This window comes from Arachis hypogaea, chromosome 8 (genome assembly GCF_003086295.3).
Source record: "Arachis hypogaea cultivar Tifrunner chromosome 8, arahy.Tifrunner.gnm2.J5K5, whole genome shotgun sequence".
Taxonomy (NCBI): Eukaryota; Viridiplantae; Streptophyta; class Magnoliopsida; order Fabales; family Fabaceae; genus Arachis; species Arachis hypogaea.
The window spans coordinates 31400943-31471744 of record NC_092043.1 but is presented as its reverse complement, the minus strand read 5'-3'; the positions used below and the strand labels follow the sequence as shown (position 1 = coordinate 31471744).

Sequence of the window (70802 nt, the reverse complement as noted above, 5' to 3'; positions counted from 1 at the left end):
TCAAGAATTTGTTTTCGTTTTCATATTAAGGATTTGGGTAAATCAGAAAAATAACTCTTATTCTATTTGAGTTCTTGTGAACCTTGAAAAAGTAATTTACTTGAACAACAGTTTGAAAATAATTTCTCATAAATCACTAATTTACTTAAAAACCGATCATGGAGAAGAACCCTGTCTCCATAAAGACGTCATAGCCGCACTGATTCTCAGATGACGAAGTTCATGGCCAACCGACTTCATTAGACCTCCATCGACGACAAAGAGACACCTCGATTCGCTAGGTACCTTTCGCCATTCTCCCCCAAATTGGAACGGGTTGTTAAGAAACCTAGTTTGATGTATCGGAGTCTCTTTTTAGCTCCACTATAATTTTCTATGGAGGGCTCATGCCCAAAATCCTCTCCAATTTTATGCATTATTTATTTTAACTTTAAAATTTAACTGCTTTTTTTTTGTACAAACATGTTACTTTTAATATTCATATATTTTTTATTTTGGATTTCAGTCTAATATCTAAAACTTAAAAAAAATCTAAAATTTATAAAAAAACTTACTTGACCTAATTAACAAGTTAGCTTTTTTAATTCAGACCATTCAAATAAAATATAATAAATGAAGAATTTAAATTTAATGAATTAATAAGGTGTACAGTACTTCATACTTAACAAAAAACGTTTAAGGATGAGCCATTTTTCAGACCTAAAAATAAATAATAAATAAATAATTCATTTTGGAAAGTTGTGGTCCAATTGTTTGAATGAGTTCATGGCTTCAATTTAAGTCTTTGCTCTGTTTAAATTTTCTCAGAGCTTTTTCCACTTATCACGGTCTTCAAATCCATAGTACATACCACGGCATTGCCTATGCACATTGCATACATGGAACCATCATACCCACCAATGCCACACCCTAACAATGTTTAACATCATTTTGACCTTGATTATTACATAGCAAACTTAGGTCGAAATTCTGGCATCCTATGTTTTTCAAAAAGAGAGTGGAATTTGAATTCCAATGCCATTTTGGTTGATTCTTTGCTATTTGCAAAGTAGCTTTCCTTCCTTTTTTTTTCTTTTTTTTTTTTGGGTCAACATTCAACAAGTTTTGTTACACGGTTTCATAAATTTTCCAATCGATAGTGATTACCCAAGAAATGGATTAGTATAAAAGAGGGATATTGCTGTCTTGCTGAGCTGCTTTAATTTGGACCATTCAGTCAACACCAACAACAATATCTGTGATATGATAACAAACAGAAATATTTTTAAAATAAAAATAAAAATAAATTTAAGAATATGGTACACTTGTCATGTAAAATACTCAAATTTCTAACCAACAGACCAGCTCTAATAGTTTAATTAGCCATCAGTTTAATATGAGTTAATATTCTTGGGATTGTGTGACAGTTTTGTAGAACAAGACAAGAAACTTACTCATCTTAGGTTCACAAAGGGATAAAGTTCAAGAATTGAAGACAAAGGATAAAGACAAGTATATGTGTGTGTTGTATGGATGTCATCATAAATCTTTGTAGAGATATATGCAACCATAAAAGTCTACAAAATCAAAATGTATCTGGTATGTTCCTTCCAAGCATCTGGACCCCATTCTAAGATACAGCCAAGGCTTCAGTTCAATCTTCACTTGAACTATATTTGCAGTTCCAGGATTCTAGTATGCACAAAGTCAAAGAGAAAACATGGGCAAGATAATGACAACATCAATGCAAGGAACAATGGCACCCAAGTCAAAAACATATCCACCTACACCAAATGAAGGGTAAAAAATAATAACTTCAATCATTCCATAGTCAAACTTCTTCAAAGTTATATCCAAAACTGAAGGAACAACCAAAGAGAAACAAGCAGCCTTACTAGAAATGGAATATAGCATATGGCAGCAACTGAACTACAGCTTCATCTTCATCCGGCTATCAGTATTTGATATTCACCTTAATCTAGCTTATAGGTAATCCTTTCCATGGCGCCAACAACTAAGGTTCCAAAACCGTTATTAACTATCTAAGAAAAATAGAAAACCACACTTTAAAAACTGACTCTAAAAGGAGAAGAGGTAAAGAATTACTCTTCTTATATACAACATCAAACATCTCATACTACGTGATGTGAGACTTTGGACACCCCATAACAACTCACTACAGGAATATATGCGTACCTCAGCCTGAGGTCATAGCACAATGTCAAATAACATGTCATTTGATTAAATATAAGAATTTTACGTCAAAACAACACCAATTGGCTCTCTCCCTTTCCTTTCCCCATTCATGATGATGAAGCTCTAGCAGCAGCTTAATAACCAAAATGCACATTCATGAAATGTGCCTAGTCTACACATACTATAGAAAAAATTTTCAGTTTAAGAGGCATTTTGAAATGAAATGGACAAGCAGCATGTCAATGTTAGCTCTTATCAAGTGAAAAAGCTGTTGACAGCATTCTATGATTTTGTTTTTCCTAAGATATTCTTAGTTTACAAATTTATATTCCACACTGATTTCCTCCATGGCAATGTGTACTAGCATAATATCATAATATAAAATGCCTGAATGCCATTTCCCCTTAATTAGACGAACCAATTGAAGATATCATAATATAAAATTTCTCCCATATTTGCCAACTGGTTGAATAGTTCATATATACACAACACTAACCCTTGATTATTTAAAATCCGTAAATCAAGTTATGGAACTTGGAATGAACAGCAAAATTATCAGCAGTCAATCAAGGGATATCATAACTAAATTACTATATGAAGCAAATATCGAACAAGTTCCTAAAGATTATAATAGTAGATCCTGACAGAATGAAATACCTCTAGAGTTTCAATTTTTTAGAACTTGCTTAATAGTTTATTTTTTTAACTTGTAAGTCTATTACAAATTCTTTTTAACAACTTGCCTATTTTATTTTTCTCGTTTTTTGAAATGAAAACAAAGCACTCTAAATGTAACTTGAGTAGATGGACTTTAGAAGCTAAAGTTTGATTAGTTATTGAGAGCATTAGAAATTCCAGCTGGCAAAGTTAGTTAGAAAACAGTTAGGCTGTTTAAGTTAGTTGATGCATGTTGTATATAAGCAGCACGTGAAAGTTGGTGTAAGATTGATTGAGAATTAAGCAATCTATCTTCCAATGCTAAACTCATCTGATCTTCTCTCTCTGTACTCATCTCTACAATCTACATTCTCAGCTTCATCGTAGATCCACCATTCTCAACTTCGTTTTCTTCTCCCTAACTTGCTTCCCCCTCACACAACAGACACTCATGATAGCTTGATCTTCTCTAACCATGTAGTTTTCACCAAAACTCACCCTTTTGTTTTTTGTAAGAACTAAGAAGTTAGATATCCTCTGGTTCCGTAACAATTATTAGGCCATATCTTATTTTAATAATTATTTGGAATCATTTTTAATTGTACATTAACAAAGACAAGTGAAATTGTTTTTGCATTGACTTGATAATTCATAGTACCGCCACTTGAAGCTTATGTGATGGATAGTCAAACAGTTCTAAGTGGAGAGAAAATAATAAATTTGTAATTCAATCTCTCCTTATTGTACATTTATTCAACTGAGCTGACACGGAACAAGTCAAAGCGTGTGACCAGCCACGCACACCCATTGACCCACAAACATAGTGTTACAGTTGATGTTGGGATTGAGTTGAAGGAAATCAGCTGTGCTCATTTCAAATCTTGAAGCGATGGTGTCGCACGTCTCCCCTATTTCCACTCCATGAAAGCTGCTGCACACAGGAGCTGCAACTGCTAAGATTTTTACCGTGTATATTAAAATTAATAATCACCAGTATAAAATATATAATGAAATACAAAGATATATTAAAAATAGATTAAACGATATATGTATTTATATACAAATATATTAATAACTAATTTTAGTAGTCGATTTTGATATAGTATTTTTGTATTTTTATATATGTGTAGCCTAAATTACTTGATTTTATATTTAGACCAGTTTGATTGAGTTTTTTTTTTGAAATTTGAGTTTTTTTAAAGATATTTTATTAAAAAAATAAAAAAAAATTATATTTAAATATCTCATAAAATTTTTTTTTATTAATTATATTTGATACAATAATATAAAAATATTTTTATTTATTTATTATGTAAAAATATTTTTTTAAATAAAATAATTTTATATTATTGTCTCATTATCATTACTGATCTTATTTTATCTCTTAAACTTAATTTATTTACAATGTTTAGGATTCTATTAAGAATTTAATTTTGATACATAATTATTCAATTATATTTATTTATTTGATGACTATTTTCACATCATCAGTATAAAAGATAATTATTGTTACTCATATAATATTAAATATTTAAATTGAAGTATAAAATTATTTTAGTACATTAAAATGAAATTTTTATAATAAAAAAAGAATTAATTGCACTTGTTTATAGGTAAAATCTATATTTATCTATATTTAACAAACTGCAATTAACACTTAAATTTATTGTTTTGTCATTGTCAATCCGCAACAACTGACAAAAAGTCAGAGATTATTACCAGTGGGTGCTGCTCGACTTTCAGCAGTGAAAACTGTAACGACAAGAAGTGAGAAAATCAGAGCAATGCTGATGTTTGTAGATTTAGCCATTCTTCTTCTCTTCAATTATTATATATTCCTTAATTATTTTGAGTTGTGGTTTTAGACGGTGTATGAGTCTCACAATATATATAGGAGAAGTAGAGAAAGATGGAACAATGATTACCAGTTTTTAGGTATATGTATGTTTGGATTTTATTCTAAAAGCCGGCTTCGGTCGATGATCTTCTTAATCTTCGAGGAAGCATATATTTAGGACATTGGTCATCTTCTTAACCTTCTTAGTGCATTATTGCATACAAGGTCTTTATTATATTGCTGGCCGATCGATATATACCAAAGATTATTTTATCTTATTCAACCATATTCCGTATATACTATAAATTAACTATTAAATTAGTTATTTATATAAATAAATATATTAAATATAAGATACATATTAAAAATAACAGAAGTTCATCTATAACAAAAAGTTTAAGTAATATATATATATATATATATATATATATATATATATATATATATATATATATATATATATATATATATATATATATATATATATGTCAGACTCTTAGAAGCAATATATCTTCTGTTCTATTGCCAGTTATCAATGATCACTAAACCTGAACTTCACTCCTTGCAACGAAGAAAACCAAAACATAGTTAAAATGATAAATATTCTAGATATATATCAACTGAAATTAATTTGTAGTAACAAGGTCGGATTATTTTTAAATATAAGATAATAAACACTATTAAAAAAATATTATTCTATGAAACTCCAATATTAAATTAAAATGGCCTCTAATAAATTAAAAGAATTATTAAGCTTCTACCAAAAGAAAGATGATAAAATATATATCATCTATTTATATCGAGTTAATAGTCAAATTGGTCCCCGAAAGATTGTACGATCATCATTTTTTGTCCTCAAAAATTTTTTTTAATCAAATTAGTTTTCGAAAGATTTGACATCAATCACGTTTGTCTTTCCGTTTATGGGCTCACAGGCTCACAGATTCTTTTAACGATAATACACGTGAACCGTTAAGTGACACTTAAGTAAGTCCAAAACAATGCTGTATTGCAAGAATCCCTATTACTGAAGTAACTCTCCCATTCTCCTTTTCCCTTTCACTTTCACTTACACTTTTCTCCTTTTCACCCAAAATCAACGAAGAATCACCAAAACAAAGTGAGAAGAAGAAGCTGCTCTAATCAGCCGTGAAAGCAATAATCAACGACGCTGTTTGCATTGCGATCGCTCCTCCTCATCGCGATCTGAAGGCCACCAGTCTTCTGTGGTGGTAGGCACCATCTCCGGTGAAAGGTAAGTTCTCTTGCGTGGTGAGTTCCTTCTCTATTTTTTCTTTTTTTTTTTTTATGAATGTGTGGTATTATATTCGTTGATTTTGAATGTTGGTTGATTTCAGGTTAGGGTTTTTGTGCCGGGAGTAATTGCTGTTAGAATTTTGCAATGGTTCAGATGTTTTGTATGTTGAAAAAATCTGAATGCTCTGTTTTGATATGGCTATATGCAATGTGTGTGGATAGATGAAAATTTTTGTTTTGTTTAGTTCATGTAAAAGGCAGGATTTGGTGAAATGGTGTTCATTTTAGATTAAAGTAGTGATTGGAATTTTGTTGCTGAAACATAAATAAATTGTACAAAAAAATAATAAAAAACAGAGTGCACTCTCATGATTTACTGTTGTTATTTTTAATTTGTAGATGAAAAATCATCCAATGACATTTGTTTTCCATCATGGTGAAAAGTTTAAAAATGACAAAAGTGGATCAAAAATTTGGATTAGGCATTTTTGAAAAATTTACATGGACAGATTTTGACTGTATGTGGGCAGGATGTTAATAATCACGTTTACGTGATTGCTTATGCAATTGTGAAAATTGAGAACAAAGGCAATTGGAGTTGGTTCTTGGAACTTCTCCACAATGACCTCGGTGACACACAACATGACTAGGCATTTATCTCAGACATGCAAAAGATGAGGACCATTTTGATTTTCGAAAAGATTTTTAAAGACTTTTTTGACTTAATGAATAACATTTTAAGGACTAATTTGATTTAATGATGATCATTTGAGGACTATTTTAACTCATTATCTTTTCGAGCTTTGATGTTTATACGATGGCTAATTCCAGCTGTGAAAGAAATCATGCCAAATGTTCACCATAGATTCTGCATTTGACATTTGTAGAGGAATTTTTTGAAGCAATGGAAAAACATGGAATTGAAGGATATGGTGTGAAAATGTGCTAGATCAAGAACCGTGTCAAAATTTGAAAGAAACATGAACAAAATAAAAAAGATTATTGAGCCTGCTTGGGAATACCTTGATAAATGACCAAAAGAAGCATGGACAAAGGCACACTTCAGAGAAGAGCCAAAGATGGACACAATATGCAACAACGTATGTGAGTCATTCAACGCGAAGATAAAGAATGACAGATCAAAGCCCATCTTAACACTGGCTGAAGAGGTTAGGAGGATCATCATAAAGAGCATGATTGAGAACAGGCGAAAGTTATTGCACTATCAGGAAATTCTTACTCCAGTTCAACAAAGCTAATTATAGGCAATGACAAAACTGTCAAGGAATTGGTTTCCTCAATGGTCAGGTGATGAGAAGGAGGAGTTGTATGAAGTGCAAGGCAGGCCAACGAATATGGTAGTAAATTTAGGAAGTCATACCTGTAATTGTAGATTCTGGCAGCTGACAGATATAAAGAATGTTGGTATAACTTGTGAGTTTAGGTTGTTATATTATGTTGTTAAACTTGTGAGTTAATCTTGTTATATTATATTATCGTGAATCTGTGCATAATTTAATGTTGTTATATTATATTGTTGATGCACTCTGTCCCGTCGGGATTAGAAGTCTGTGATTTGTCTTAGGTCTTATTTCATTTAAAGATCAATTTATTATTGAATGCAATATTATATGGTACTGGATTTTAACATTGAACTCTTGAGTCTCTTTATAGTATATGTTCGTTGAATTCATTGTTATATTTTAACTAGTTATATATTTTTGTAGAATGATATATTTTTGTTCTACGGAATAGTTAACTAGTTCATAGATTTCATTTTGATACCATTTGAATGATGAATGGCTCATTGTGTATTTTGGTTTCAATTAGTTTGATTAAGACTTTTACTATGTTGACTAGATAAAAATTTAAGATCCTAAAATATTATGAATGAAATATGTAGTACTGTTTATTTAGTGAATTCTTTTAAACATATAAAGATTATGAATGAATTAGGAATGAAATTATGTTGTTAATCTTGTTTTTTTATTGTTTGTAAATTATGTTTCTTTAGTGAATTCTTTTAAATATATAAATTTGTGCTGAAATAATATTTTTATTTTGTTGTGTTTTTGTCCTATTATGTAAAGGTATGCCTTATATGCATGTCATCGCTGCAATTCAAGACAAGAATGATAAGAGGCCTGAGGAGTATTGACATGAGTAGTTAACGATGAAGGCCTATAGAAGAACATATTGCTTCAATGTGAATCCAATAAAAGGGCAAAGATCTATGAAAAAAAACAGGGTCGCCAACACCGGTTCCATCTCCAGTTAAGATCAAGTCGGGTAGGCCCACAATGAACAGGAGAAAGGACAAAGATGAACAACCTGTTGACTCAAAGACACAGATGAAAAAAAAGTATAATTCAATATGGTGCTTGTATTGTGATGAAGTTGGGCACAACAGAAGAACGTGCAAAATGAAGAAATAAGAGGAAGCTGCTGAACAAACAAGGCTTATGCAACTTCAACTTGCAGTAGTTGCTGCCTCTGCTGATGCTAATGCTTAACATGCACCCAATGAAACTCCGATTGATCCTGTTGCTCAAATTCCTACCAATCCACCAGCAACAACTTCAAATGCACCAACTGAAATGATCTTTGACCAATCAGAAGGGATTCCAGTTACACAAAAATCCCAGCCAAATATAATACTTTATTTATAATTCATCTATATTATAAATTATAATGTTCCATAATGTGAATGTGATTAGTGAATTGACTTTATTCTTCATGACGATAAAATGCAGGACAAAGTAACATCAAAACTTCCAAAGCTTCATGTTAAAAAAGGAAAAGCAACAACCCCAGCCTTACCACAACCGGCTGCAGCTGCAACAATTTCAGTTTCAGCTAAAATAATTAAGGGCATCAGTTCTGCTACTACGAAGAAACTTGCTAGCTTAATGACTTTTGTGCTAACTCCCGGATTCAAACACTCGAGGAAGAAAGACAAAGATGATTGAGTTGTGTTGTGTATTAAGGGCTGAATTATATATTTTGTAAAGGGTTAAGGATTAAAATCTTTATGTATTATAGACATATTGAAGTATTTTGTACAACCTTGTTCATATTTTGGTATAGTCCAAAATTAAGTAACTTATGCTTGATATTATGAAGACTTGATTAATAGGTTTGGTATTATTGTGAAGACTATGTTAGCATGCTTATATAGACATGCAAATGCTTTGATTTTAATACATATGATTAGACTTAATTTATCTTATGAGTGATTAAGTATTTATTTTTATTTACTTAGTTTTTAGAATTGTATAAAAATTTATTAAGCTAATGTCAAAATATGCAGGTTGCATGATTGTTAATGGATATTCAAAAATGTTCAACCTCATTTATTATATTTTACTAATACTTTTAATAAGATCTAATAAAATAACATCACCAATACTTTTACAAATTTTTTATTTTTTTACTGATTTGACACAAAGTGCTTCAACCACTAACATAAGTATTATTACTAGGACAAACATAAAAATAAGCAACTTCTTAACTACTCTGACTTCAGCTTCCAAACTACCCATTTTCCAACCTAGTTTCATATTCCAATCTTCATAATCACTTTCAACTTCAAACTCCACTTCTGTCCCACCATTTGCAACTTCAAAAACTTCATATTCACTATCATATCTACCCAACTAAAGTAGTTACATTGACTGCCTTTCTACACATGTCAAGTGAAAAAATTGAATCTCACATTGATAGTGAAAGGAGGGTTCAAGAAACTATGATTCATATCAATTTAAACTCACCTGATATCTTGGACAAACGTAAAACAACCTTTCTAGATTTTTTGGTGTCCAGATTTCTTGATCACAGTTTTCAGTCTACAAAAATAGGTTCTATCCATGTTCATCCTCCATTTTTGCATGGAAGGGTTAGAGCCGAAACTACCCAACGATCGCGATGATAACCCACCACTTCGTCTTCCACCAACGCTCCGCATCCTGGTTTCTAAACCTAGGAGATGTCTTTGCACCATTGCAACACCACTCCTAAGATGGATTAATGTTTCCGTTCAATTTGGGGATTAGGGTTTATAAAATGGAGATAGGGACTAACTATTTTAACATAATAAGGTGAACATATCTTGTCAGCTTCTAACTGGACACACAACTGTTAACACACTTATCACTTAGCGGTCCACGTGTACTGTCATTAACGAAATTTGTGAGCCTATAAACGAAAAGACAAACGTAATTAATGTCAAATCTTTCGAGGATTAATTTAATTAAAAAAAATTTCGAAGACAAAAATGACGATTGTGCAATCTTTCAAAGACCAATTTGACTATTAACCTTATTTATATCATATAAAAGTTGATACAAATTCATCATAAAATAAATTTATAATATATATATATATATATTAATTTTTATAATGATGTCATGTCAGCAATTTTATGTAGATAACAATTTTACAGTGTAAAAAAATAATTAATTTCTACATAAAATTGATATAAAATTTTAATTATACTAATCAATTATATTTAATATATATTATTACTCAATTAATTATAAAATGTAATAGTTATATACAATTAACATCTATATAAAAATTATAATAATAATAATAATAATAATTTTTTAGTTCTAAATACTAAATGTATATATTATTTAGTCTATTTAAATATGTTAAATAATACTCTTACTACTATATTCTATCGTATATATTCTCTGAAATGAATTGTCTAAAATATTTTCAATCACATTCAAAATTTTAGCATAACAATATCTATTTATTATGTAAATTTTTAATATATCATGCATAATTAATAAAATTAATTTATAATTTGATGTTATATTTTTTGTATTTTTATTTTTAATTATTCTTTTATTTTTTAATTAACAACTAAAGAAAAACTTAAAATTAAGCTATGAAATACTATCTTTTAAAATATGTCAGTAAACAAATAAATAATTTAATTTATAAATAATATAACACTTTTAAATTTATATCATATAATACAATTAATTCAGCTTGGCGCGATGCACTGGTGTTAACATAGTAAATAAACTAAATATAGTAGTGCAGATCTAACAAAACAAACTAGGCAACCAATGTAAGTACCACGAGGAATCCAACCATGATTCCATGAATATCCATCCAATTAATCAAGCACCCGTCAATTATAATTTATAAGCAAGATATTTTCATCCCATATCTTTTGAACCGCCATTACTATATTATTGAAAAGAGAAATATTAAAGGGTCATTAAAATAATTCCTACTTGAATGATTAATCTTGAAAGAGTAGTCGAATCTCGCAGAACTGTGGTCCCATTTGAGACAATTTGAGTCAAACACAAACACTTCCTCTAACAATTATCAAATATTGAAAAAGTATACAACCAACTAATAATCAGCTAAAAATGGAACAATATAATTAATTATAATTAATTTTATTAATTTATAATTTAATTTATTTTTTAAATTATTATTGACCACGTTCAAAACATGAAGAAAGATACGTAGTGATAGGAGAGAATCACAGAACAGATACTTTGATCATTCATTAATTAGTTCCATATAATTAATAGGGATGGCAACGGGTCCCCATGGGGGCGGGGACATGCCCCCCGCCCCCCGCCCCCGCCTCCATTATTCGTCCCCGTCCCCGCCCCATCCCCGTGACGGGTAACGGGGGCCCCATATCCGCCGGGGACCCGGGTCTCCGCGGATATCCGCGGATTTTTATAAAAAAATAATAAAAATTGAAAAAAATTAGAAAAAAATTTAAAAAATAGTGTATTGTATATAATTTAGTATTTTACTTACATCAATATCTACTTCAATATTATGAATTACATGTATAGCACTCAAATGCTTAACCAAAAATTCAAAATCAGTAAAATAATAAAAATTTTAGAATAATTATAACAAATGTTTATCCAAATCACAGTAATTATAATAGAAAAAGCAAAGATAATGAAAATGATAACAAATGCTTAATTATAATCATATAAATTATATTTAACTTAATTCAATAATTATAACAAATGCTTAACAAAATCATAGTACACACAAATGGGGTATTCTAGTCTTTTTACATAAACGGAGTTTAAACGGGTCTCCACGGGGCGGGGACCTCTATCCCCGCCCCCGCCCCGTTTAATATACGGGGCCCCGTCCCCCGTCCCCGCGGGTACAAAATCGTCCCCATATCCGCCCCGTGACGGGTAAATCCCCGCGGATATCCGCCCCGCTGGGGATTTTTGCCATCCCTAATAATTAATTATGTTTTATTAATGCGTAATACATGAAATATAGAAATTATATCAAATACCATCCAATTTACAAAAAAAAGAAACATCTGTGTGCCTGATTCTTGGCTTATATAGAATTGGTTCCCTAACATTGTTGCCAAATATTATATGATTTTTTTTAAAAAAAACATGCATGTTCTAAAATGTTGCCAAATATGTACTTCTTTTAGTTAAAGACACTGTCATATAGAAAGTAACAATACGGTGCCGTAAATTGATGAATCAAGAATGAATCTGCATGTGACTGGAAAGAAGGAATTCATAATAATAAAAATAGACAAGCCATCTTTTGTCTTTGTCCCACACCACTGGACTCACCGCACGTACTTTTCTACCTTTAATATAATACATATAGATCCACATATGATTAACAATTCCATGTATCATGTATGATGTATGTATGCTTGATTATTACCTTGGAATGTGGAAATTAAACACCCTTATCACTTAGCTTGGACTTAGTCTATGTGACCCTGACATCATTTGTAGATTTTTTCGCCTACAGTTTCAGGAAATTCAAACCACACGTACTCATGATAGCAATATAAAAAAACAAAATTGATATTTACCCTTTTTTTCGTATACACTTTTAATACTAAAAAAACTGTAGAAGAGACTAAGAGAGATGTGGTGATGCATATAAAACTCTTCTATTACCTAATAAGTAAGTAACTGTGTTTGAGCAATAATAATGGCGAGTCCTCTTCCTCTGTACGAGAAAATATATGTAAAGCGCAGATTTCAGAGAGTGATGGACACTTTGATGTTACTTCTCCTCCTCTTGCTCCTCACCTACCGTTTCTTCTCTTTACGTGACAGCTTCACCGTGCCATGGTTCCTTGCTTTCTTGTGCGAGTCTTGGTTCACTTTCACTTGGATTGTGATCCTCAACTGCAAATGGAGCCCGGCATATACCATTACCCACCTTCACCGTTTCCTTCAACACTATCAGCAGTATGCTTCCAATTTCATCATTATGCAGCTCACATGATTATTATGTATGAGCTGAGTTTAATTTGTTGTGGTTTCAGGCAAGATGAGCTTCCAGCAGTGGACTTGTTTGTGGCAACTGCAGATCCAGTTCTTGAGCCACCAATCATCACAGCTAACACTGTTCTATCACTATTGGCGCTTGATTACCCTTCCAACAAGCTAGCTTGCTATGTTTCCGATGATGGTTGCTCCCCTCTTACCTTCTATGCCCTTGTTGAGGCCTCAAAATTTGCAAAGCTTTGGATACCCTTTTGCAAAAAGTACAATCTCCAACTTAGAGCACCCTTCAGGTTCTTCTCTACTAGTGATTCCAACCTTATTAGTACTGAACAAGACTCACTTGAGTTCAAACAAGAACGCTCAAAAATGCAGGTATACTAATACTACAATACAATACTATTAGATAAGAACATGTATATAGTGAATAAAAAAATGATTTGTCTCTGTGTGTATTTTAATAATTTGCAGGATATGTATGACAATCTTAGCCGAAAAATTGAAGATGTGACCGCAAAGGCAATTCCATTCCCACTTGATGGAGAATATGCTTCTTTCTTGAACACTGACCGAAGAAATCATCCAAGCATAGTTAAGGTATATATATAAACATGCTATATTATTAGTTAATCTATTTATCTACTATCTAATTATAGTTCGCGTATGTATATAAATTATTCATGTGCCTCTTTCTATTAACTTAAATTTTTCAAAAAAATAATTTTATATATAATACAAGAGTCTATCTTATTAGTTAATTTATTATCTAACGATGTAATATATATATAGTTTCGTGATATAATATGATATCTGAACCTATTCGATACAATGTTGTTGGTTCCCGCATTAATCAAATAAAACGAACAAAAAAAAAGACTAAATAAAAAAATTTAAAAGAGACTCTTATATGTAAGAGAGCATATCAGATATAAACGGAAATGGATCTTCTCCAATTTTTTGAACATTTGACAAAATACAGTGTGATCTATCATCTTTGATTCTATAAGTAGGACTAAAAATAAATAAGAGAGAGTGATGAATAGTTAAATTAGACACTGCACATCATCCAATTTTTTTCCACCGGAGATGATCTACTCCCGATATAAACATTTATATTACCAACTTTTGGAAAAAATAACCTTAGCATCTTGTTACAATGATTCTTTTTTCTAATATGTACAATTATTGACAGGTTATATTGGAGAACGAGGAAGGAGTTCGTGAAAGGTTGCCTCACTTAATCTATGTGTCTAGAGAGAAAAGGCCACAACATCCACACGAATACAAAGCAGGAGCTATGAACGTGTTGGTGAGTTTAATTTATTCCCACATTGTTACTATTAATTCCCTGAATCACTGGAATAGTATTAATTTTGCGTGCGCGTGTGTGCGTGCCTGCGCAGACAAGAGTGTCCGGGTTGATGAGCAATGCTCCATTTATGTTGAACGTGGACTGTGACATGGTGGTGAACAATTCAAAGGTTGTTCAACACGCCATGTGCATCTTGATGGACCCTCATAAAGGAAAAGAAATAGCTTATGTTCAGTGTTTCCAGCAGTTTTATGATGGAATCAAAGATGACCCTTTTGGAAATCAGTGGGTGTCTGCCTTTGAGGTATAAAATAAATAAAACCATGCATTAATTTGTGGAAGAAATTAAATGAAAAGAGGCTCATAATATAAATGGTTTGTTTAATGTACAGTACATAATAAGGGGCATGGCAGGGCTCCAAGGACCTTTCTATGCAGGAACAAACACATTCCATAGAAGAAGTGCTATGTACGGTCTTTACCCTCATGAAATTGAAACTGGTAGAAATAAAGGTTGTATTATATTACCATACCATGTTCCAAATCAAATTATTCACTTGTTTAATACATAACCTCATCAAGTTGATTCTTGTGCATGCAGAGAAACTAGCAGAAAGTGTATTGATCAAACAATTTGGAAGTTCAAATGAGTTTGTGAAATCAGTAGCTAGTGCTTTGGAAGGGAATTCATATTCTCCTAATGATGATAGAAGTCCTTCCAATTTCATTAAGGAAGCAACTAAAGTTTCTGATTGTAAATATGAACATGACACTAGCTGGGGCAGTGAGGTAGGATACACTCACTCATGCAAATCAATCACCAATTAAAAATAACTTGAACAATATATGTATTTATATACAAATATATACTATGTAATGAAATGAACAAGCATGTTTTAGTTTATATAATTTAAGCATGTTTTGGTGGTGTAGATGGGGTGGCTATATGGATCAATATCAGAGGATGTGCCAACAGGGATCAATATCTTGAAAAAAGGTTGGAGAGCAGAATCATGCACTCCAGAACCAACACCATTCACAGGATGTGCTCCAGGAGGGTTACTCTCTACAATAGTACAACAAAAGAGATGGGCCTCGGGCCTCACTGTTGTGTTCTTCGGCAAGAACTCTCCTCTTTTGGGCTGTCTCTTTGGTAAGCTCCAATTCAGGGCGGGTCTGGCTTATTGCTGGCTTACCAACTGGGGCTTGCGCTCTGTCTATCTAGTCTGTTATGCTGCACTCCCTCCTTATTGCTTAATCACCAACACCAATTTCTTGCCTAAGGTATGTAACCTTTATTAAGGGAAATCTCATTTATTACTCAAATATTTTAGATTTTGCGCCTTAATTGCGACACATTAAATATGTTTTAGGAATATGCAAGTGTTTCTCTCGTCTGCTAGTAGTAGATGAGACTAAAGTCGACTCAATGTATAAAGAAAAATGATAATTACATGTAATGCAATATTTCAATTCTTTTTTCAGGGTGAAGGGCTAATGATTCCTGTTGCAGTATTTGTGATATACTACTTGTACAGCCTTATAGAGTACGTTACCATTGGGGTGTCATTAAGAGAATGGTGGAACAACCAGAGAATGACCATAATCACAACCAGTACTGCATGGTTCATTGGTTTCTTGAGTGCCATGGTGAAGCTGTTAGGGATATCCGACACAGTCTTTGAAATAACACAGAAGGAACATCCTAGTAAGACTTCTGGTGGTAATAATAACAATGACGAAGAAAAAGAAGAAGATGCAGGTAGGTTCACCTTTGAGGATTCAGCAGTTTTTGTGACAGGAACAACAATTTTGATAGTCCAAGTGACAGCATTGTTGATAAAGTTTATGGGGTTGCAACCACCAGCAGCAGGTGATGATGAGAGTGGCAATGGGGCAGGTGAATTGGTGTGTAGCATGCTGTTGGTATTGTGTTTCTGGCCATATCTGAAAGGGTTGTTTCAAAGAGGGAAATATGGGATTCCATTTTCCACATTGTGTAAATCAGCACTTCTTTCATTTGCCTTTGTGCAATTCTCAAGATATACCATTAATGCTGCTTGATTAATAGTACACTTCTTATAGCTTCTGTTGTATTCTATGATATCCTGTATTCTTGTATCAATTATTGCTGAACCAATAAAAATGTTACAAAAATAGTCAAATAATACCATCACTTTCTAATAAAAAAAATAATCCAAAATCTATAATAAAAAATTATTCAAAACATAAAAAAATATTTAAAACATATAAAAAAATATATCTCAAATTTTAAAACAGAGACATTTAAAATTAATTAAAAGAATCATCAAAAATCTAAGAAAAAGATAAAAATCGTGTGTGACGATTAGTGCACGAATGATGGACACGCGGCGCACGCAGCACTATGGTACGAATTTGTCGAAGAAGAGAAAGAAGAGGAAGATGAAAAAGAAGGAGATGAATGTGGACAACATAAATATTGAAGCACATTTTTTAAAATTTAAAAATTAGCTCAAGTTTATCGAAATTAGTTACACTCTTAATTAATTATCTATACTTTTTTTATAACGATACCATTATTTTTTTATTAGTCAAATTTAATCTAGATTTCTTGATTTGATTTATAACAAATTTTAAATATATAAAATTTATTAATTTTTATATTTTTAAATTAAATATTTTTTTTCAACAAATATTGGGAGATTATTGGTTCAGATATTTGGAATATGGTTAAAAAAAATTTTTTTGGAGGTACTATTGATTCAAAGATAATGAAGACTTTTTGGTTCTAATTCTTAAGGTGGATTCACCAGTATTAATGAAAAAATTTAAACTTATTAGTCTCTGTAATGTAATCTATAAGGCCATTACTAAAGTTCTGGTCAACAGACTCCACCTTCATTTTACCGATATTGTTGGCTCTCTTCAATGGGGGTTTATTCCTGGAAGAGAAACACCAGACATTATTATAGCGCAAGAGGTTCTTCATTTCATGAAAAAGACCAAATCAAAGAAAGAAATTTTGGCGTTTAAGATTGATTTAGAGAAAGCATATGACAGAGTTGATTGGAGGTTTCTAAAGCAGACCCTCATGAAATTTATTTTTTCTATTCCTATAGTCAACTTGATTATGAGTTGTGTCACTTCATCCTCTTTGGCTATTCTCTGAAATGGTGATAAATTAGACAGTTTTACTCCTAGACGAGATCTTTGGCAAGGAGATCCTATGTTACCATATCTTTTTATGTTGTGTATGGAGAGACTGTCCTCCTTGATTAACAATCAATTTGTTATGAGAATGTGGAAGCCGGTTGCTATTTCTAGAGGAAGTTCAAGAATTTTTTATTTAATGTTCGCCGATAATTTGCTTCTTTTCTGTAAAGCGGAGAAATGACAAATTCAAAATATAATGGTAGCTTAGAGAGTTTCTATAAAGCTTTTGGGATGAAAATTAATGTGGAGAAGTCTAAAGCGTTGTGTTTCCATAATATTTCAGCGACTAGAAAAGAAATCTTTATTGAGGTATCTTCGTTTCGTCCAGAATTTAAGCAAATACCTCAGGATTACTCTTAGTCATTCTCAGGTACCCAAGCATCTTTTAATGAGGTTCTGGATGAGATTCGAGGATGGCTAGCCAGCTGAAAAGGACGACTCAACAGGGCGGGAAGGCTTTGTTTGATCATTCAGTTGTGACGGCTATTGCTACTTACCGCATGCAAGCCTATTTCTTTCCCAAAGGGATAACAAATTCTATAGCATTTATGATGAGAACTTTTCTCTAAAAATGTCAAGCCAATGGTTGGGGTTAAATCTTGTTAGTTGGAAGGTATTGGTCACTCTAAAAAAATTTGGTAGTCTAGAAATATGAGATCCATTTTGTGCTAATGTTGCTCTTTTTAGGAAGCTAGTTTGGCAACTCTTTCATCATCCCCACAAGTTTTGGGTTCAACTGTTGGTAGCTAAATACCGTTTTTCTCTGGGTGACACTTTTAGTCATTCTACAGATAACAGATCTTATGTTTGGAGGAGTTTGTGTAAAATTTGAAATATTTTGAAGGATGATTTTGATTGGTGTATTGAGAATTTAGACCAGAATCTTTAGTTTTCTAAATGAAAAAAACAAGGACAGTTATGTAATGAGATAGATTATATTTATATTTCTGATTCGGATCTCCAAATTTTAGATATATGGTCGGTTGGGGAGTGACACCTTGAGAAGATCTATTCTCCTCTTCACCAGGTTTTGCATGAAAGCATTTTCTCCTACAACCTGGATGTACAAGCGGGTTCACTGGTAGATTGGACTTGGTTTGGTGGGACGGCTAAGGTTTATGAAGTCCGTAATGGCTACTTATAACTCTGCTAGAAGATGTTCGGATGGAAGGAGAGAGGAAACTGACTTTGGCTTTAGCATTACTTGTTCCAAAAAAGATCAAATTCTGGGCTTGATTTGGCTTTGTCTGCGAGAGGTACTGTCCACTGCTGTTTTTCATCTCAAGAGAGAACTTTCACCTACAGATAATTGCCTCAGTTACTTGACTTGTCAGGAAACAGTTTGCACTATATTCGGAACTGCTCGAAAGCTTAGTTTGTTTGGCAGACTCTAGAGATTTTCAGCCATTCTCTTGATTTGAAGAACTAGTTCTTGTCCCCTAGCAAAGAGCATCTTTTTAGATTTTTTTCTGATCTGTGATGGATTTAGAGAATTAGGAACAATGAGATTTTTAACCATCATGAGTCTTGGCCTCCTTTTAAAGTGGCTCCTATGGTTTTAGCCTTTGAGAAGGAGTTTCGAAATGTCTTTGAATTACAACGAGTTTCTATTCCTTCTATGATTAGTTGTTCTTCGGTTCCTCCTTCAATGGGTACTTTTAAGGTCAATTGTGATGCTAGTTAATCTGATTTTGGGGATCGGATTGGTTTTGCTTATATTAACAAAGATTGGAACGGAAATCGACAATGAGACTGTTTGAAAACAATAGAGAGCTGCAATATTTTTCAACGAGAGTTATTTACTATTTGGGGATGATTTCTTTTAGTTTGGGACTTGAGACAAAGAGATGTGATTTGCGAAACGGATTGTTTATAGGCTTTTATTCTTGTTAACAATTCTCGTGATAATACCAAATGTATAGATTTTTTGTTGCTTAAAGTCAGATATCATGATTTGAAAGTGGCGTGTTGATTTCGCTTGATCTTGTAAGATACAAACAAAGTAGCAGACACCATGACAAAGATGGCGTTAAAATCGCATTCGCAGTATATAAAGCTTCTAGCTAGTACCTTGAAAAGAGTTTAAGATGAGCATTCACAGAAATTACTGTGGGCCTTCTTAGTCTTTTAGAATTTTATCTTCCTTTTTTATTTGGTTATTTTAAATTTTTAATAAAAAAAATTAGATTATGTTACGTGTACATTAAAATTAGCCACTAAAATTAGTCATCAGTATAAAATATATGCTAAAATATAAATACACATTGAAAATAAATTAAATCACACATATATTTATACACAAATATACTGATTTTAGTGTACAAATAACATTTTCCAAAAAAATATCTATCTCTGGATTTGCGCGGGTCAGAGAGATCAACTTCAGTGATGCCCTCTCATGTCTTTTCATATTTCTTGAATTTTGTTTTCATTATACGTAGATGTGCCTTCCCACCACAACCACATTGGAAGAAAAGATGTTTTCATTATCTCTCCAGGGCTTTCCTTTTCGGCTGGGACAATACACGTTATGGTCCAAAAACTTTTGTTACACGAGGAAAGCGAGTCCAGTTGAGTTGAATAAAGGAAACTCAATTATTATTATTATTATTATTAAATACATAATATGTATTGATATAAATAATTAAAAAAAATATAAATACTCTCGTAATGGTCTCTCTATATAAAAATGACCTTGTGAATGTTAAATATTTTGATATATTTGACCAAATATATTTTACTGAATTATCTAACAAATCACGGTATTATTTTCATGTGAAGATTTCATGTGAATATTCAAAAAATAAAAATAAAAAAATGGCAGCGAAGCAGGGGAAGTGTTCTCCGCCTTTAAAATTTGAACTAAAACACAAAAGTTGAATTTTTATTCTTATTCGTTATGATTTTTTTATATTTTATTTGAATTCAAAAGTGAATATTTTTTTATTGACCTTTATGTGTTAAAATTAATATAGAATAAATAATTAATTTAAAAATAATAAATGTCAATAATTTATATCAATATTAAATTGAATAATTAAATTTAATTTACATGTATATGTTACAAAAATAATAAATTGAATCATGTTAATTCAATTCACATAGAATTGAATCTAAATTCAGACATACATATATAATCATTTCTCATTTAAAAGAATTATATAATATTGAGCTACATTTATTTTATCTATATGTTTTATCCTATTTTTTTTGAATTAATAAAACATTCTATCAAAAAATATGAATGAGGTATTATACGTTTGTAACTGATTTTTTTTATCTTAATAAAATTTATTTTATAAAATATTTTATTAAAACCTATAAATATAGAAAATACTTAGATATTAAGTAGGTTCATGTTAAATCTCTATAAAAATTAAGAGTAGAGATTTATCATCTTAATGCGTTAAAAACTAGACTTACTAATTACTTTAGATTATGTGGTATATGAACAAATTAAATATAAATACTATTATATAGAGGTATACATATATTTTAAAAAAAATTAACTTTTTAATTTGGAGACATTTGTATTTTTTATTAAAAGTGTACATGATTCGATTCGGTTTGAAGATTTTGTTTAGATTCGAATATTTTAAAAATTAATTTGGTGTGATTATACTAGGTCTAAAATTAAGGACTGATTTAAAGGGGATAAGTGGTAACTTTAGCCCTCAATAAATTTTAAACTCATATATTATTATAATAAATAAATTATATACAGTAAAATTTAATAGCTAGTAACAATAAAAGAAATTAATATTTTTTATGTATTAGAGTTTAAATTTCTCTACATACATTTATATTATTTATATTTTTTATTTGATTTAATTTTTTTATATTTATTTTTTAAAATTAATTTTAACTTCTATAATCATATAAAAAAATACTTTAATATTATTTATAATAATATTATTCTTTTTTTAGTTCACAATTTAGTTGTTTCTTTTTTATTATTTTTTATTATTTTTTACCTCTATTATTATATAAAAATACTTTAGTATATTTTAAATTCACATAACAAATTGTTAGTGAGATTAATTTATATTATTTTATGTCATATTTTATAATAATATAAAACATAAAAATTTAATTCGTAGCATATAAATACTTACTAAAGTAAATTAATTAACAAAATATTTGAAAAAAGATAATTTTATATTTTATTAGATGTAAAATCATAAAAATTATGAAAAAATTATAAAGACCGAGATATTCTTTTATTTGACAAATATTTATTAATTTTTTAATTAAAAACTTAATTATAATTATATCTATTATCAAATATATCTCATTATATTTGATTATATAAAATTTTAATTTTTGGCCTCTTCATAGTTAGATTTATGGATCCGTCCCTATCTAAAATTGAGTAAGAATTTTAAAAATAGATCCGATCATTATTTAAAGTCGGGTCCGGATTAAGGCGAACCTGACTTCACTGGTCCATGTGTACTCTAAGAAAACTAAAAAAGGTACATGTTTAAATTAATTCTAATATTATGTTATATTAATTATAAGCTCATTGTTTTATTTTTATTCACACTTGTTGAATTAGAAAATAGACCAAAGAAGCATTAAATTAGAATTTATGAAAAAATTTCAATTCAAATATGAATATCAACTACTCGATAATAAGTATGTTTTTTTCTTCATTATAAATAAGAGCATTATAATTTTTTGATATAAAATTTATCAAGATCCGAACTCTATCGGTCTAGACTGGATTTTAGTATAATCTGAAAGTAGTGTGATTTCACCGGATCTAAGGTCGGGTAAGGCTTTTAAAAATAGGCCAATGAGTTATAGCTCAAATTGTATAATCTCCTCATACTCATCAAACACTTTGTTTGATTTAAAAGAATTTAGAAGGAAAGAAAATAAAAGAAAAGAAAATGGATGGAAAAATTAGTTTTCCATTGTTTGGATGAAGAAAGAAAATGAATGAAAAATGTAAAAGTACATGTGGGACATATGTTAAAATTTTCTCTCCAAAATTGAGAAAAAAACTTAAATTGGAGTAGAAAATGGGTAAAATTACAAATTTGTCATTATAACATTGGTATATTATAATTTATGAAGGGTATTAATGTAATTTCATTTAGGTATGATTTTCTCTCTTCTTATTTTTTTTTTCCATCCAAATAAAAGAAAATTTTTTTTCTACTTTCTTTTTTTTATTTTCTCTTCATCCAAACAACACAAAAAAAAATTAACTTTTTCTTTTATTTTATTTCCTCTCATTTTCTTTTCACCCATTTTCTTTTCATCCATTTTTTATTTTGTATCCAAACAAAGTGTAAGAGATCGCGGATTCGAGTTTTCCTATCTTTGGTTAAAAAAAAGTTTTTAAAATAGACCCGGTCATTATTTAGGGTTGGATTCAGGTCAAAACAAACTCGAGTTTACTCGACCCACATATATAACCTGACTAATTAAAAATACAAAAATATTTGTTATGCAAGACATTTAAATTTGTCTGTTTAAAATATATTAGAATAAATAAGTTTTTTTATAAGAACTTAAATATCTCATATTTTAAAAAGTGAAGAGTATTTTCATATATTTATTGAGTAATTTTTATATTTTTAAATATAAATACCATTATATGGTGATATAAATAAATAAATAAATAAATTATCATAAGAATTTATCTAGGATAATATGATGATTTTGTTTCTAATGTAATTTATATAAATAAAAAATCCTAAAAATTAAAGGGGAAAAAATGAATTTGTGAATCGTTTTTCAAAGTTAGTTGCAATCCTTCAATTAATATATGCTAAGTTGCATTTATAACTGAAGTTGGAAAATTGGGGAAGGCAGCAACAGTGTTAGTCAAAAACTCGCTTCAAAACTGGAATTGAAGTTGAAAAAAAAGTAGTGGAAGTCGGTGAAGAAAGAAAGAGCGAAGAAGCAGCAGATGGGTGTGAGTGTGAATGGCGTGGCGGTGAGGGTAGCTTTGGCGGTGGTGGCGCTCTGCATTGGAGGCTACATTTTGGGTCCCCCTCTCTATTGGCACCTCCGAGAAGCCATTGCTGCTTCTTCTTCTGTTTCTCTTTCTTCTTGTGCTCCTTGCGTCTGCGATTGCTCTTCCCAACCCCTTATTTCTCTTCCTCAAGGTTCTTCTCTCATCCCCCTTTCTGGGTTCTTAGATCTCATCTCAAAGTTCACAACTTTCCCATCAATTCCTCTTTTTTTCCCTGTTTTCTCTGTTTATAACTGTTTTTTATCAGTTGTTCTGTTTCTACTTTGGATCTAAATACAGGAACTTTTATGAGATCTTCGTTTAGATTTCTATTTTAATTTTATTGTTATTAAAATTGGTATTCGGAATCAATGACTATTGAGAAAGCATAAGGAACTTGTGTTAGTTCGGGATTCAGTGATATGCAATGCATACAGTGGGAGCAATTATAGTTTTTTTTTTTATGGTTCCTTTCACTTGATCTAAGCTAAAAAGATGCTTATTTCAGTTTTTTTTTTTGTCTTTATTTGTGCAGGTCTTAGCAACGCTTCAATTGGAGGTTGGTTTCTTTATCCTAAATGAACTTCAACTTCATATTTACATTACTGCTTATTGTTATTATCATAACCTCTCTGTGATTCCATGTAATGCACACTTGTGTGGTGGTAGAAGCTCAAGTGAAAGTTACTTTCACTTTGAGCACTAAGCTAGCTTGTTTCCCCTATAGTTTTGTGTGTTTTCCCCTTTCTATGATCGGTGGCAGATTTCTTGTGTTTGGTTTTTTTAGGATCTGTTGAATACAATATAGACTCTTTTTACATCTATCTAGATTTGGTGTCCACTTCACAGAAATGAATACTAAACAAATTTGGATGTAGACTTGTTTGGATTACATCATGCTGTTAATAAGATGTGACTCTTTTTTATTACATAAATTGCTCTCAAGAGTAAACATTTTATTTTACCTGCACCTGTGTGATCCCAAAAATACTGTTTCTATTACTGGATTTTAGATTTAACTCATTTTACTAACTGATGTTTCTTTTCTTGATTAATTGTTAAGATTGTGCAAAGCACAACCCGGAGGTGAATGGAGACACCGAAAAGAACTTTGTGGAGCTACTGTCGGAAGAATTGAAGCTGCGGGAAACTCAAGCCTTGGAAAACCAGCACCGTGCCGACATAGCCCTACTTGAGGCCAAGAAGGTTGCATCTCAGTATCAGAAGGAATCAGACAAGTGCAATTCAGGGATGGAGACGTGTGAGGAGGCCAGGGAAAGGTCCGAGGCGTCATTAGTGGCACAGAAGAAGCTAACTGCGTTGTGGGAGCTGAGAGCTCGCCAGAAAGGGTGGAAAGAAGGGGCCACCAAATCCAGTTCAAAGTCTCAAGCAAAAGCAAAAGTACAGAGTGCTTAGACATGATTTAGCCTCCATTGTTGCCCTCTAGTTTCATTTCGTTGAATAGCAAATCATCAACATAATAGGTCACATATGAAAGTTAAGGTATTCATGAGAAGCCACAAGTGTAGAGTCAATGCAAATGCTGTTGTATTTTTAACTAGGAATTTATTATACATGTTTTGGGTGTTGAAAGCTGGAAACTTCTACAGCTCATATTATTCTTTTAAGAACTTTCCTTCATACTTCTTCTACAAATCAAACAAAGGTCTTTCACTATGTCTCTTTCTATGTTTAAAAGAGTGTCAAGTGAGAAGGAGTTCAAAAGATTGAAATACCTTCAAAGTCTTTTTTTTTTCTCCATCCAATTGGTAAAGGAGAGTAAATTTCTCCTTGTTTTTCTGTCTCTTCCTGTCCCTTCTTCTCAATCATTATAAAATGCTCAAACATGACCTACAAGGCTACAACCTTTTATAGTGATTTAACACATTGCATTGTGTTTCTTTTGATGAATATGAAGTAAGAATGATATAAGAAACAACCATTTTTTATGGATGCTATTAACTCAAGTTAAAAGATAAAAAGAAATTAAAAAAAACTATAATTGATATATGCAACAAAAGATAATACAATTTATTGTTCTCAAATCTGAAATGATAATATAATGATGAGACAAATACCATATGCCTTGCCAAGTAGTGGTCAATCATAGCAATGCCTGTGTCTGCAAAACTGCATTTATCAAATACGGCAATGGGGGCAATGTAATTTGTCCTCATGTACCTCGTGATCCCAACTTCATGGCCCATAGCCCCATACTGAAAAAAAAGGGTGGAAATTTCTACCTTTTTCCTTTTTTTTTTTTTGTTGGGGAGCAGGGGACTTTTACTTTGTTGAATTATTCCCATTAAGAGAAGAATTTTCTTTCCTTTCCGTTTTTTTTTTTTAATTCCTCATTTCATAGAAAATTGTGCTTATATTGTAGTAGTATCTAATTGCTATAATTTACTTGGAGAAAGAAATATTCCTTCCTTGAAGAATATGCGAGTTCTTTCCAATATGGAAAAAGTAATTTCATGGAGATGCTAAAGGCCCCCGATCTATGGACAAATTCTATTCCATTTTGTAGACTTCTCAACACAATTGTGATTGAAAATTTTTAGAAAAATTCAAGAACTCTGATGAAGAACTCTGATGATTGTATAGTGGCGGGTGACTTGAGGATGTGGTCATTTGGGGGCTGAAGGAAAGGGACATGCTGTAAAATTCTCAAAATGCACAGGCATTTTAATTGCCATAACTTTTTTGTTTTTCAAAAATGAATATTCTAATCAGTGAAAAGAAAATACATTGAAGAAAAAAAGGCTAACAAATACTCTAAAGAAACTCTTCAAAGATACTAAAATAGAAAAATTAAATAAAAAAATATAAACCAAATGTAAAGTTTTTAAGTTTTTGATGCATTAAATGCATTAGAAAACCAAAACTTTCCACTTTCATCCTCTTAATTAATCATCAAGGAACTCTCTAACTAAATCCCATTACTTGTTATCTTTCCATTTTTATAGTTTTGACAAATGTTAACTATATTTAAATGGGATGATTGACTACCTTTTTTTTTTTTTGCCCAATGGACAGAGCAACTATGATACACTAAGTATTATGAGTTTATGACAAATCCCGTTTTTCAAGTCCCAAACCTAATCTAACAGTGCAATAGTTTAGTTGGCTCAATATAACATACACTATGTGAATACATAACATTCCATATGATCATTGAGCTTGACAAGTAGTAGACTTGATTGTGATCACAAATTGAAAACATAGATTGAGTTTGAGAATAACAACATCTTGCTTATGTTATTACTGAAGCTTGTGAGAAGGAGATACAAGCTAAGTATGAACTAGTATTCACATATAGACATCATTAAAGAACATGGTACAAAAGAAGTTAAAAGGCTTGAACAATTCACTTGGCAAAACGAGCAGTCCACTCTCCAGCAACAAGATCATGTTTTGCTTTGTTTTCCAAATACAAGTGAGCAATGGCAGGGACAACAGCGTTATCTGGAACAACCATCATCATAACTCTTAAGTGAATCCATTCCACATTGTGAGGTTGAGGAGAGCGGAAGAACTTACAAGTGATCTAATTGCAGTTAGCACTTTGGTAATGGTTAGTGCTGGACTCCAACCATCCTTCAACAGTTAAAAGAATTCAAGGCAGAACTTACATATTGAATTACTCAGAACAAAATCAGTTTACAGGATTAAGTATTCTAATTCTAGCAAACAAAACATGGTGAAGAACTGAAGATGATCAATTAGGAGTACTTGGGGAGGGTTGAGGGGATAATCAGAAAGAAATATGATGTCAAGGAAAAATATGCCACTTTGGTATGCAGTTTCTGTAGACAAGTGAAAGAGAGAGAGGGAGCAGATATGAATTTAAGATTAGAAATTGAATTGAAATGGCATAGCATAGCAGAGCAGACCAGGGGGGCCAATGATGGTGGCAGAGCAGTGTGGAGGAGGGTCGTTGTTGAGCTCCACCATCTCCCTATGTATCCTCTTGCTCGATGCTGACACAGACGTTGTCGGCGCCCATGAATAGGTTGGTGCTGAGCTCGAAGAGGGTCTTCCTGATGTCATCATCACTCAGAGTCAGAGTCACACAGAGCTGCACATTCTGCAGATTCAATAGCTTCTTGGCATAGCCACTACCAGTGTATGGTTTCGATAACCCTGCTCTTATTTAGTGAGTTTGGATTAAAGTTTGTATGGACGGTAATTTATATTAAATTGATTTTATAAACTTAATTTTGATAAAACCAAGCTAGTTTCAACGTCATTTATGTTTAATAATTTTGTATTAAAATAAATATTATTTAAATTAAAATTATATTTAGATAAAAATAATTAAAAAATATAAATTTATATTATTTAACAATGACATTAAAAAAATATTTATTTATAAAACATAGTCATACAAAAAATAAAATTAAAAAATTATTATGATTGTTCTTAGTATCTCTTATTATAAATGAGATTGAAGGATAAAATTAGTAAAAAAAAAAACTAATTTTTTAATCTAACAATTGAACGCAAAAAAAAAACGCAAAAATTATAATTTATTGCTTCTGATTAGTGGTGGCAAAGCGATCCGTCCACTCCAACCCCCTGTTTTAGGCCAACACTATAAACGGGCGGGTCGGCCAATCCTACGCAACTAAAGTGGGTTCAAAATGCTAGTTCGTTCCACTTTTGGTGATCTGACAAGCTAGTCCGCTTAACTATTTTTATTTTTTTAAAAAAATAAAATTCATTAAAATTAACAAAAAAATAATAATTAAAAAATCAAATACAAATAAAAAAAGTTAAATTATAATATATTTTTTTACTATCTTTTTTTTAACTTCAATAAAATTGTTCAAAATAATATTTGTTAATAGAACCATCTTTATTTTAAAAAATAAGTCACATAATTTGAACATATATACGAACTTGTAAAATAAATAAATAAAGTTAATAACTAAAAGAAGAATAAAAAAAGGTATTTAAAAATTATATAATTATTAATTTTGTAGTAGTAATCATTTTTTTATTTAATTAAAAAAATAAAAAATAAAAATCCTTGGTCCAATCCGCTCTACCCCGTCAAAGTCCGCAAATTTGGCGGTACGAGTTTGACAGATGTTATAAATTAGGCGGGTTTCAAATCTTAGTCCAACCCGTCTCGAGTTTGACGAGTTGGCCTGATGAATTCAACCTGTTTTACCACCGGTACTTCTGGTGAACGGAAGTTAAAATCCAAAATCATATTGACGTGTTTAAAAAAAAAAAGTTAGCCAAACAAAAATTTCTAGCGTTAAATTAAACGTACTTTTTGTATTTTTAATGCTAAACCAAACACTCTAAACTATCATTATTTATTGGATTAGCTTAAACATTTTTTTTTCAATCTGACTTTCTTTTTTACAAGCTCAGTTAACGTGAATGACTGAAACTTTTATGACTTGTTTATGATTTACTACTTTAATTGAAGCCACTTTTAAGAAATAAATACAGAAAAGTTTTTATTAGAAAGATCAATATTTAAGTATTTTATGTACCAATTATTAGGATAATGTCAATTAATAAATTCAAAATATTTATTTTTAATGTATTTTTTATTTTAAAATCTGAACCAATGTTTTTAACTTCTAAGACAATACCCAATTAGCAAGATTTTTAATTATATTAAAATTTTTAGGGTCTTTCAAACCACGAGTTGTATCACTTAGACTTGATCCACACACGCAAGATTAATTATATTGAAATATAATATTATCATAAAATAATCATGAATATAAAAATTTGTATAGATAAAGGGCACTACTATGTCCGAACTATTCAACATAAGATAAATTATATTTTTGCTTCTCCACAGTTATCTGGTTATTATAAATCTATTGAAGGATTTTTGTAGAAACAAATGAGAAACTAGCTAGTCAAAGAAGAATGGAGACTGGAGATTATAACTGGTTAGGAGAAAAAGGACCTCACAAGTCACACCACACAGGGCCTTAACTTTATTAGCTATAACAACTAACAAGTTTGTCAGTTAGACAGTTGCTGTTCAACAGACAGTTACTTGTTCAACCAATCTTATTCATCCGATTACATTAGTAGTTAAACTTAATTAGTTGAATCAGTTGGTGGCTCTCTCATAAATAAAGTATACTGAAAATTACGTATAATCGTATTTTCACTCTCATCGTCTACTAAGCGTGGCCCCCAGTGTCTTAGTTTCACATCTACAATTTAACTTCAAAAGGAAATGTATTTTGTTAACTATAAAGCCTCATACAGACAACAAAAAACACTATAAAGCCTTATATGCATTCAATATAAACTGAAAAAGAATTGTGAAGTTTAAATTTTTAATATATTTATTATGTATTTTATTGACAAAATTTAATTTTTTTTATTAATAATAATTTAACATATGCAAAATTGATACAAAATGCAGAATAAATTGAGTCACAAGGGCGGGGCGGCATTATAAATAAAGGCACGTTGATTTCCGAAAAGTGTGACTCTGCAGTCTGCAAACAGAAACAGTTACAGACTTACAGTTACAGTTTTGTTAATGGCGACCACGAAGATCACACTTCTCCCTCTCTATGAGAAAATATGGGAGAAGCACAAATTCTCAAGATTCATGGATTCCATCACTCTTCTCCTCCTTCTGATGCTTCTTTCTTACCGTCTCTGTTCCCTTTACAACTTCTTCACTCTCCCTTCCTTCCTCGCTCTCCTCTGCGAGTCATGGTTCACCTTCACTTTCCTCACCACCATTTCGACCAAATGGACTCCTTCACACACAAGAACCTACCTTAACCGCCTCTTCCTTCGGGTTCCTCATCTTCCACCTGTCGACCTGTTTGTTACAACGGCAGATCCAGTTCTTGAACCACCAATCATAACGGTCAACACTGTTCTCTCACTGTTGGCGCTTGATTACCCTTCCAACAAGCTTTCTTGCTATGTCTCCGATGACGGTTGCTCCCCTCATACCTTCTATGCTCTTGTGGAGGCTTCAAAGTTTGCAAAGCTTTGGGTTCCTTTCTGCAAGAAGTTCAATGTGCAAGTTAGAGCACCGTTTAGATACTTCTCAGGTGATTCTAAAGCCTATAACAGCGACATCCCTGGATTTAAACAACAAAGGTTGAAAATGAAGGTAATAATATATAATTATTTGAATGAATAGTATGTAGTATTTTCTTGAAATAGTTATGATACAATACTATTTCTTTATGCAGGAGGAGTATGAGCTACTTTGCCAGAAGATTCAAAATGCAGATAAAAAATCTATTCCATGTGAGCTTGTTGACGAATTTGCAGACTTCTCAGAAACTCAGCAGAGAAATCATCCCACCATAGTTAAGGTATAGAAAATGTGTATACAAAGTTTCACTTCTTTCTTAATTGTTTTACTGAATTTATTGGTTTCTAACATTTAGCACTACATACAAATCATAAAGGTTGCAATTAATAATAATTTCTTGTCTTTATAGTTGACCGAATATGCCACTATGTCCTCTTTTTTATGTAATAATAATCACACATGCTATTTTAGATAATTTCAACCTACCCATGAATTAAAAAATTTGCAAGTTGCAAGACTGAATTGATGAATCCCAAAATATGCGCATAATGCTGAATCGGACAAAGAAATAAAGTGGGAAAGTGAGATCTCATTTATTTGCCAGTTTTTTACCACTTGAATACATTATATTAGATCTCACAAGCCTAAAAAGACTTACAATATAATTAATAGAATCTAATAAAATTTTCTTACCTATAGAATAATGACTATTTTTCTTAAGGGTATGTATAATTATGTCAACCTATAATCAGTTACAATGTTACATCCATTTATAGCCTAGAAATGTAACCAAGTTTATGATGTATTATTTATTTTGTATTTTCTTAAAGCTGGTTCTTAAATTAGTTAATAATACCTTGTTAATAGGTGATATGGGAGAACAAAGAAGGGGTCTCAAATGGGGTGCCCCACTTGATCTACATATCCAGAGAGAAGAGACCAGAACATCCACATCATTACAAAGCTGGTGCTATGAATGTGTTGGTAATTAGATTAATCATTCTTCATAACTAGAACTCCAATATGACATGAATGAAAACTTATTATTGAGTCTGTTGATTTAAAATTATGAACAGACTAGAGTCTCTGGATTGTTGACAAATGCTCCGTTTATGCTGAATGTGGATTGTGACATGTATGTGAACAATCCTGAGGTTGTTCTACACGCACTCTGCATTTTGTTGGACTCAAACGGTGAAAAAGAAGTTGCATTCGTTCAATGTCCACAGCGATTCTATGATGCAGTAAAGGATGACGCTTTTGGAAATCAGCAAGTGGCTTTGCCTTTGGTGAGTCATTTCTTATCATATCACACAAGAAATTTATTATCCGTAGTCATTTCTTATCTATGAACTATGATGAGAAGCAATAATAAGGTGTATTAAGAAATTAATGTTCACTTGTTATAAAAAAAAATGCAGTATATAGGAAGTGGATTTGCAGGACTACAAGGGATCATATATGCAGGAACAAATTGTTTCCACAGGAGAAAAGTTATTTACGGCAAATCTCCCGATCTTGACATTCAAAATGGGAACAAGGATCATGTTTTCATCAATGGTACTAATAATTAAACTAAGCTATATTCAAAATTATATTACTATATGGTATAAGTAATTCTCAATTTCATAACATCTTGCTCTCTTTGGCAGGAATATTATCAGAAAAGGAAAAAACAAAAACATTTGGCAATTCAAAGGGGTTCGTCAAATCAGCTGCTAGTGCTTTGGAGCAAAAGACATTCGTTTCCAATGATAATTCCATACACCTTGATCATGAGGAAGTGAACAAGGTTTCTAGTTGTGAATATGAATACAACACCGCCTGGGGTAAACAGGTGAGTATGCCAATAGGATATGAAAAATTATATAACATCAATTTTATTTTTTTTTTTGACTATTTACATCCAGTTTTTATAACACCTTGCATTACATATTTCATTTATATATTAAAAATGTTCGTAAAATATGAGAAAAAAATATTTTTTTATACCATAAAAGAATGTGTAATATCAAAAAATGAAGCAGCTATAATTTTTCATTATAGAATTGGGGAATATCTTAAGTACAATATTGGGATCATACAGGATGAGATATCTGGAGCTTATTAAATAGTGTGACAGTACAAAATTGTTATATAATATATGAAATAAGTAAAATCACATTTAAAAGAATCAAAGCTACCCTTTTAAATTTGAACAATGGATTATTTAGATACATTATTTTTAATGTAAATTTAGAAGAAGATTCCCTTTTTTACCTATATTTTCTTGGGTATTTGTGGTAAAATGCTAATTTGTTGTTGTTTTATGTTTGTTTTGAGAATATTCAGGTGGGGTGGATATATGGGTCAACATCAGAGGATGTGTTGACTGGGCTGAGATTTCACACAAAAGGTTGGAGATCTGAATTTTGCACAACAGATCCAATAGCATTTAGGGGATGCTCACCTCAAGATAGTATAGGCCAGATGGCCCAACATAAGAGATGGTCCTCTGGCTTGCTTGAAATTTTCCTAAGCAAGCACTGTCCTATCTTTGGGACCCTTTTTGGTAAGCTACAATTGAGAGAATGTTTGGCATATATTTGGATCACTACTTGGGCCTTAAGATCTGTCCCTGAAATCTGCTATGCTCTTCTACCTGCCTATTGTATCATCACCAATTCCACCTTCTTGCCAAATCAGGTCACCACAAAACTTACTACATACAATTGGTATTAACAATAATAACGTTTTATACATGTGATATTAATTTGTATATAATTCTTGTGCAACCGATACAAATAAATGTATTATAAGATAATTTAATTCTAGTATACCTATTTATAGTAGTTGTACAAGAGTTACACACAAATTAGTGGTTCATGTAGCATTTGTGAATTTGGACAATGTTTTAATTTCATGCACAATTATGGTTATGTAGGGAGCAGGTTTATGGATACCAGCTACACTGGTATTGATCTACAACGTATCTACATTGTTAGAGCAAGTGTTAAGCGGGTTGTCAATTCGGACATGGTGGAACAACCAGAGGATGGCAAGAATAACAACCATGAATTCCTGCTCTTTTGGATTCTTGGCTATAATACTCAAGCAACTGAGAATATCAGACACAGTCTTCGAAATAACAAAGAAAGAGGAACCTTCTTCTAGTGACGATGGGAATTCTGGAAGGTTCACCTTCAACGAGTCTCCCATCTTTCTACCAGGGATAACTATTTTGCTTGTTCAACTCACTGCTTTGGTTATCAACTTCTCAATCAGAAGAGGGAGCAACACACATTATGGTTTTGGTGAAGTGTTTTGCAGTGCCTATGTGGTTCTATGTTACTTGCCATTCTTGAAAGGCTTGTTTGGGAGAGGAAAATATGGGATTCCATTATCCACAATATGCAAGTCAACTCTGCTGGCTTTTCTGTTTGTGCAATTATGTAGGAGCCAAAGCAGTTAAATTTTTCAACCATTACAATTTTGAATAAGTCAATTATTTCTAATAATTTCGAGTAAATCCTATAATTTTTGGATTTAAATCTTGCTATTATTTTATATTTTTTATTTGTTTCTCTAATTTTATGTACGATTTTGATTTTATATTTTGATCTGTTGATAATAACTCGATCTAACAATCAAGAGAATAAAAAAGTGAAATAATGATGTTCTCCATCATTATAAATGTAAAATTGACTTTCCTAATAAATTTGAGTTATAAATCAATTATAAAAAGAATGAAATATAACTACAAAGAACAAAGATATAAATATGTTTTTTTTAGGTCGAAACACTATTATAAATATTATTTGAAATTAATATTGAGTTATGCTTTCCACTGGAGTATTTTTTGTTTTTCTAGAGGATAAATAAAATTTATTATTTTTAGTTAACAGTTAGTTATTCATATTAAAAAATATAAATTAAAAATATGTTATAAATTATTAAATAAAAGAAATTGGATGAATAGCTAAAAGTAAGTAAATTCCTGTGCAGCTCTAGAAGTGAAGCTGAGGAGGTGATAACAACTCGTGAGGGAGTAGACAAGGATATATATTGGTCCACCCAAAGGATAATACAACATATCTATTATCAATTTATTATCCTTTTACTAACAAGATTGAATGTGATTAATTGCATGCTCATCACATAACTTTAGTAATATTCTAAAATATCTCAAAATAATAAAAACATTTTATTGAAAAAATTTAAATGATGCCGACTGCTATAGTTTACTTATAATTACAATTTCCTTATATTCTAATAATATGTATGCATGTATCCTTAACTTGGATTAAACACATCCACCTCAAAGAAAACACATGGAAAGGGAATTCATTTGGCCCTCTGAAGGGCAGTGATGGAACTAGAATTCCCCTCAATAGAATCATACCTACGAAACAAGTGGGCTACAATCAAAGCAGCTGTAAGGGGCACAATGTCTTTTCCAGCGCACTGCTTATTGGACGAAGTAGCGGACCCACTCTGAGGCCCATTGGACCAAAATAAGTAGTCCAACAATTGGGCCCCATCGTTAGCGAACCGGTCCGGCTTAAAACTCTCCGGTTCTTGAAACACAAGTGGGTCTCGCATAACAAGTTTCTGGTAGCCGCAGAGTAACTCGCCCTTGGTGACTCGGAAGGCCGAGTCGTGTGAACTCAGTGTGAAATCCTTTCTTGCGCGGGCGTACTGGAGGGGAACCGGTGGGTTGAGGCGGAGCACCTCGTAGACGACGGAGTTGATGAGTGGCATGTCTTTGACCGAGTTGAGGGTGAGGGTTGACCCGCCATTTTCCCTTGCTTCCTTTGCCAGTTTGCGTTGTAAGCCTGTGGTGTCGGTGGCTATGGCGTCAATCAGGCTTGGGAGGAATACGGAGAAGCCTCCGAATGCGTTGAATCCAAGCACGAAGAGAAGGTTGTGAATGGATTCTTCTTCGGTCAACCCAAACTCGAGCTTGCCTCTGTTTACAACCTCCTTACCTGGATTTGTTTGATTTGCATGAAAAAATAATCAATTAATTATGAAAATGACATGCAAAGATAGGAATAATATTAATAATGGTGTGTACCATGTTGTTTGATGAAGTTGTAGAGGTTGTTGTAGTCACCACTGACAAGGAAGAAAGGATAGGCGAATGAGTGGAGGAAGATCTCCTCTAAGGGCTGGAGAATGCCTATGGGGACTGTGGGCAGGAGCTGAAGGGCCAACCAGCGGTCAAACATAAGGTAGCCGCCGTCCGCGATCTTGGCGTCGACGGAAGGGTCGGCTCCGGAGAGGGTCTTGGTGAGGAAGGTGAAGAGGAACTGCTGTAAAGGGAAAAGGTAGCTCGCAGAAGAGGAATTGGAGAGTGTGGATTCGAGGTTGTCACACATTTTGTCTAGGTTTGATACTAGTTCAGATGCCCATATTCCTGAGCTCCGTTTAAGGATGTCCATTGTGAAATTCTTCACCTGTTGTATTGCACACCATTAGCAACATCTATTATTCAATAATTCAAATTATTTTTATCTACTTATCTTTAAAAATGCTATTATAATTTATGGTGATTGCTACGGTACGATGATAAATTAATACGTACCGATACGTTTAAAACATAGACAAATAACAATAAGCCATGTGGAATTTATTTTCCACGTCAGCATTTAATTTTTTTTTTTTTAAATATATAATATATCACCACTTTTACTAAAACATTCTTTTAATTAAATAAAAATAAAAAATAAATTGTATTTAATTTTAATAAAAAGACTTAAACATCCTTCTTTTATTTGATTAGACAAAAATACCTTTTTAAATTAATCAAATTATAAAATTCAATTAATCTTAATTTTATAATTTCAAATAATTAAAACAACAAAATAAAAACATATTAAAAAATAAAAAATCAAAATTGTTCTTCGTCTAGGTTAGAAACCTTCATCCTTCTAAATTAAAAACCTTCATCGTTCATGCCTCTAAAAGTTTCGATCTTCTTCATCTTTTTCTTCTCTCCTCTTCCTATCCTCTCTCGCTGCTCTTGGATCTCTCTCACTGCGTTGCACGACGCCATTGTTTTGCTGGGATGCCCTAGTCAATTACCCAACCCAGCAACCTTAGCTCCACACACCGGCTAAACGCGAACCAATCCCTCCCATCACCCTCGAGCTCCTCCTTCCTCTCTCCGTCATCGATCTCACTCCCTCACCTCCGTCCATCTTCCGCCGCCGTTGATGAAAACCGGAAAAGCGGCGGTTTCTGATTAACCGACCGGTTCAGGAAAATATTTTCTTTTGTTCCTTTTCCAAAACGACGTCGTTTTGGTTTATTTAAAAAAACAAAGAACAAAAGCCCTACGGGCTACCAATCCCCACCCCCACCCGACCCCAGTTTCCACTTTCCCTCCCCTTTCCCCCCCAACCCTAACGGCGCCTAAGCCTAACCCTATCAGCCCTCCGCCAGTCCGCCTCACCTCACTCACCCAGCCCCAGCCCCCAGCCGCCCGCCGTCATCCTCTTCGTCTCACCGCCGGTCTGAACTCTGAAGGAACCGACTCAACCAAGGGAGTAGGAACAGGACAGATACAGACCCGCCACCCGCGAACTCGCCGTTGCCGCGAACTCGCCGTTGTCGCGCAGTCGAACTCGCCATTCCAGCGCCGTCGCCCTCGCCCAGTCGCCATTGCTTTTCCGATCGAACTCGCCGTTGCCTCGCCCTTCTACTCTGTGACTCTGTCAAACAGGTAAGCTCCAGTTCTATAATCTGCTTCTGCTCTGTTCTGCACTTGAAGTTTAATGATTGTTCTGTCAAATGCATTACACCTGCTCTGTTCTGCATTGCACTTGTAAGTTGTAAACTTACTTTTTTTCTGCACTTCTTGCTGACTTGCTGTTATGAATATGAATATGCTTGTTGAAATTGTTAAGCTGAATATCCTTGTTGAAAGCTTGAAATATGAAACTGTTGAATATGCTTGTTGAAATTGTTAAGCTGAATATCCTTGCTGACTTGTAAGTTGTAAATTTGTTGTTTTGTTGATTTGTACTGGAAATATGAAACGGTTATGAATATGAATATACTTGTTGAAATTGTTAAGCTGAATATCCTTGTTGAAAGCTTGAAATATGAAACTGTTGAATATGCTTGTTGAAATTGTTAAGCTGAATATCCTTGCTGACTTGTAAGTGAAAATGTCCCCCAACACCAACTTGGTTGACTGGTAGCCAAACCCAATTTCTTTTCAGGGGCCTTATATTAGAAATGATTTAAAATAAAAGGAATGGTAAGATAGAAACAATAACAAGTCCAAATAGAGAAGATGTGGACTAAAATTAAAATCCTAAAGTTAGGTACTCGGTGCTGGTATCTATGTCCATCCTAATTGAAATACTTGATTTTTGGTAGTGTGGCTCGATTCTTGGAATCACGGGGGATGATAGAGGATGCTACTGAAGTAGCTACTGACCCTAATTACAGATTTGAACTAGCAATACAGCTTGGAATTTTATGACATGTTATCCCTCACCTAACTGTTTTTACTATAACTACTACTACCACTTGAGTCCTACCAATACTAGCTGCTTATAGTTATTAGTGTATCATATTTCATCAACAACAAAAAGCCATAGAGTTATAATCTATATATTATATTTTTAATTTATGCAATTTGAAGTTCCAATTGAGTTATTTACTCATCAAATTCTCTGCTAGCTTCATGTCAAAGAAAGCTCTATAGCAGTTCTATGCAGTTATTGAGAGAAATAACTGCCAAAAAGTTGAATATTTTGGTTAACAAAGTTAAATTTCTTGCCCCTTTCTCATATAACTCAAGCTGTTTCATGAGTTGTAAAGATTCTTTAAATGATTAAGGCTCAAATATTTATTTATCATCACATGACTTGTACTGGTTTAGGCTTATAAACAATGCTTGCCTGTTTCCTTGCATAAGAAGGTGGTTGTGAATTTTCTGTCTGTATGCTGTTTACGTATCTTAATATGTTTTGGATTGGTTTTGACTTTAGAAAAGTCAAATAATGCGATTAATGTGACTGTGATGCTATTGATATGTTTCTTTTCATGGAGTTTTGCTTTGATGCATTACTTTAGTGTTTGTGAAATTCAGGGCATGGATTGGATCTATGTGTAGTTCGAACTAGCCCTACTTGAGCATTTTCTTTTCATTGCAGACTTTTCAGATAGTCAAGGAGTTAAGGAATCTCTGCAGGAAGGTAGTTTGGACTCAAGTACCAGTGTGGAACGGGACGGCAAAGATGATCCAAAATTTTCAAGGTCTTCCAAGGAAAGTGATTTTAATGGTAAGAACTTTGATGATAGGTTTAAATCACATGTTCTCTTAGTTTTACGGCTCAGTAAAATACTTGTGCCTGAAAATTTGAAAATTAGAGGAAACTTATTCTTTAGGTTGTGAATGATTATATAGATTGTGAGATTAGTGGAATGAATTTTATTCACTTCATCCGTGCACATTGAATTGGATTTGTTCAACTTAGTACTAGTCATTAGAACTTTTATAGAAAGGTTTCAGACTTTCAGCCCTACAATTTTGTCTTAATTTGTCACTTAGTATTTTCATTCTGTGGCTCAATAGTGTGTGATAATTCATTTCACAGATGCGGTTGAGAGTCAGTTAACTGTTGAGTCAAGGGATGGCAGTCAAAATCAGCACACTAAAATTTTGCAAGGTGAAAGGGTTGAATAGGAAAACTTACCAGAATTGCAAGATCAATTGTCAGGATCCACTGCGACATCATTATCTGATTTCATTGCAGATTTACGAGCCAAAGATTGGTTAAGGACAAAGGGCATCCTCTGCTTTATGAAGCATACTCAGGGCTAATTCGTAAGCACCCTAATGTGTACTTGATAGTTGCCGGCTCTGGACCGTGGACGAATCGCTACAAGGATTTAGGGAGGCAAGTTCTTGTTCTAGGATCAATGGATCCATCCATGTTAAGAGCATTTTACAATGCTATTGACATATTTGTTAATCCTACATTAAGGCCACAAGGGCTTGATCTTACTCTAATGGAGGCAATGATGAGTGAGAAGCCACTTTTGGCATCAAGGTTTCCAAGGATCAAAGGTACTATTGTGGTTGATGATGAATTTGGCTTTATGTTTTCTCCCAATGTTGAGTCCCTATTAGAGGCAGTTGAGGCAGTGGTGAATGAAGGGAAAGAAACGCTTGCAAGAAGGGGAAAGGCATGCCGTGAATATGCAAATTCTATGTTCACAGCTAGAAAGATGGCATTAGCATATGAGAGGCTATTCCTATGCATTAAAAAGGATACATTTTGTTCCTATCCTTGACCAACTTAGATTTGATAGATACTAGTCTTTTTTGTTTACTTTTGTTGTTTTTTTTCTTAATGCTTCTTTCGTTCAGTATTACATGATCATAGTACAAATTCAAAAATGTATCAATTCATATATTGTTCTCATAACTGTAACATCTTGTCTCACACTATGGCTTCCATCTTGGAATACATAACTTCTGTATGATGATTATTTTTGCAGCCAATAAAAAAGAAGCAACAATAGTTTCAGCAATCAAAAAGAGAACTGGCAGTTCATACACATTAACATTGGCATCTTCACTGATACATAAAACAATGAAACTTTAATTTTCTTTCTTTTTTCATATTTGCTGCGATAGACTCATGCCAGAGGTACTTCTTCATTAGGCTTCTAAGGATTCTAAGACAGTCATGATGATTCTGTTTCTGCTGCGACCTTAGCAACTAAGAACAGTTGATTAACCAGAATTTGGGGTAATAGCAAAAGGACTTGAAATAGTAAAAGCCAAAAGGTCTTGGTTAAAGTCATAAAATCAATGAAGCTTGTCTTTTTGCTCTTACCAAGAAACAATAGGCCCTAAAAAATTACAAATTTGGTTTCTACTTATCATCTGGCTTTGTATATAGATCTAAATATCTCATATCATAGCCTATATAAGATATGTCAAGTTTCTGCTATGATTGCTATATACAATCCTATGGTGATCATTTCAATACAATGCTAAGAGTTAAGAAACAATTGGTGTTTGTGTTGAAATTCGGTGTCTCTCAAAATGATCATAAGCATGTTTGGTTCTCAAGAACAAGAGCAGACTAGAAACTCGTCCCACAACAGATAAGCATCCCCACGATACAAATGTCCAGAAATAGCATTTCCTTCCCATGCATACCGATGTTTCAGACAATGAGTTCCCTGGTATTGAGTAAGCATTAGAATCATACACCAGAGCAGCAAGAAAACCATAGAGAAGTGACCCAATTGGGATGTTTGTTACGAGGATGTTGTGATTAACGCTCACACTGTTAGGTCCAAAGAGTTCTGATGTAACTGACACCGCGGCTGCAAATATGAATCCAGAGCTTAAGCCAATTATTGCAGTGCCTGCATGAAGTGCTACAGCACTTTCTGGTGAAGCAAGCAAGATGAACGCAATTGGGGTTGGCATAAGCGCAATGGTTAGCCATCCAGTCCTTGCAGAGTAGAACTTACTGCCACACATAAACGATAGTATCATCATAACATGTTACAAGATTCAATTTTAAAAGAAAGACTCAGAAGTGCAATAGTTCCTGAAAAATTCATACACCACAGTATAGACTTCAAACATATACACTTTAGTCCTTATTAAACAATTACCGTTTAATCCTTGAAACATTTTAGTTTAGCTACTTTAGTTCTTAGAAGATTATGGTACATAAATTTTAGTCCTCAAGAAATTTAATTTTTTTGAAAACTAAAATATTATAAAATAGTAATTGTTTAGAGATTATTGTTTTAAAACAAAAATATCTTAAGACTAAAGTTTTATGTGACTAATCTTTAGAGACTAAGTAAAACAAATCTCTTTTGGAGACTAAAGTATAGCTCCAAGAACAAATTTCCATCCCCTACATTGGTCCCCAAAAGCACTGATATAGTATAGAGTATAAAAGGATGAGGAAGTACTTACTTTCTAATATAGTCTGGTGCTGCTGAAAGCAAACGGCCAAAAAAGGAGAAAGATGAGTATAGTGTAACAAGTGTTGAAGTACTTGAGCTCATGTATAAAGATTGTGCTATCTGTCCAAGATTGTTGCTGTAGACAAGACCAATTGTACCTCCACAGAAGTATGCAACATAGTTAAGCCAAAAATCTAACCTTCTAACAAGAACTCCAGTTGGGTGCTCTTCACCCAGCATTGCCAACTGATCCTGCCCAAACACTCTCTCACAACACACATCACTACTTTTAGCACTTTGAGTTCTATACATGGATCCATTCTCATTCATCAAGGTATAACCATCTCCATTGCTGAGAGTGCTGTTTTGGCAAGCAAAGAGTTCTTTATGGAGCTCAAGATCATTAACATGGACAAGAATGAAGCCAGAACCATCAATTCTAATGGTGGAATGAATGGTACGGTGAAACCAGTCTCTGGCATATAGATTGTGAGATTAGTGGAATGAATTTTATTCACTTCATCCGTGCACATTAAATCAAACACAGCCTTCTTCAATGAATTATCAGAATCATTAACAATGGAGTCATTCACAGTAAAAACAGTAAGATTCACACATTAATTAACACTTATTCAACAATTATTCAACCCATAACAAGTTCACAAATTAACTAACAACAATTATTCAATAATTGTTATAAAAAAAATTACCTAGAAGCTAGAAGCCCTAGAACAGAGCAGAGCAGATCCTGAGCAAGAGGGGGACAAGGGCACGACCGAAGGGATGACAGGTGGAACAGAGATAGCGCCGGCGACGATAGAACAGATCTGCTCGACAGAAAAAGGAGGCGAGCCCGGCGACGATGGAACCGAGCTGCGCGACGGTGCTTTCAAAGCTGAAACAATAGCTGCATGATGGTGCACGATACCGACGGTGGCTTCGAAGCTCGTTTCGGCGACGGCGGCGGCAGATGGACGGAGGTGAGGGAGTGAGATCGATGACGGAGAGAGGAAGGAGGAGCTCGAGGGTGATAGGAGGGATGGGTTCGCGCCGTTGTGTGGAGCTAAGGTTGCTGGGTTGGGTAATTGGTTAGGGCATTCCAACAAAACGACGGCGTTTTGCGTGCTACGCATACTGAGACGGATGAGAGAGATCCAGGAGCAGAGAGAGAGATAGAAAGAGAGGATAGGAAGAGGAGAGAAGAAGACGAAAAAGACTGAAAACTTTCAGATGTTTCTAATCCAGACGAAGAACAATTTTATTTTTTTATTTTTTTAATATGTTTAACACAGATGAAGAACAGTTTTGATTTTTGGTTTTTTTAATATGTTTTTGTTTTGTTGTTTTATTTAATTATTTGAAATTATAAAATTAGGATTAATTAAATTTTAAAATCTGATTAATTTAAAAGGGTATTTTTGTCTAATCAAATAAAAAAGGATGTTTAAATTTTTTTATTAAAATTAAAGAAAATTTATTTTTTATTTTTATTTAATTAAAAGAGTGTTTTAGTAAAAGTGATGATATATTATATATTTAAAAAAGAAAAAATTAAATGCTGACGTGGAAAATAAATTCCACTTGTTTAATTGTTATTTGTCCACATTTTAAACGTATCGGTACGTATTAATTTATCATCGTACCGTAGCAATCACCATAATTTATTTATAGGCACATACATAGTTCGGCTTCTATCTCATAAGGTGTAGTGCATGCACCTAATACATTTGATTTAATACAAACGGTTCCGCGAACTAAGGATAAAGCCAAATTAGTTAAAAAATAAGATTATAAAAAAATATTTTTTTTGTTTTTATTTTTTAAATTTTAACTCTGCCTATATTACACTTGCGGTACATAGTCAGTCCCAAACCCGGATAAAGGAGGAGAGTTGTGTTAGGTCTTCGGCAACCAACATAAAAATATAGTCGAACCCCCTTAACATGAATCAAAGACATTATTGCGCTAAAGCTAGGTCGTTGCCCGGAAGCAACGCGCCGTATGGCTCAAGTACGGTGTCAAAGCAAGAGTCGCTGCATCGATGCCTGGATGTAGTGTTAAATGAGTAAGGATTCTCGCGTTTTCGTGAACGGACGAGGGTAAATAAGCTAGTTCACAAAGTAAAAGGTAAAGGTCGAAGCGACAGAAGGTTGAGATTTGGGACATGGAACATAGGCACTCTAACAGGAAAGTCCATGGAGGTGGTGGACACCATGACAAGGAAGAAGATTAACATTATGTGCCTACAAAAAATGAAATGGGTTGGTGCAAAGGCTAGGGAGTTGGATACTTTTGGTTTCAAACTTTGGTATATAGGAAAGGTGAATAATAGGAATGTGGTTGGAATAATTGTGGATAAGCAGTGGAAGAAGGACGTAGTGGATGTCAAAATGGTGGAAGATCGGATCATCTCTATCAAACTTGTGGTGGAGGGAGGTGCTTTCCATGTGATTAGCGCATATGCACCGCAAGTGGGTTCAGACGAACAACATAAGATAAGGTTTTGGGAGGATCTAGAGAGTTTGGTTCAAGGCATACCCTTGGGAGATAAGATTTTCTTAGGAGGAGATTTAAATGGCCATGTTGGGAGAGAAGTGACTGGATATGAGAGTATTCACGGAGGCCATGGTTTCGGGGTGATCAATGCCGAGGGTAAAACTATTTTGGACTTTTCCTCAACCTTTGATCTTCTCATCGCAAATACATGTTTTAAAAAGAGAGACGGACATCTTATAACATATAAGAGTGGCATGACAAGCTCTCAAATCGACTTCTTCTTGTTGAGGAGTGTCGACTGAAAATTTTGCATTAACTGTAAAATTATCCCGGAAGAGAGTTTGACAACACAACATAGGGTGCTCGTCATGGATTTTTGCGTTGAGCAAAAGTTGAGGAAAAGACATCATACGAAGAACCCAAGGATGAGGTGGTGGCAGATGAAAGGTGAGGAACAAAGAAGCTTCCTAAGACGGGTAAGAGAAGAGGCAAAGTGGGATGGGAATGGAAGCGCGGAAGAGATGTGGAGGGAGATGGCAGAAGTTATTAGAAGAACAGCAAAAGAAAGTTTTGGTGAATTTAAAGGAATATGACCAAGAGATAAGGAGTCTTGGTGGTGGAATGCGAGTATACAAGAAAAGATAAAGATAAAAAGGGAATGCTTTAAAGAGTGATCTTTATGCCGCAATGCAGATAACTGGGAAAAATATAAGGCGGCTAAGAAAGAGACAAAAGTGGCTGTAAGTGAAGCAAGAACAAAAGCATATGAGGGTCTCTACCAGTATTTGGGCACGAAAGAAGGAGAAAAAGGTATATATAGAATCGCAAAGAGCCGGGAAAGAAGAACGAGAGATTTGGATCAGGTTAGGTGCATAAAGGATAAGGATGGAGAGGTGTTAGCTCAAGAGGAGAAGATTAATAAAAGGTGGAATAGCTACTTCTACGAGTTATTTAATGAGGGACAGAAGACTCTTCCGAGCCTTGGTCGATTATGCACAAGGGAAGAAGATCAAAACTTTGACTACTATCGAAGGATTCGAGACTTCGAGGTAAAAGAGGCTCTAAAGCAGATGAACAATGGCAGGACAGTAGGACCTGATAATATCCCGATTGAGGTTTGGAAAGGTCTTGAAGAAAAAGGCATCAACTGGTTAACCAAGCTTTTTAATGAGATTTTAAGGTCAAAGAAGATGCCTGATGAGTGGAGAAAGAGCACCTTGGTACCTATCTACAAGAATAAGGGGATATACAAAGTTGCGGAAACTATAGAGGGATTAAGCTTATGAGTCATACTATGAAGTTATGGGAAATGGTGATAGAACGGAGGTTGAGAAAAGAGACACAAGTAACAGAGAACCAATTTTGATTTATGCCAAGCAGATCTACCACTGAAGCAATATACCTATTAAGATGGATGATGGAGAGGTATCGTAGTAATAAAAGGGATCTACATATGGTGTTTATTGATTTGGAAAAAGCGTATGATATGGTACCAAGGGAGGTCTTATGGAAGGTTTTAGAAAAGAGGAGAGTAAGGATCGCATATATTCGGGCAATTAAAGACATGTATGATGGGGTACAACTAGTGTGAAGACTCAAGGTGGTGTGACAAAGGAATTTTCTATTGGTATAGGATTACACCAGGGATCATCCTTAAGTCCATACCTTTTCATGTTAGTCTTGGAAGTACTCACAGGGTACATCCAAGAGCCTGTGCCATGGTGCATGCTTTTTGCCGATGATATCGTCCTTATGGGAGAGTCAAGGGAAGACCTAAATAAGAAGTTGGAGTTATTGAGAGAAGCTCTAGAAGTGTATGGTCTGCGCATAAGCCGTAGCAAGACGGAATATATGGAATGTAAGTTCAGTCTGAGAAGGAAAAACCCCAATATAGAGGTGAAGATTGGAGAAAACATCCTACAAAAAGTTAAAAGTTTTAAGTATTTTGGGTGCATCATACATGATAATGGAGAGATTGAACAGGATGTAAATCATAAGATCCAAGTAGGTTGGTCAAAATGGCGGAGTGCATCTGGTTTTATATGCGACAAAAAAGTGCCTTTAAAACTTAACGGTAAATTCTATCGCACCGCTATAAGACCGGCTATGCTATATAGTACGAAGTGTTGGGCGGCTAAAGGGGAGCACGAACATAAGCTGAGTGTGGCAGAGATGAAGATGTTGAGATGGATGAGTGGTCATACGCTATTGGATAAAATAAGAAATGAAGATATAAGGGAGAGAGTTCGAGTAGCACCTATTGTGGAAAAGATAGTTGAATCGCGTCTCAGGTGGTTTGGACATGTGAGAAGAAGACCGATAGAACATCCAGTCAGGAGGGTGGATGAGATGGAAGATGGACAAAGGGCGAAAGGCAGAGGAAGACCTAAGAAGATCATCCATGAGGTGGTCAAACGAGATCTACATGTAAACGGTCTCTCTATAGACATGATACATGACAGAGCATAATGGCGTCGTTTGATTCATGTAGCGGACCCCACTTAGTGGAACAAGACTTTGTTGTTGTTGTTGTTTTTATTTTTTAAATTTTAAAATAAAAAAATAAAGTTAACTTAATTCATTTATATTATAATTATTTTTTAAAATTTTATCTAATATTTTTAATTATTAATTTTACATAAATATACATGCAAATGAGTCTTCACTCTTAACCTAATAGGAAGACAGTGAAAAGATAAATAGTACCACGTGTAAGCATTTTGCGACATTCCTAAGGTGAAGGAGACATGAAAAATCCGAATCCTGGACTAATCACCAATCGCTAACTTCCAATAAGAATAAAGTACCAATTTGGTTCCTGTCTATTTTTCAAAATGATAAGACGACCCTTAACCGAAAACACATTTCATTATGGTCCTTGACACTGTACTCCATCTGCCAACCCGGTTCTTCTGTCAGTTTCACGGCGAAAACTCGACGAAAATTGCTGACGTATCATGTTCAAAAATAGACAAGGACCTAATTGTTTCTAAATTTAAATTAGTTAGGAGTTTATTTGTCCTTATTATTCTTTAAACAATATTTTTATTCATTATATTAATATTTTTTTTTAATAAAGAAGTACAAACTAATTAATAAATTATTCAAATTTTATCATTTATTATGAAACCAAATAAATAATTTTTAAATATAATTTTTAAATATATAAATAATAAACATTAAAATTTAGTTAATACATTAATAATAATAACCCTATGATATACTATTAGTATTATAACTAATGAACACATTATTTGATATATAGTAAACTTTTTTTGACTAGTAACAAATTTAATTTTTTATCTCTTTAAACTAAATTAATAATTCTATTATGTTTTATTTCATTTAGTATTAGTAGCCTACTCATAGTGTATTTTAGTGCAAAGATATCAAATAGAATTATGAATTTAGTTTAAAGAAATAAAAAATTAAATTTGTTATTAGTAAAAAAAAAGTTTACTATATATCAAATAATGTGTTCATTAGTTTTCATTTTATTGTAAAAATTAGCTAGATCATAATACTAATAGTATATCATATGGTTATTATTATTAACGTATTAACTGAATTTTAATGTTTATTATTTATATATTTAAAAATTATATTTAAAAATTATTTATTTGGTTTCATAATAAATGATATTTTTAAATTTGAATAATTTATTAATTAGTTTGTACTTATTTATTAAAAAAGAATATTAATATAATGAATAAAAAATAATACGGACAAATAAATCCCTAACCAATTTAAATTTAGAGACAACTAGGTCCCTGTCTATTTTTTAACCTGACACGTCAGCAATTTTCGTGGAGTTTTCGTCATAAAACTAACAGAAGGATCGGGTTGACAGACGGAATACAAAGTCAGAGACCATAATAAAACGTATTTTTAGTTAAAGGTCATCTTATCATTTTAAAAAATAGACAGAGATCGAATTAATACTTTACTCTCCTAATAATTAGGATAGTCCCCCACATTAGCATGCATAGCTGGGTCCGCAACGCCATATAACAATGAAGATAGCTACCCCTCGATGTCTCAATACAATAGTAAAAGGTCCTACTTATAGAAAACTAGTAGCCTAAGGTTTACAGAAATGAGTAAATGACATAAAAATCCACTTCCGGGCCCACTTGGTGTGTGCTTGGGCTGAGCAATGAAGAATTTTCGTGCAGAGACCTCTCTTGGAGTTAAACGCCAGCTTTTATGCCAGTTTGGGCGTTTAACTCCCATTTTGGTGCCAGTTCCAGCGTTTAACGCTGGGATTTCTGAGGGTGACTTTGAACGCCGGTTTGGGCCATCAAATATTGGGCAAAGTATGAACTATCATATATTGCTGGAAAGCCCAGGATGTCTACTTTCCAACGCCGTTGAGAGCGCGCCAATTGGGCTTCTGTAGCTCCAGAAAATCCGCTTCGAGTGCAGGGAGGTCAGAATCCAACAGCATCTGCAGTCCTTTTCAGTCTCTGAATCAGATTTTTGCTCAGGTCCCTCAATTTCAGCCAGAAAATACCTGAAATCACAGAAAAACACACAAACTCATAGTAAAGTCCAGAAAAGTGAATTTTAACAAAAAACTAATAAAAATATACTAAAAACTAACTAGATCACACTAAAAACAATGCCAAAAAGCGTACAAATTATCCGCTCATCAGCGGCTTTTGCGGACGCGTCGACATCGGGAGGAGGCACTTCTGGAGGAACCATCGCCTGCTGTCCTCCAGTCTTTTCACCCTCGTCATCCTGGAGGAAGGTTTGATACAAGTTATCCATGCCGGTCACTTCGGCAGAAAGCCCCACTACAGAACAAATTGAAAAATGAACAAGTTAATGGAAGCAGCAATGGAAAATTTAAACAAGCGACTACACGACAAGAGAAACTCACGGATATAATCTCGGGCGGCCTCCCGATTACCCATGAGGAGGTGAGGATTCACATTGTTTCTCCCAAGAACCGCCCACAATATGTCGGCTATCCGCCGATCCACAGTCGACATCCCTTTATAAGTAACCTTGATAAAAGGATTAGACCCCGCCCCGAAACTCCAATACGTCGGGATGAGGCGCTCCTTTTCCAAAGACAACCAAAAAGGGTGACGACCCTTGACCGGGCGGACCTTAAAATACTTGTCCTTGAACTCGTGGTAGGAGTCCTCGAACAAACCAAAGATCCTCCGGCCTTGGGCAGACCGAAAGGACATGAACCCTTTCTTGTGTTTCCCCTCCTTCGAAGGGTTCGTTAGATTAAAGAAAAAGAGGAAGACGTCGACAGAGATCGGCAGCTCTAAGTACTCGCACACCATCTCGAAGCAGCGGATGGATGCCCAGCTGTTCGGATGTAATTGAGATGGTGCCACCGAAATTCGGTTTAGGAGGCTCATCTGAAAGGGGGAAAAGGGGATGCGAACCCCAACCTGGGTGAACATGGCCTTGTAAAACCAGATCCAATCGGCAACCCGAGGGGCATTAAAATTAATCTCATAAAGCCGCTCGTGAGGGGCGGGGACATAAACATCATAGTTCGCCTCCTCGTCGGTACCCCCACAAAGATACTCGGCCTGGCAAAATTCCGTGAGCTCCTCCTCACCCATCTGATTGGGAGAGTTCCTGAGGTCGGAAACCACCCACGCATACGGGTCGTAACCCGCGGCGGAGCTAGAAGCTCGGCTAACGACACGAGGCATACCTACAGTGGGGGCACCGCGCGGTTAGTCCGTGAGGTCGGAATCCAGGAAAAACCCAAAGAAACCCCACGTGCCATGACCACAAGGGGGACCAAACAAAACCGAGACCAGAACAATGACACAAACCCCCCATGACACACCACAGTCAACAAAAAGAAAATGCATCCATGAAAATGCGTCCATGAACAACAAGAAAAGAGCAAGCACAGGAAAAACGCTCATAACAAACATGCAAACAACCATTGAAGCGAAAGGAAAAAGGTGGTTACCTGGATGAATCGAGAAAATTCAGATAAGGACGAAGCGCACTGGAGCAATGAAAAGAACTTCTAAGAGATGAGAGCGCAGGAAGAAGGAATAGGCAATATGATCAGAAAAGCAAGTAGAAGAAGAACAAAACGTAAAACTGTTTAAAACCGCTTTAGTGGAAGCGCGAAAGGCCTGGGGGCAGAACAGTCTTTGCACGCGTGGGTTTTTTCGACCCTTAATGAGCATTTAATGCCCCTCGCGAGAAATGAGGCGACAAAAGAACGCCCCGAATTGCGAACGGGCACGTATACGAGTAGCGCGTCCCTCATACGAACGATCGACCTCGCGACAACAGAGAACTCGCCTCCAACGACCCATACGGTCGATTAAAGGCACGTGGAGGCACTGTAACGGCCTGGCCCAGGTCGCTTACGGGTCAACCCGACCCACTGAATACCCGACCCGAGCGGTCGGTCATATGCAGCTCACTACGCGACCCGGACACGCGTCCCTGACAGCTCTCCACTGAAGCTGTAAGGAAGCTTCGAGGAAGGTGGGCCTGTCCTTGTAGGGCCCACCTCTGACACAGTATAAATGGGGAAGGACCTGCCCTTCCCCCAAGGTACGTCACACTTTTCCACCTAACCATTTTCCCGCCTGCACACTAGCTGACTAGAGCGTCGGAGTGTCTTTGCAGGTGACACCCCCCACTCTCCTTCCACGACAAGTGCTCGGCTACTCGGCAAGCCCAAATCTAGCCCAACCGTGATCGAGGCGTTTTCACTCCCTCCAATTACCACCCGATTTGTCCGGAAACCGACGACCGAACATTAACTTATAAAAACTTTAGAACACCAATACATTTACCAATAAATAAATAAATGAAACAAGTTTGTACCTATGAAAAATGAATAAATTATTATTTTTACTTATAAAAATAAAAAATATTGATAGATATACTTTTAAATAATCTGTTTTCATGAGTTATGGATGTTCATAAATAAATTTATTAATATATTAAATTTGTATGAATAAAAATAATAATTAACTTGATAAATACATTAGATTCCTTTTATTGGACTAATAAAATACATAATTTTAAACACGTGCTTACTTTATCTACTTTTATTTTAAAATGAAGAATCCATAAATATGTCACTATTTTATTGCATAGCAATATTTTTTTTTTTTTTTGGACTAAGGCCTAGGCCAATACAACCCAAGCCCCAATAGAACTCCTAAGTTGCCACAACAATTCTCATTGTGCAAGAGAGGCGCTGCACTTTCCTTTCCTTGCAGCAACTTCCATTTCCCAATCTGATTGCATACTCATTTCCCAATAGATTTGGGCTGCTGTAAATGATGGGCTTGAGGAGACGCCTCACTGAAACTAGGCCACTAGTGTTATTCTTCTCGGTCTCATTCTCACAACTCTTCAGTGTTCGCCCTCTTTCTCCAATCTCCACCATCCCATTGATTTTTGACATTTGTGTTGTTTCTGAAATCAATCAAATCACAGCTTCTGTTTGATGCATCATCTATAATCCAATCTCATCTTCCGCTGCGGATTCAATCTTCTTTTCCGCCGGTGGTGCCTCTACTCTCCTCCACAATACTGGTTCCAATTCTCCCTTTCTCCTTCTAGTTACTTCCGAATCTCTCATTTTCTTTGCAAGTGTTCCAACTTCAAGGCCGCTATCAACCCCGTCCGCTGTCAACTCCCTCCGCCCTCCGGCAACAGCAATCCAGTACCGCAGAACACCATATCACCTCGTGTACAACTCGTCAATTACATAGGTTATGCTCGAGCTAGTTATTCGCACATACTGCATAGCAATATTGAAAAATTCTTTTTCTTTTCTTTGATCTCTTTAGTGTATTTTTTTTTTGGTAAATAAACGAAGCCATAGTTCAAATTTTTTTCCCCTTTGGCAACTACCCTTTTTAATTGGGCTCCTAGAATCTTCATAATTAAAATCCAGTCCCTAAGCCAGAAATAAACGAACCCAGCCCATATTCCAAGAGGCCCAATATATATTTAAATGGCCGAAAAATTAACATTATAAGGAAATATTATTAAAATAATGGTCATAAAAAGTTGGACGTTGGCTCCAACCTTCCAAAATTTGAAAACTTCAATCTCAAACGGTCCCCGAACTTTAAATTAAATACATCCGAACCGTCCATCAAAACCACTCTGCACCGTTTGATCACAGAATCTCTTTCTCTCTCCGCCATTTCTACCTTCCAGTTTCATATTTCACATTTCCCGTTTCCCAATTCCACCACTTACTATAGTGAACGAATTCGTCCCTTCCTTTTTTTTTCCCGTTGAAAATTTTCCACCGGAATCGTTCTCTGTCTTCTTCTTCGCGATGCCGTTTCTGTCGGAGGCCGCAAGCGCCATTAAGAGCAGGTTCGGGTTCCACCACCACCCTTCCTCCGATAAGATGTCGCTAGTTCAGAACACTCCCGATCTTCTCAAATCTGCGGCCAAGGACAGCGTCTTTCAGAGCTCAGGGGTTCGAAGCATCGGCAACTGGGATAACGACGAAGAAGCTTCCTCCGCTGCTACTTGCAGCACCGCAGTTGCCTCCGCTCAGAGTTTTGAGTTATACGAAGATCCTTCTTTCTGGAAGGAGCACAATGTGCAGGTACAATATTGCTTATTGAGTATTAATCAGTAGTTTAGTGAGTAGGTGATGGTTTAGAATTTTTTTTTAAATTTCAAATAACTGAATCTCATACCTTATAGTACGGATTTTTTGCTAGTAAAATTCAAGCTAGTTTTGTAATTCTTTGTGTACTTCAATTTATTTGTAATCGTAATAATATATACTTAGGATGGATTTTGACTCGATGGGAGCTTATTTAGATTTTGACTTAATTTTTTGGTCTAGGTTATAATCAGAATGCGCCCTCTAAGCAATGCGGAAGTATCGGTACAAGGGCATAGCAAGTGCGTAAGGCAGGAAAGTTCTCAAACAATTACTTGGACTGGGCATCCAGAGTCTCGATTTACTTTTGATCTTGTTGCTGATGAGAATGTTAGCCAGGTAGATTTTTCTTACATAATTTCATTCATATTGTAGAAATAGAATTTGGTTGTGCATTTCATATTTTGATAGTTATATATGCATATATCTTTGGTCCCATTTCTATTTATTGGTTCTAAGACTGGGTTTTGAATGAATTATTTGCCAGGAGAAACTTTTTAAAGTAGCTGGTTTGCCAATGGTAGAAAACTGCATGGGAGGTTACAACAGCTGCATGTTTGCTTATGGCCAAGTGAGTCTTTAGTTTGCTCTATTCCAGTTGGTTGCAAGGTTATATGTATAGCAAATGTTCTATATTTTGACTTTTTTTTTAAAATTTATTTATTTATTAGTTATGTCTTTCAATTCTAATGTTCGTATTGTCATAAAAATGAGAATATGTGATACTTTTGTGATTTAGACTAATTATGAAATGTGACTTATGTGATTGATGGAGCTAACCTCATTGTTTGCTGAAAATACTGATTATGCTTGTAGACCGGAAGTGGGAAGACTCACACCATGCTTGGTGATATTGAGGGGGGAACTAGAAGACATAGTGTCAACTGCGGGATGACACCAAGAATTTTTGAGCACTTATTTTCAAGGATCCAAAAGGTAATATTTATTGAGGGTTTAGATGCCATGGGCTAAGCTTATGCTTCAACTGTAGGTTGGACGAATATCATGTGATGAATATTGTTTCTATGTTATGGCTATAGGGTTCTATTAGGAAGATAAATATTCTTGCTGAGATAGTCATCCATTAAGAAATCTTCTTTTACTTGTATATTTTTTATCAAACAATTATGCAGTGATCATTAAATCATCCACTTATTGTTGATCTTGCCAGTTCTATATTTGAACCTTTTATATTTAATTTGGATTGATTAAGGACATCCATATTTTTGGATGACTAATAAACAATATATTGATATAATTGTTATGTTGCAGTATGACCATTCATACATTTATGGTAGCAAGGATCTAATTTTAGTCTGTATTGCTCTAATGAACCAGGAAAAAGAGGCCCGGAGAGATGAAAAGTTAAAATTTACCTGCAAAATTTCTTTCTTGGAGATTTACAATGAACAGATTCTTGATCTTTTGGACCCATCATCTAACAATCTACAGGTATTGCTAACCATTCATAAAAAAATAGCATCTCCTTAATTTTTAAATCGTCTCTCTTATTTCGGAAATACCTTTTCTTTCTCTGCTCTGTTTCCCAAAGTATCTATTCTGCAGTAAAGTCGATTTCCATATCATTGGAGGTTCCTCTGAACCTAAGAAGATAATAAACACACAAAAGTTGCTTGAATATGACCTACTATTTCAGTGTTTCTCTGAATATTTTTAGAAGAGTTTTAATACATCTATTGAATCTTATTCATCTAAAACTACGTGGCAGATAAGAGAAGACATTAAAAAAGGAGTTTATGTGGAAAACATCAAGGAAGTCGAAGTCACTAATGCTCGAGATGTCATTCAGCAACTTATTCAGGTCTGTGTTGATCTGGAACATTGTTAACATCAGCAGTATTGATTTTGACTTGGTATTTTTAGAAACATTTAGTGTTTCGTAGTAAGTACCTACTATGCTATTCCAAAATTTTCACAATTCTTTCTAGATTTGTTCAATGATTTTTGCACATGGAATCCTATTCTTTAATAGGCATGATTGAAAATAACGATAATGTGATATTATTTAGGGCGCCGCAAATAGAAAGGTGGCTGCTACAAATATGAATCATGCTAGCAGTCGTTCTCACAGTGTATTTACTTGCAACATTGAGAGTCAGGTGACTAATATTGATGCTTTACATTTTATCTTATTGGATATTTATGTAAAACAGATAAAAAAAGAATTTATTTATTTTTTAATTTATTTTATGTTCTTCAACGATATTCTGAAAACTTAATTAACTTGTCCATAGTGGGAATCTCAAGGAGTGACTCTCTTTCGATTTGCTAGACTTAACCTTGTTGATTTGGCTGGATCAGAAAGGTAAGCGGATCGCAAGATTCTATATACCTGTTTGTGTATATGTTCTAGATTAGCAAAGTCAAAGTCCATTTACTTTGTTTAATACCCATATGGCTAACATTATGTTTCTATTTTGATGACAAAAGGCAGAAAAGTTCTGGTGCTGAAGGGGAGCGCCTCAAGGAAGCTACTAATATCAATAAGTCTCTTTCAACCTTGGGGTTGGTTATCCTCACTGACAAGTTTAAATTACATTCTATTACATACATGTGTTTCTATTGTTGTGTTAGTGTTACCCTAAAAAAATTAATTGGGTGATATACCTGCAGGCTTGTGATTATGAACTTAGTAAGTATATCGAATGGGAAGTCGCTGCATGTTCCGTACCGTGATTCAAAGCTTACTTTTTTACTTCAGGTCAGTGGTGGATCTTTCTAGCTTCACATTGCTTTGGTGGTGCATCATACTTCCAAATTAGATTCTGTAGATTAGAGGCAAAGCATATCACTGGTTACAAAAATAAAAAGCAAATAGTTCTTGTGCAAGTAACTTTGATTTGAAGTCCAGAAAGTAACTCTGTGATTGAGCAATAATAGATTCGCTATGGAATAATTACCAAAGCTAATTACTATTTTTGAGAGGATCTTAAATTTTGCAGTTGAAGAAATGAATGCTTGTATGCTAAAATACATGTTTGGTAGTTCACTAATTATTTTTCCATTCGAGAAATTGTTTGCTAAAGTGATCATGGGCATCACATTAGAAACAATTAACTTATAATAATCAGTATTTGGTCTCTCCCTTTCAGGATTCTCTTGGAGGGAATTCAAAGACGATCATAATTGCAAATATAAGCCCCTCCATTTGGTCAGCGAATCTCCTTCCTCTATGATCTAAATATTTTTTTATAGCTTGTTTTCTTGGTCATTAACAATCTCAAATTTATATGCTGTACCCTTGCAGTTGCTCACTTGAGACATTAAGCACATTGAAATTTGCACAACGCGCTAAATTTATTAAGAACAATGTATGTCTCTCTTCAAGAGCTCCTTTATTACTGTACTTTTGATTTTCAGCCTACAAATACTTCTCACGAGAGAGCTGATTAAACAGTGTTGATATCTGTTTAAATCTTTTAATAGAGTCTTACTAATTTCTATTCATATTGTTGTCTATTTTTCTCCAGGCCATTGTAAATGAGGATGCATCCGGAGATGTCATTGCCATGAGAATTCAAATTCAACAACTCAAGGTGCTCTACTTTTGATTTATCCTTTTTCCATTTATTGTCTAAATTCTATCATAGTCATTTCTAATGTTCAAGCGTCCTCGTTCTCTTTCGCTTAAGCTAATTTACAAGAAATGTTGATATAATGAAATTCTTGAACAGATATCCAATAAATTAGCATATTTGTAAAGCTTTTATCTTTTGGTTTTCAGAAAGAAGTATCACGTTTACGGGGTCTAGTTGGAGGTGGAGAAATTCAGGACGTTGAATCTTCAGTGATCAGCTTTCCAGGCTCTCCAGGATCCTTTAAGTGGGAAGGCAATCATGGATCATTCAGTCCATTAACCTCTGCTAAAAGGATAACTCCCGTAGGGATTATTTTTATTTTCTTTTTCCTCGGTATGAAAACATATCTTGTTTCTCATGATTCTGTACTCATAAGGATACTTACTGCTTTCAGAAAAAAGACTATGAAATTGCCCTTGTTGGGGCCTTTAGGAGGGAAAAGGAGAAGGATATGGCATTGCAGGCATTGAAAGATGAAAATGAAGCTGTCATGAAGCTGGTATTGTGGAAAACAATATATTTGCCACTTGATGGTTTGTTTTGAGTTTTATGTTTGAATGAGAATAAAATTTGTGTTATTGTCTAGAGGTTTTGTATGGGTCTTCACTCTTCAGTATATTTAACATATGATTTTCTAGTATTTTAATATATCAAAAAGTCTTTATTCAGAATATTTTTTAGGATGTAAATGTATAAATTTAATGGTTGCAATATGGGATGAAAATCAGGCCAAACAAAGGGAAGATGAAATCCAAGGTCTAAAGATGAGGCTACGTTTTCGAGAAGCTGGGATAAAGAGGCTTGAAGGAGTTGCTTCTGGAAAGATCTCAGCTGAGACACACTTGCTGAATGAAAAGGAGGAGCTTCTGAAGGAAATTGAAGTCCTGAGGACCCAGGTGGACCGAAATCAAGAGGTGACCAGATTTGCTATGGAAAATCTGCAGCTGAAGAAAGAAATTGAAAGGCATGTTTTTATTGCATATATAAAGATGGCTCCTTGTTTTACTCTTTTGGTCTGTTTTGTCTCCTGTGCAAACATAAATAGCTCAATTTGGCTTCACAACTAAAAGAATGCTTGAGATTTGGAAAGTTAGCGGGTGGCCAAAGCACAAAATTGTATATTCAAGCATGAGACAAACATAGCACTTTAGATACTATGTTTGACATTTAATGAGGAACAACATATAGTATAGCGTCAGAGTAACAATGAATTCGTGTGATCAATAATGATTTTCTTTTTTCTCTAAACTTTCATGTGGTGATTGGTGATTTACTTATATATCTTCAAATACACACTACACAGGTTGAAATCATTTTCTGAGGAAGGTGAACGTGAATTGATGAATGAACAGATTATGGTACTAGAAAACCAGGTAGAAAAAAAGATTTCATAATTTACTTTATAAAGATTTTACTTTATATCTTGTAATGTTGATTGTATTTTACCCACTTGTCTGTGCAGTTGTTAGAGGCACTAGATTGGAAATTTATGCATCAAACATATCTGGTAATGCTTCTAGAGGTTTCTGGTTTAATTTTTAACCGTTGCAATGGATTACAATTTTTTCATGTTTACATCGTCATTTTATAAATTTTGTAGAACACGAAGTCAGAAATGGAAGATGTAAATGGTGATAACATTCTTGTTTCTGATCAGGTATGCAACTACACAATTTAGCTTCATGCATTATTTGTCATAATCTTGCATTTTTGAAATTTCATGCTTTATAAATGATGCAATTCTTAATATTTATTCTAGGATCCAAAATCTCGTTGGCAGTCTTCTCTCAGAGAGGAAAATGAATTTCTCCGCATTCAGGTCTAGGCAAATTTTGTTGCTACTCTTTTTTCTTTCTTCACCGTTTTACTTTTAGGTTCAACCGTTCAAGTGTCTCACACTATCACAAGTTAACATAATTTTATCTATCACAGGCTATACAAAACCAGGCCGAAATGGACACACTTCAAAAAAAGCTTGAAGTTTGCCTTCAAGAGAAAGAAAAATTAGAGAGGTATTGTTTACTCTCTCTCTCTCTCTCTCACACACATGCGGTGAGTTACCTTAGATAATGTGTGCTGATAAAAGTGATTTTTCTTTCTCATATTTCCTTCTTCATATTGTTTATGCAGAGGATAATTATTCCTCTTTATTGTTCTTATGCGATATAAGATATGTTTCTCCAATGCACTCACAGAATAGAATATATTACAGGGATCTTCATGATTTGACAACAAAGTTTGAACAAGAGAAATCCCAGGCAACCACAGAAGGAAGGGAGCAAATGGACCTTCCATCAACAACTGATATGCCTGTCATTAACATCAACGGCCAACAGGAATTGAAAGCAATGGTTGATGCAATTGCTTCAGCTAGTCAACGAGAGGCAGAGGCTCATGAGACAGCAATTGTGCTATCGAAGGAGAACGATGAACTCAGGGTGAAGCTTAAGACATTGATTGAGGACAACAGCAAACTAATTGAATTGTATGAAGAAGCTGCTGCTGTAGGCAGAAATGTTGATGAAGTTGGTTCAATTGTTGACAATGGTCGCCATCTTGAAACAACAAGAGAAGAGGAGAATGAACTGAAAAGCGTGGTTGAGAATCTCCAGCATCAGCTTAATGAACTGAATGAAGAAAATGAAAAGCTGATGACTTTGTATGAAAGAGCCATGCAGGAGAAGGATGACCTTAAAAGAGCTCTTGCATGCTCTGGACAAGAAAAGGTAGAAACCAGCGGAGAAACTGTCTGCCCAGAAAAACTTGTTGAAGTTGATGGAGGAAAAATACTGTCAAATGCAGAAACTGTTTGCCTGGAACGTCAGGGTAGAGGAGACACTGAATACATTGACCATCCTACAATATTTGGCCGTGAGTGTCAGCAGAATGAGGTATCAAATTGCACTGCATCAAAGTTCTCAGATGAAGTGAATTGTGCTAGGGAGAAGCTTGGAATAGTTAATGAACAAATATCAGATTGTGTCAGGAATCTATCTTCCCTTGGTTGTGTGGAAAAGGCTACGGTTGAGGTTGATAAGCTATCTAGTGAAGTTGAGGTAATTGAACATGATATTCAGGTCAAGCGTCAGAACTTTGAATCCTTGAAACTTATGCTTTCTGATGCACATGACAGAAGAACTCTAGCTGATAGAAAGTTCTCTGCACTCAAATATTCATTATCAAACCTCTCCTCATCGTTCGCTTACTTTGAGCAAAGGGAAGCAAGGGCAAGAGCAGGGGTGAACGACTTGGCATGTAATCTTAATAGAAAGAAAGAGGCACTGATTGCCCTTCAAGCTTCCAAAGAAGGGTTGGTGAATGCTCAGAAGAAGAACCAAGAATCTGAAGCTGAGGTAATAGCAAATATTGCAACCATCAAATCAAAACTGGAGGAAGAGAGTCGCAAGCGGGAAGGTGAAAAGGTTCTATTTGCAATTGACAACACACAGCATACAGACCCCCAACCGAAAACTTGGCATTTTAGTGGTAAAGCTACTGAGTTGCTGAAGCTAGAGGAAGAAAAACCGAAGTTGCAGTCAGAGATGAATCTCTCTCTAGAAAAACTTGCTGCCATAAGAAAGGAACTTGGAAATCTAAACAAGAAGCTGGCAAGTACAGAGAGCCAGATAGAAGCTGTTCAACTGGAAATTCAGCACATTTCGAGGATCTCAGAGGAGAAGGAACTCGCACTTCAACGTGTCATGAAGGAGAAGGAAATGCTCTTGGAGTTTAGAGATAATGGTTTTTCTGAAGTAGGGCATATTATTGCTGAACTCCACCAGTGTGTGTTTGAATGTGATTTAAAGGAGGCTGAAATAAAGGTTCTAGAGGAAGAACTGCAAACAGATTTTACAAGGGTCCAAGAGTTACAGACAGCAAGAATCATTGCTGCCAACAGTAAAAACAATATCCTGTCTTCAATGTCTCATTCTAGCATGTTAGTGAGGATTGAAGAGGGGATGCAGAATCTGAAGGCATTTATTCTTGAGATAAAATTGTTGTTAGATGGCATTTCCCATTCCACCTAAACCGCTGCTTTGTGTAACTAGTTTTAACCCTTAACCTTGTTTCCTTTTTTTAACGATTATAATCCTCCACTTGTAATTGTAGCATGTTTTGAATGTCCTTTCTGGATAATCCTATTTAGCATTCTTCTAAACTTGCACTTCTAAAAAATAAGTCAGTTTGTGTTAATTTTGTTATTAATTTTATTCGAAATTATCATAGTTTTTTAACACAAATAAAAATGATTTGCTTTACAAAATTAAAAGTTAATAAAAATTTATGTAATCCCCGTAAGACATGCATTTATATTTTGTTTGGTGGGTTAAATGTGTCAGACACTAGGGTGGTGTTTGAACGTTTAAACTTTAATGTGTGTATTGGCCAGAATTAGTTTGAATTGATACATCATTGCATTGTTACTAGTTATAGATAAGAATGCCAAAATGCTATGTATGTCGTTCATACATGGCCAAATTGAGGAAGTGGTTAGCAGAAGCATCTCTCGTGCTGTCGTGCATTCAGCACTGTAAGTCTGTAACCCTCAACAATATAAGTAAGTCTGTGATGTGATTCCAGCATCTTTGCATATGTGAGACCCAAATGGAACAACACATTAACACAATGTACCCCAACCAAAAGAGGCAAAGACCCTTGGATAATAAAACTAAGATAAAAAAGCCAGAACACAAATCTAATAATAGTAATAACAGCAACATTCACTCTATCACATCCCTTCTTTCAAGCTCACCCATCCATTCCTTTCTCTTTTCTCAAATCTCTTTTAACTCTTCCCAAAACATTTTCCCGGAAAACCTCATGAAATAAAAATAAAAAATAAAAAAACAAACCGGAATGGATCCTCGCCGGTGACAAAAACTCTTTTACCCCTCCGTCACAGGTTTCCTTCTCTTTGTCTCTCTTCTTCGCTTTTTCTTCCTCTCTCTCTTTCTTCTCCTCTCTGTTGCTTCAATGGGGACAAAAAAGAAAGAGAAGGGAATTCCGGCGAATCGCAGAAGCGTTCCACCTCCGCCACCTATGCCTCCTAAGCCAACCAAAATTCGACGGCGAACGAGCGAGGTTGCCGGCGGTGCGACGGCAGAGTGCGCGGCGGTGTTCTGCTGCTTGCCGTGCGCCGTTATGGACCTGCTGGTTCTGGCGACGTACAAGTTGCCGGCGGGGCTGGTGAAGAAGGCGATGATGAAGAGAGACCGGCAGCGCATGCAGAAGAAGAAGAGGACGCAGATGCAGAACAAGCAAAACGGCGGCGTCGGCGTGATGGCGCCAGAGAATGAGAAGAAGGAAGGGCTGACGCTGCTGGAGGAGCACCTGGCGACGGAGGAGGTGAATAGGAAATCGGCGGCGGAGAAGGATGATATGGAAGAAGAAATGTGGGCCCAGTTTAACGGAATGGGGTTCTGGAGAAGCACTTCGCAACGCAGTTTGCAACTGCCTCAACTAACTCAGCAAATGTCCAAACTGCAAACAGCTGGCGATGAGGATCGCGTGCGCGCGTGACATCCGTTTGAATTACACGTGTCGTAATCTCATTCGTCCTTTGAGGTTTAGATTGTCTGGATTGTGCATACATGTAAATTGAGGGGGAAAGAATCAGTTATTAAAAATCTATCTTATATTCTCACTTCAATATATATAATGTTCATTTATTTAGATAACCCAAACAAAATCCAAATGTTTGGATTGGCCTCTTACGCTCTTTTAATTTTGATCATGTAGGGAACACGCACGTTTTCCTTGTGTTTATGTATATGTCATGTAAAGTAAGAGCAAGATAGTGATGAATATGTATATGTATATATTGTAATCTGTATTTTGTTTTTTTTTAAAATAGAGTAAATATTCATTTTGATCCCTTATTATTTGATCAAAGAATAAAGTGTCTTTAATTATTTTAAAATATCATATTGGACTTATCCATCAAATTTATCGGCTATCCCTTTTAATTAGTTGCGAAACAATAACCAACTGATGTTTAAGTATGGTTGTCACGTAAAATTAATTTTTAAAATAAAAATTAATAAAATTTTTTAAACTAATTTCTTTAGCTTGTTTGAAATCATTTAACATGAAAAAAGAATTCTATTTTCTTTTAAAAAAAGAATTTATTTCTATTTAAAACTCAATTTCATGATTTGGAATGACAATATATTAACGGAATAGAATTCAAGTTTGAAGAGTGTGAAAGTTGATTTAGAAATCACTCTTTTTAGTCTGATTTACAAATGAAAGAAAAATGAGAATTAAAATTCTCAAAAGAATTCAAATCATTCATTTTCAGTTGTTCCAAAGTAAAAAAAGAATTCAACTCTTGGTAAAATCTAATTCCTAACATTCCAAACAAGCTCTTAATAATATCATGGATTTTAAAAAAAAAAAGCCTTGCAGTTAATTCATGGGGTTTAGTGGTATTCATTATTTTGTCCCCTCATTTGAATTAAGCATTTTATTTTCTCTCATTATTGGATAATTTTTAATGTTTTATCCAAGGGTTTAGAGGGTTTTGTAATGAATTGGTGGATTGGACTGTCTGAGGAATTTGATGATGCTTTAATAAATCCCTTTTTATTGTTAATTGCTAAACTTTCCTTAATTACTCTAGAGTTTGTATTAGTCTATATTATGACTTATGATGTAGAGTGTGTTTTGCCAACTTTTTCCAATATCATTAATTGATTATCTATGTTCTTTATGATGCAGTGTGTGTTTTGCCAACTTTTTTGTTGTTAATTATTGCTAAACTTTCCTTAGCTGAAGCATTGTTACTTAGATTAAATGTCTTTGTTTGTAGATTGTCTTATTAGGAGGGAGTGGCTTTTTGGTTCTGCCATATGCAAGGTAGCAGTACCCAAGGTCATAGAAGTTATACGCCTAAGCAGGTTTGTGATGTTCAACACATTATTCTGTATATTTATGTTTGTCTACATACGCTTAACTCGCATTATTGAATTTTACATGGCGTCCTACTTATATCCATGTACATGGGTAGATTAGGTTTCGTTTGATTGCGGCATAAGATGAGACATAGATATAAAGACACATCTATAAAGTTATAGATATAAAATATTTGTATTTATATATTATATTTGACAAAAATAATGCACAAGACACACAAATATTTAGAAAATATTGAATAATTCTTCATTAAAAAAAAATGTTTGAAAAGATAAGAAAACAAATTTTAAAAATTAAATAAGAATAAAAAAGTAAAAAAATTAGTATTTCACAAATTGTATCTTAATATTTCACTAAATTGGAGGTATACAAATTTAATATCTTCGGGTCTATTCGTATCCTCTCGTATTCTTCAAAAATATATGTTTCACCAAACTAAACAGCAAACATGTATTTTTGTGTTTATGTCATCGCTACCTCAAGTTACTTGGATTGCAAGCATGCTACCTAAATCTTATACTAAATAAAATCTTAGTTTGATATTTTATTGCAGATATTTATTAAGGTAGTAGTAAAAAATAAAGAGAAAGAGAGATAGATTTTTAATTATAAATTTTTTACTTAAATAAATTTTATGGAAGCCAAAATTACTAGATTCTCCTTAAACGAATTCTAAAACGTAATTACCCTGTTATTAATATTATGTAAATCATTCTAGGATATGCACGGTTATATAATATGTGAATCATTTTATTCTAGGACGATTTATGCATGGATGACATAGTGGAAGAAGGCATAAACCGTGCTAGGGTCCTCAAGGTTAACAATAAAATATAAATCATCCCATCCCATAAGTTTTACGTGAATTTTGGCCAATCTTCAATAGGGTGCCACAATTTATGAGTTGAGAAGACGCTCTCCAACCTAACACGATTCACGTGGTCTTTCCTAACACAAAATGGGTTGGCACGATTTATGTTGTTAACACTAACCCTAAGGAGACGCGCTGGAACGAATTATTAAGGGAGTGGAACCTCCACGCATTGCTGCGAGTAAAGTAGAGGAAGAAGAGCCACCATTTTTGACCTTAGGGGAAGCTTTGGGAGAGAAGGTTTCGGTGGAAGACAGCCCACGACAGAGGAGGAGGTGTCTTTCTTGCCATCATTTTCATCATCAATAATTGGTGGCATCGCCTATAGCCTCTGCAAATGGATCTCTCTCTTTCTCTCTCTCATCTCCATGAATGTTGGTGCACCGTCTACCACAGGTGCTGCTCTCATTGCAAATGCGAGCTGTCCGAAGCTACGCTCATCACCCAAATCATTTGCCGGAACCGGCAAATTAGCCGCAAATGATGGGGGATGAAACAAAGGGAGTCACTGGTTGACCAGCTGGAATGGTAGTGGAACTCCCTTCTATGACGCTAGTTGGCGGATTCGGAGCGGATCCACCAAAGCTGCCATCTACGCCAACTATTCTGGCAAACAACTCCATAGCGCCCAAATCGGAAAATCTTGCTTGACTGTGGAATATAACTGATGAAAGGAAAATTGTGTGTCGGTATAGAATTTCACAAATGAATTCTCGTTACAAGTATAGTTCTAAACTAACAAACAATTCCTCAATAAAAAAATTTTATTTGTCACAAGTACAAACCCCAATAAAAATAACTGAAGTATTTAAACCTTGGGTCGTCTCTCAAGGAATTGCAGAGAAGTGTGCTCAATTATTAGTTATGGGTTGTATATTTTGGGGTTTTGAATAAGGGACAAGAAAAGTAAATAGAAACTCAAATGATAAAAAGGTCTTGGCAATGGTTGATGGTTAAGGATCTTTATCCTTGTCACTAACTACAACATGATAATTACAAGGATCAATCTCATTAAGTCATCCTCTAACAATTGAAAAAAAGTCAAATGAACTTTATCAATCCTAATCCATAAGTCCTAGCCATCTCACTAATGGACTTAGTGAAAGCTAGAGTCAATGGGCACCTATCATCAATCACTTGGACATTAGCAACTCAAGTTCACCTAAGTCACCATCCCAAGCCAACAACACAAAAATCTACTCTAACATCCTACCAAGCATTTTATCAAACACTTGGAAGGCATAAAAGAAAATCAAGATAAAATTACAAGAAATGTAAATCTACAACTACCAATTGCAAGGAAATAACAATAACAAAGCAATTAAACAATAAAGGAACATAAAACAAGAAATTGCATTAAAGAAATTTAAAATCAACAAAGTGCTCATAGACATGAAAGTGGAAAAATAGAAGAAATTAACAAGAAGAACTAAGAGAGTAAAGATGTAGGAACAAGAAATGGTAAAAGAAACTAAATGGAAACAACAATTAAAACTAGATCTAAGAAAATCATAATCTAAACCTAACCTAATTTCTAGAGAGAAGATAGAGCTTCTCTCTCTAGAAACCTAACCTAAAACATGATGAAAAACTCCAACTAACACTCCTTGGTTCATCCCCCTTCAATTCTTGGGTTCAATAGCATCAGAAATGAGTTGAATTGGGACCAAAATGAGCTAGAAATTGCTAGTCATAAGTTACTCCAAATGGCCCACGCTGATCATGCGATGCATGCGTGTGAAATGACGTGTACGCATCCCTAAACGTCAGGAAATTATGAAAAATTTTATATCATTTTGAAGTCCCGGATGTTAGCTTTCCAACACAACTGAAACCGCATCGTTTGGATCTCTGTAGCTCAAGTTATGATTGATTAAGTGCGAAGAGGTCAGGATTGACAGCTTAGTAGTTCCTTCATTTCTTCATGAGTTCTCTATTTTTACATGCTTTTTCTTCGTTCCCTTAATCCAATCTTTGCTTTCTGAACCTGAAATCATTTAATAAACATATCAAGGCATCGAATGGAATCAAGGTGAATTAAATTTAGCTATTTTAAGACCTAAAAAATATGTTTTCACTCTTAAGCACAATTAAAGGAGAATTTACAAAATCATGCTATTTTAGTGAATAAATGTGGAAAAAGTTGATAAAATCCCTCTAAATTCAACACAAGATGAACCCTAAAAATGAGGTTTATCAATAACTCACATGTCATCATCGCCCAGCATCTCGTATTTTCCAAACTTAATATAACATTGCCTCAATGATATAGGAATACGAAAAAATAATTGCTTCATACGTTTTTTGCCACACTTTCCTGCCTTCTGTAATATATTACTATGTAATTCCATAAAAAATGTTTACGAATTTACAAACACACCTATCTATTTTTTACTAGAGAATACAACACCTTCACTTATATTTTCATCAATCTTTTTTCGATGATGAATTAACAGAAAAATACTCTTAGCCATCTCTCCCTAGACTCATAAAAGCTTCAATTGTGATTTATTTACGCCACACTCGTTTATTTATAGATTTTTTATAGTCACAAACCATTCTAGGCTTCTCAGGGTTACTACATTGCATGTGAACCGTGACAGGTTTATTCGGTTTTGTAAAGATAACGTAAATTGCGTTGGAGTTGTTAGGATTTTAAATGCACATTAATTGTGGCAAGCCTTTGAGCTTTAGTCTAATATCACATAAATTCTATTAAGGTGGCACAATTTATACTCAAGTTGTAATTATGGACACACTGACATAATTTATGGCTATTTCGAATTAGGCAATACATGAATAAATTGTCCTAAAATGCCATGTTTAACATATGCCATAATTCTTATTATTTTAGGATGATTTACATAATATCAAAAAGAGAAAAAACATGTTTAAAAATTTGTTTTAGAAAAATCCAATAAAATTGGTTTCTGTTTTATTTATTTAAATAAAATACCCTTTAATTATTGTGGATAGACTTGTTAGTCTTTATTTTTTAAAACTATTTCTACATAGCACCCACATTTAATAGATTAGTTGATTACTATTTTGCAACCGGTTAAAGAGGTTAACTTGACTAATAACTTTAAGGAAAAAAGACAGATAGATTTCTGACTCTTTAAATTTTTGATAAATATATTTCTGATAAAATTTAAATACAAAAAAGTCTCTAATTTTAACAAACGAAGGATAATTTAGCTCTTCTGTCTATTTGTCTCTCATACACCAAACGAAACTGGCTGACGTGGCTGAAACGGTATCCAGGTGTCTGTTACGGTACCACGCTGGAAGGAGAATAAAGTTCGAAGGACAAATAAGTCCTTGATGTCATTTTGCAAATAAAGTTCAAAGGACAAATAGGTCCTTGAGAATTTAGTTCATTATACTTCTATTATACTTCTATTATGAGAATTTAGTTTATAAAATTATGCCTGTATTTTGAAATCTAGTTAACTTGTTGTATTCTGCAATTTAAACTATTTGTATTAAAATTGCAGAATTGCGCTTGTTATGTTTCTACTTTTTTTCTTAAATTGCATTAGTTCAGTTTTAGTGCATTTGTGTATTATATTAGAATTTGTTAAATTGCATTAGTTCAGTTTTCATCATACCAGTGGCATTAGTTAGCATAAGTTCATTTATGCATCAAGTTAGTATTAGTTCATTTGTGCATCATTCATGTATTAAGTTAGTATTAGTGCATTTGTGTATTATATTAGAACTAGTATTTTTATCCATAATAACATTACGAGAATTTTTTTTTAAATTATAGTTCACTTTGTTCTAACAGTATAAATTATGCATGGCACAAAAGATTTATAACATCAAACTACTTTTACAAAAAAGTTGTAAATTGACAAAAGTCTCTGGTTAAGAAGATCAAGATATATGCAGATAAAAAATTAAATAATAATATTTTTAGTTATTATTTTTATATGAAAAAGTCTAATTTTTTATTAATAATTAATTTTAACATTCGTTATCTAAAATTTAAAATAATTTAATGTATATATTTTTACATTTAAAATATTTTAATCGTAAAAAAATATCGGATGACATATTTTGATTTGTCAAATTACTAATATAAAATATAATTATATATAGAGTAAAAATAGTAGAGAGAAATAGAAAAATGGAGAGAGGTAGATGAGAGAATTTAGGAAAAGAGTTTATTAATTTTGAAAAAAAAAATTCTCAAATTTAATAAGAGTGTCATGTGACACATTTGATTATTAAATTAGATAGTAATATACGATACATAATATAGGTATATTTCAATTAGATAGTAATATATGATACATATAGAAGCATAATGAATTAAATTCTCAAGAACCTATTTGTCCTTCGAACATTATTTGCAAAATGATGTCAAGGATGCTTCGATTTTTATTCCCCTTCCAGCGTGTCATTGTAATGTACACCTGGACACCGTTTTAGCCACGTCAGTCAGTTCTGTTTGGTGTATGAGAGACAAATAAACGAAAAGACTAAATTGTCCTCCGTTTATTAAAATCAAAAACTTTTTTTATATTTAAATTTTGTTAAAGATGTATTTGTCAAAAATTAAAAAAATTAGGAATCTATCTGTCTTTTTTCCTAAATTTAATTTAAGTTTAATTTGATGAGGGGAGAGATTAATGTGGTAGTTTAGAATGATTAGGATATTTTGCTGTTTGATCGAACAAATAATTAAATATCAAAATAAATATTTATTTTTTAAAATAAAAATATATTAAATATAAAATAAAGATATGTAAATAAAAAATTTTAGTATTAGTATAATTAACTCAATAAAGATGATTCATATATTTATATGTAGTAATGCAAAAAAAAAAAAGAAAAAGTCTATTAATAATGTATAAAGAAAGAAGACAATATTTTATTATTGTAACTGTGTATATATTATCACAAATTATATTCTATTTATATTTGTCCAAAAATCTCTTTTTCAAATTGTATTAATATAGTGTCCATCCTAAAAAAATTAACACCATTTACAGTTAATATTTTGCACCGTTTAAATTCATTTGATTGGACATTCATATTACAGCAATTTGATATATGAACCGAATTAAAATAATTAAACGAGATTGTAGTCTCTTAAATTATCTTATCAAATTCATTTATTTCGTCAACTGAAAAGTTTGAAAATTTCATTTTAACACACACCATTGCCATTCAAGATGTTAATAGGTTTAATTTTGAAATAAAAGTCTTTACTGTTGACTAAAAAATCTTTTGTTTCCAAACAAAAAAAATTAAAATAATATAATTATAAAAATATTATTTATATACTAAAATTAATTATCATATATATATATATATATATATATATATATATATATATATAATAAATATATATAATTTAATTTATTTTTAATTTATATTTTATATTAATAATTACTTTTAATAGAAGAAATATTGTTTATTTTTTAAATTTTAAATTTTAATTAATTTTTTATTTAAATAATATTATTTAATTAATTTAAATATATATTTTTATAAGAAGTTATTTATTTTTTATGAGAAATTATTTATTTTTTATTTTTTTAATAAATATTAAATAATAGATAATTTTTAAAAGATATTTAATTATATTATTTTAATGGTGTATATTTGATATGATTGACGTAAATAATAACATCTTATTACTAATTATTGTGTGTACTTACTGTTAATGTATGTGGTCATGCTTTGTGCAGATCATATTTTGACGGCTCAGGATTCGGTGGTCCCAAAATTTTTGGATTATTTAATGGTCTTATTAAAAAATATTTTTTAGAATTTTTTTAACAATTGTTACATAGTCTTTGAATTAATTTTAATTACAAATTAATCCTATATATTTTATTTAATTATAAAAAGTATTTTTTATTTTATAAATTATTATTTTATCGATTATCTATTATATTTATTAACAATCAAATACAAAAACAACAATCAATTATATCCTCCATTGATCCTAATAAAACTTTTGGCCATTCCAATCGATTAAAATATTAAATTTGATCTCGTGATGTTCGTCCATGGCTTCTAAATCGTGTTTCCTTGAAATTCAATCGATTGGTTTATCAAAACAATCAATTGAATTGTAACTCAATCGATTGAATTACAGTGTATCACAAAACAATCGATTGAAAGTTGTAAGGTAGAATGGTTTTCGCTTAAACCAATCGATTGTTTATACTTTCCAATCGAATGAATGCCCAAAAACAATCGATTGTTTTTGTTACTCAATCGATTGAATTCACAAAAAAACATGAATTTGCCAAATACAATCGATTGGAAAGTGATGACATTGAAGTTTTAGCCAAATTCAATCGATTGGTAATGTAATCCAATTGATTGGAATGTGATGAAGTTAAATTTTTTGCCAACTTCAATCGATTGGTAATGCTACCCAATCGATTGAAATGTGTCCTGCGCCTATTTCAATCTTGTTATCTTTTTAGAAATTATCTTATTATTCATCTATCTTATCTTTAAAATTCTATCTTCAATTTTTGCTGTTTTATTTTGACGTAGATAAACTAATCTTATCTTTTTCTTAATATTAATGTAAATTTTAAAAAATTGAATAAATTTATATTTATTTTGATTACATTCA

General features: G+C 33.5%; 6 protein-coding genes and 3 long non-coding RNA genes across 11 annotated transcripts; 5 read left to right on the top strand and 4 right to left on the bottom strand.

The window, feature by feature from the left end:
- Nucleotides 1–3438: 3438 nt before the first annotated feature.
- LOC140174596 (uncharacterized) lies at nucleotides 3439–4671 on the bottom strand. The gene is made up of 2 exons (XR_011864332.1): nucleotides 4552–4671; nucleotides 3439–3782 (listed from the first exon to the last, which is right to left on the bottom strand). It is a non-coding gene; the product is annotated as an uncharacterized lncRNA (long non-coding RNA).
- A 7767-nt stretch (nucleotides 4672–12438) lies between these two features.
- LOC112706984 (cellulose synthase-like protein B4) lies at nucleotides 12439–16677 on the top strand. Its single transcript, XM_025758526.3, has 9 exons — nucleotides 12439–13164; nucleotides 13242–13575; nucleotides 13672–13797; nucleotides 14393–14509; nucleotides 14604–14816; nucleotides 14905–15025; nucleotides 15114–15301; nucleotides 15446–15796; nucleotides 15998–16677. Exons 1-9 carry the CDS (start codon nucleotides 12902–12904, stop codon nucleotides 16574–16576), a joined length of 2292 nt encoding a protein of 763 aa, XP_025614311.1. The 5' UTR covers nucleotides 12439–12901; the 3' UTR covers nucleotides 16577–16677.
- Nucleotides 16678–23500: 6823 nt separating this feature from the next.
- LOC112706985 (uncharacterized) lies at nucleotides 23501–25352 on the top strand. The gene is made up of 3 exons (XM_025758527.2): nucleotides 23501–23829; nucleotides 24211–24234; nucleotides 24739–25352. Exons 1-3 carry the CDS (start codon nucleotides 23631–23633, stop codon nucleotides 25089–25091), a joined length of 576 nt encoding a protein of 191 aa, XP_025614312.1. The 5' UTR covers nucleotides 23501–23630; the 3' UTR covers nucleotides 25092–25352.
- Nucleotides 25353–26849: 1497 nt separating this feature from the next.
- Nucleotides 26850–27855, bottom strand: LOC112706983 (uncharacterized). Its single transcript, XR_011864773.1, has 3 exons — nucleotides 27569–27855; nucleotides 27216–27272; nucleotides 26850–27140 (listed from the first exon to the last, which is right to left on the bottom strand). It is a non-coding gene; the product is annotated as an uncharacterized lncRNA (long non-coding RNA).
- A 2296-nt stretch (nucleotides 27856–30151) lies between these two features.
- LOC112706981 (cellulose synthase-like protein B4) lies at nucleotides 30152–34253 on the top strand. The gene is made up of 8 exons (XM_025758525.3): nucleotides 30152–30795; nucleotides 30878–31003; nucleotides 31591–31707; nucleotides 31800–32012; nucleotides 32145–32283; nucleotides 32376–32560; nucleotides 33055–33408; nucleotides 33647–34253. Exons 1-8 carry the CDS (start codon nucleotides 30205–30207, stop codon nucleotides 34172–34174), a joined length of 2253 nt encoding a protein of 750 aa, XP_025614310.1. The 5' UTR covers nucleotides 30152–30204; the 3' UTR covers nucleotides 34175–34253.
- A 630-nt stretch (nucleotides 34254–34883) lies between these two features.
- LOC112706980 (fatty acid hydroperoxide lyase, chloroplastic) lies at nucleotides 34884–36661 on the bottom strand. Its single transcript, XM_025758524.3, has 2 exons — nucleotides 35780–36661; nucleotides 34884–35690 (listed from the first exon to the last, which is right to left on the bottom strand). Exons 1-2 carry the CDS (start codon nucleotides 36144–36146, stop codon nucleotides 35047–35049), a joined length of 1011 nt encoding a protein of 336 aa, XP_025614309.1. The 5' UTR covers nucleotides 36147–36661; the 3' UTR covers nucleotides 34884–35046.
- Nucleotides 36662–36783: 122 nt separating this feature from the next.
- Nucleotides 36784–40264, top strand: LOC140174831 (uncharacterized). The gene is made up of 4 exons (XR_011864772.1): nucleotides 36784–37429; nucleotides 38874–39002; nucleotides 39318–39389; nucleotides 39477–40264. It is a non-coding gene; the product is annotated as an uncharacterized lncRNA (long non-coding RNA).
- On the bottom strand, nucleotides 40116–42920 carry LOC140174830 (protein NUCLEAR FUSION DEFECTIVE 4-like). Of its 3 annotated transcripts, XM_072201055.1 has the most exons (4): nucleotides 42375–42911; nucleotides 41675–42139; nucleotides 41024–41213; nucleotides 40116–40917 (listed from the first exon to the last, which is right to left on the bottom strand). In XM_072201055.1, exons 2-4 carry the CDS (start codon nucleotides 41992–41994, stop codon nucleotides 40801–40803), a joined length of 627 nt encoding a protein of 208 aa, XP_072057156.1. In that variant the 5' UTR covers nucleotides 41995–42139; nucleotides 42375–42911; the 3' UTR covers nucleotides 40116–40800. The 3 variants fall into 3 exon arrangements, with proteins under 3 accessions (XP_072057156.1, XP_072057154.1, XP_072057155.1); XM_072201053.1 differs by having other exon boundaries at nucleotides 40116–41213; nucleotides 42375–42920; XM_072201054.1 differs by having other exon boundaries at nucleotides 40116–41213; nucleotides 41675–42212; nucleotides 42375–42902.
- An 8418-nt stretch (nucleotides 42921–51338) lies between these two features.
- On the top strand, nucleotides 51339–60603 carry LOC112706977 (kinesin-like protein KIN-12E). The gene is made up of 22 exons (XM_025758519.3): nucleotides 51339–52747; nucleotides 52994–53149; nucleotides 53298–53381; nucleotides 53627–53746; nucleotides 54149–54262; nucleotides 54540–54632; nucleotides 54841–54930; nucleotides 55066–55136; nucleotides 55262–55336; nucleotides 55445–55532; nucleotides 55924–55982; nucleotides 56079–56142; nucleotides 56302–56367; nucleotides 56556–56711; nucleotides 56804–56908; nucleotides 57138–57373; nucleotides 57713–57782; nucleotides 57872–57916; nucleotides 58010–58066; nucleotides 58169–58228; nucleotides 58342–58421; nucleotides 58622–60603. The coding sequence occupies exons 1-22, from the start codon at nucleotides 52469–52471 to the stop codon at nucleotides 60435–60437; spliced, it is 3984 nt and encodes a 1327-aa protein (XP_025614304.1). The 5' UTR covers nucleotides 51339–52468; the 3' UTR covers nucleotides 60438–60603.
- Nucleotides 60604–70802: the final 10199 nt, after the last annotated feature.

What these genes read in the sequence shown, in the direction of transcription:
- LOC112706984 (XM_025758526.3), top strand. Translation starts at nt 12,902, where the DNA reads ATGGCGAGTCCTCTTCCTCTGTACGAGAAAATATATGTAAAGCGCAGA. An exon ending in TTCCTTCAACACTATCAGCA is followed by an intron (nt 13,165 to 13,241) that starts GTATGCTTCCAA and finishes TTGTGGTTTCAG; the next exon opens with GCAAGATGAGCTTCCAGCAG. An exon ending in CAGGAGCTATGAACGTGTTG is followed by an intron (nt 14,510 to 14,603) that starts GTGAGTTTAATT and finishes GTGCCTGCGCAG; the next exon opens with ACAAGAGTGTCCGGGTTGAT.
- LOC112706985 (XM_025758527.2), top strand. Translation starts at nt 23,631, where the DNA reads ATGGGTGTGAGTGTGAATGGCGTGGCGGTGAGGGTAGCTTTGGCGGTG. An exon ending in CCTTATTTCTCTTCCTCAAG is followed by an intron (nt 23,830 to 24,210) that starts GTTCTTCTCTCA and finishes TTATTTGTGCAG; the next exon opens with GTCTTAGCAACGCTTCAATT. An exon ending in TAGCAACGCTTCAATTGGAG is followed by an intron (nt 24,235 to 24,738) that starts GTTGGTTTCTTT and finishes TTAATTGTTAAG; the next exon opens with ATTGTGCAAAGCACAACCCG.
- LOC112706981 (XM_025758525.3), top strand. Translation starts at nt 30,205, where the DNA reads ATGGCGACCACGAAGATCACACTTCTCCCTCTCTATGAGAAAATATGG. An exon ending in CTGGTGCTATGAATGTGTTG is followed by an intron (nt 31,708 to 31,799) that starts GTAATTAGATTA and finishes AATTATGAACAG; the next exon opens with ACTAGAGTCTCTGGATTGTT. An exon ending in GGATCATGTTTTCATCAATG is followed by an intron (nt 32,284 to 32,375) that starts GTACTAATAATT and finishes TCTCTTTGGCAG; the next exon opens with GAATATTATCAGAAAAGGAA.
- LOC112706980 (XM_025758524.3), bottom strand. Translation starts at nt 36,146, where the DNA reads ATGGACATCCTTAAACGGAGCTCAGGAATATGGGCATCTGAACTAGTA. An exon ending in CAACTTCATCAAACAACATG is followed by an intron (nt 35,691 to 35,779) that starts GTACACACCATT and finishes AAACAAATCCAG; the next exon opens with GTAAGGAGGTTGTAAACAGA.
- LOC140174830 (XM_072201053.1), bottom strand. Translation starts at nt 41,994, where the DNA reads ATGAATGAGAATGGATCCATGTATAGAACTCAAAGTGCTAAAAGTAGT. An exon ending in GCACCAGACTATATTAGAAA is followed by an intron (nt 41,214 to 41,674) that starts GTAAGTACTTCC and finishes TATGTGTGGCAG; the next exon opens with TAAGTTCTACTCTGCAAGGA.
- LOC112706977 (XM_025758519.3), top strand. Translation starts at nt 52,469, where the DNA reads ATGCCGTTTCTGTCGGAGGCCGCAAGCGCCATTAAGAGCAGGTTCGGG. An exon ending in TTCAAATTCAACAACTCAAG is followed by an intron (nt 56,368 to 56,555) that starts GTGCTCTACTTT and finishes TTTGGTTTTCAG; the next exon opens with AAAGAAGTATCACGTTTACG. An exon ending in ATGAAGCTGTCATGAAGCTG is followed by an intron (nt 56,909 to 57,137) that starts GTATTGTGGAAA and finishes GATGAAAATCAG; the next exon opens with GCCAAACAAAGGGAAGATGA.